The sequence below is a fragment of the Chenopodium album genome, chromosome 7 (assembly GCF_948465745.1).
Source record: "Chenopodium album chromosome 7, dcCheAlbu1.1, whole genome shotgun sequence".
Taxonomy (NCBI): domain Eukaryota; kingdom Viridiplantae; phylum Streptophyta; class Magnoliopsida; order Caryophyllales; family Amaranthaceae; genus Chenopodium; species Chenopodium album.
The window spans coordinates 35,990,141-36,062,229 of NC_137840.1; the positions used below are offsets into that span (position 1 = coordinate 35,990,141).

General features: G+C 34.5%; 1 protein-coding gene across 4 annotated transcripts; it reads left to right on the forward strand.

The window, feature by feature from the left end:
* Window positions 1-16,493: 16,493 nt before the first annotated feature.
* Window positions 16,494-32,414, forward strand: LOC145638998 (uncharacterized). 4 transcript variants are annotated; one of them, XM_081690090.1, is made up of 14 exons: window positions 16,494-16,724; window positions 18,413-18,602; window positions 18,715-18,789; window positions 19,093-19,199; window positions 20,278-20,338; window positions 20,488-20,547; window positions 20,635-20,709; window positions 20,881-21,021; window positions 24,766-24,820; window positions 26,914-27,036; window positions 29,833-29,911; window positions 30,945-31,167; window positions 31,655-31,821; window positions 31,933-32,414. In XM_081690090.1, the coding sequence occupies exons 1-14, from the start codon at window positions 16,693-16,695 to the stop codon at window positions 31,946-31,948; spliced, it is 1,404 nt and encodes a 467-aa protein (XP_081546216.1). In that variant the 5' UTR covers window positions 16,494-16,692; the 3' UTR covers window positions 31,949-32,414. The 4 variants fall into 4 exon arrangements, with proteins under 4 accessions (XP_081546216.1, XP_081546219.1, XP_081546217.1 ...); XM_081690093.1 differs by lacking the exon at window positions 31,655-31,821; XM_081690091.1 differs by lacking the exon at window positions 29,833-29,911 and having other exon boundaries at window positions 30,947-31,167.
* Window positions 32,415-72,089: the final 39,675 nt, after the last annotated feature.

Here is a 72,089-nt window from a genome sequence, read left to right on the forward strand (position 1 = left end):
GTGACACGGCAGAAAATGTCGTGACGCGGCAAAGTCCACCGTGTCACGGTACCAATGCCAAGTCATGGGGCACTAAATAACATGAAAAACACATCCAAAGTACCATGTCACGGGAATTTTCCCCGTGCCACGTCAGATCTTGCCGCATCGCGGCATTTTAGCTGTTGCGCGGTAATTCCAGTTTTTTTACGCGTATTTAAAATCATCATAACTTTTGATCCGTAACTTGGAATATGGCATATAATATATCATTGGAAGGCTTATCAAGTCTACTTTCCAAATAAATTAGAATCAGGTCAAAATAATCTTTATATTTTAGTATATGGCCGTTTTAGTGGAAGGGTGTCGTTTTTAGGCCGAGTTTAGTGTTTTACTCATATCTTTTTCGTTATAGCTCAGAATTGGGCTTATGATATATGGTTGGAAAGCTTATTTTAAGAACTATCCAAAAAAATAATAATTGGATCAAAATTTTATAGCCATAAAATCAGTTTTTCTCAGTTTTGCGATGTGGACACGAAAAGTGGAAAATAGGTTATGGTTTAGGGAAATGAGCTAGAAATTGGATTGGTTCACGAAATATATTGGATAGAACATGGATTTAAGCACTCCAAAGATTAAATACTCAACCCGACCAATAATGTCGGTGAAAGGTGTTCATCAACGGGTTTGGTTTTGGGGAGACATTTTTAGGTGTCTACAACGGGCCTGACCAATTTGGTCTGAATTTTCCTCTTGGATCCAACACATTTTTGCGAAGTGCCTTAAGCACCAGGTCACCTTCTTTGACGTTCCTAGTCTTGACTTTTTTATTGAAATGTCGCGCCATACGCTGTTGTTAGGTTTCGGCATGATGCAAAGCTGCCAAGCGTTTTTCATCAAGTAAGACTAGTTCATCATGTCTTGCTCTACTCCAGTCGACTTCATCTAGTTGGCTTTCCAACGCGACTCGGAGAGAAAGGATTTCGAGCTCTATTGGTTGTACAGCTTCAACTCCATAGACCAAAGAGAAAGGGGTAGCCCCAGTTGATGTACGAACAGAGGTTCGATAACCCCAAAGGACGAAATGTAGCTTACCTGGCCAATCTTTGTAATTTTCTGTCATCTTTTCGATGATAGTTTTCACATTTTTGTTGGTCGATTCGACCGCACCATTTGTTTGTGGTCTGTAAGGTGATGATCTGTGATGCTTGATATGATATTTTTGTAATAATTCTGCGCATTCGGCTTGGAAATGTGTTCTATTATCACTGATCATCTCATGGGTACCCCATGGCGGCATATGATATTTTTCTCAATGAATTGAGCTACGTGTTTCGCCGTTAGCTTAGCATATGAGGCATCTTCGACCCAATTGGTGAAATAGTCAATTGCTACGAGGATGAATTCATGCCCCCCTTGTCCTGGTGTCGTTATCTTTCCAATGATGTCGATGCCCTAAGTAGAGAAAGGCCATGGAGAAGTATATGTGTAGAGAAGCGAAGGTGAAACGTGTTGTAAATTTGTGTAGACTTGACACTTCATACATTTCTTAACGTATTCGTGACAATCTCTCTTCATAGTAGTCCAATAATAACCTTGTTGTTGAATCTTTTGGACTAACATCTTCGCATTAATTCATGTGCGTTCCACATATACCGGCATGAAGGTTTTCCATGGTTCTGTGTGCTTCTTTCTTGGCTATGCATAAGAGATTTCTCCCTATTGCAGTCCTCTTGTAGAGTTCTCCCCTGATGAGCACATACTGTGAGGCCAGGAGCCTCAAAGCACGGCGTGCCCTTTTATCAGTATTAGGAGGGTATTCTCCTCTTGTCACGTAATTAAGGATATCTGTATACCATGGCTCTTCATCTTCTTCTTGTGGTTCCTGTTCATCGTCAAGTGCGTGAACATAAGCTGGTTCATATCTTCTTTCTACGGTCAATGGCATTCTGATTGTGTCCGTTGGAATTCGCACCATTGATGCTAATTTAGCTAGTGCGTCGGCGAACTGGTTTTCTTCTCTAGGCAAGTACGTATATTCCACTTCATCTAGTTGCTCCGTGAGAGTTTCCAGATGAGCTTGATACATAGCGAGACTTTCACTCCTCACCTTCCATATCTTGGAGATTTGGTTAATGATTAGTGAAGAATCACCGTAGATTCTGAGCTTCTTAATTCCAAGGCGACAGCTGTTTTTAATCCCAATATACATGCTTCATATTCAGCGGCATTATTGGTGACATCAAAGTCGAGTTTCATGGAAATTGGGATATGCTCTTCACTGGGTGATACAAGCAAGACTCCTACACCACAACCTTTTTGGTTTGAGGCTCCATCGAAATAGAGCGTCCAGCTATCATCTTCGGTCATGAGTAAATCTTCATCAAGGAAATCGTACTCGTCTTCTTCTTTCTCAACTTCTTCTAGCGGAAATTCTGCTAAGAAGTCAAAAACCGCAGAACCTTTGATGGCTTTTTGTGGTACAAATTTCAAGTCAAACTGAGCAAGATTGACTATCCACCTTGATAATCTGTCGTTGAGTGTTGCTTTTTCGAACAAGTATTTGAGAAGATCCATCTTGGACACGACATGCACTGTATGAGTGAGCATGTAATGTCTTAGTTTCTGTGCGGCCCACACAAGTGCGAGACACAACTTTTCAAGTGGTGTGTATCGTGTCTCGTATATTGAAGCTTCTTTCTCAAGTATTAAATTGCATTCTCCTTGATTTAGATCTCTTGTGCTAGCATTCCCCCCATCGTTTCTCTTGTGACTGTAAGGTAGAGTCGAAGAGGAAAGTCAGGTATTTTGGCGCTAGCACGGGTGGGTTTGCCAGGTACTCTTTGATTTTGTCGAAAGCTTTTTGGTAATCGTCATCTCATGTAACAGGGACATTTTTCTTAAGATTCTTGAATATAGGTTCACATATCGCTGTGAGTTTTGATATGAACCTACTTATACACTGCAGCCTTCCAATGAAACCTCGAATTTCCTTCTCATTCTTGGGCGGTGGCATGGCCATGATCGCTTTGACTTTTGGAGGATCTATTTCAATCCCTCAAGAAGTGATCACATATCCAAGTAATTTGCCTGACATGACTCCGAATGCATACTTTGCTGGATTTAATATCATGTTGTATTTACGAAGTCTTTCAAAGAACTTGTGAAGTGCAATGATGTGGCTTGGGCGATCTTTAGACTTAATGATCATATCATCGACATAGACCTCCACCTCTTTGTGCATCATATCATGTAACAATGTTGTGGCTGCTCTTTGGTAGGTGGCCCCCGCGTTTTTCAACCCGAATGGCATTACCGTATAGCAATATGTACCCCATTGTGTGATGAATGTGGTTTTCTCCATTTCTTCTTCGGCCATTAATACTTGATTATATCCGGCGTAGGCGTCCATGAACGATAGGAGTGCATGGTTTGCCGTGTTATCGACCAGAATGTCAATGTGAGGTAGAGGGAACCCATCTTTCGGGCTTGCCTTATTGAGGTCCCTGTAATCAACACACATTCTGACTCTTCCATCCTTCTTTGGAACTGGAACCACATTTGCTATCCACTCTGGATACTTGGATACTTTGATGAAACCTGCGGCCAATTGCTTTCTTATTTCTTCTTTAATTTTGAGAGCGACATCCGGTTTCATACGGCGCAGCTTTTGTTTGACAGGCTTCATACCTGGAATGAGTGGTATCGTATGCTGATCTATATCCCTGTCAATTCCTGGCATATCTTGGTATGACCAAGCAAATACATCAACAAATTCACTAAGCAAGTTAATTAGCTCTTTGTGTTCATCTTGACTTAGTGTTAATCCAATTTTTACTTCTTTAATAGTCGTATCATTGGAAATATTAACTGTTTCTGTATCTTCGATAACTGTCGTTTTATTTTCATGTTCTTCCATTGCTTTTGTTATTTCTTTGTCATTTTTATCATTAGCAAAGCAATATTGATCAGGGTTAAGGGAATGACACGCATCGTAAGCAAAGGTTAGCTGCGACCTCACCGAAATTATTTGGGCTAGAAAGAGAAGACTCAACTAGAGACTCGGGATTGAACTCTATAGCAGAAAGAGGGTCGGCCTCAGACCCTAAGGACTTGTCTACAGACTTAGACTCAGACTCGGACTCAGACCCAGACGACTCAGACTCATCAAACATAGGACCTTCGCCAGCGGTTATTTCCAACTTCTCTCCGCTTAGTGTAGTGATCCTCAATGTCTTAAGCCATCCCTTTGAAATATCATCAGCCTGGACGATTAACTTGGAGGGGTCAAAATCCTTGTTTGATATAACAGCTTGAATGAGCTCGGAATCATCATTGTAGGTAGACTTGGATTCATTCTTTTTTAGTCCGAAAAGAAGGCTAATGTTTAGATCATCAGAGCTTGGACTAGATGGTTTCTCAGTTGTGAAGAGTTCTTCGCCTTCATCGACAAAGTCACAATCGAGGAACATCTCGAATCCTGGTTCACGCTTCCCATCGTGGACGAAAGGCTCAGGGAATTCCGCCATTTTCTTTTTGAGCCTGAGGGTCATTCTAGGGAAATGCCCTTGCTTCTTCATAATGGCATTAATGTTGGTGTTTGAATAGGGATCGAAGTCGAGATGACACCTCTCCTCTTCTTCGATCATGAGAACATCATCGAGTGAAAACCCCCGAAGATCTTCATCTTCTTCGTCATGTTCGACATGGACTATAGGAGTGTCGATAACTTGAATGTGAATGGGAGAGGCATCAATGGTAATTGGAACCCCTCCAACTATGGCCTTCACTTTTTGGTGCAACGACGACGGAATCGCCTTTAGCTCATGAACCCAAGGACATCCTAACAACAGATTGAAAGAGGCATTAATGTCCACCACCTGAAACTTGGTGCGACGTTCAATGGCCCCGGTAGTTATGTTTAGTGTGATAGTACTCACGTCTTGACGGCGAGTATTATCACAAGCGCGAATCCCTTGAGTAGAGGGAGTCAGTTCTTCATTCTTTATGCCCAACTTCTTTGCAGTGCGGAGTGGACATACATTGATTGCAGAGCCATTATCAATCAGGCTCATAGGAACATTCATCTGCCAACACATCACAGTGAGGTGTAAGGCCTTATTATGTTGGTCCCCTTCTAGAGGCAAATCCTTGTCAAAAAAAGAAATCAAATTGCTAGTACTTGGCAATTCAGTAGTGAGAAAGTTGACCAGTCCTTGAGGAGTCATATCATTATCAACTCCTATTTTCACCAGAGCATTCATCACAGCCTTTCAATGCTCATGAGAGGTGGCCAAAAGCTTCCATACATTCATTTCCACCTTGGTCTTTTGTAATTGTTTGACCAAATCGTTGTTCACAGGGTCGATGAGATCAACTATTGGATGTGATTGCGGTGGAGGTGGAGGTGGACTAGGTTGTTGCAACCGTCAACTTCTGGTGAGAACCTTGACCTCAAGGTCTCCCCAAAAATCTTCACTTGTGCTAAGAGATGAACAGGCTATATCCTTGAGATAGACGTCTTCATCATCACTATCCCAAATTCCATTCACTTCTTCATAACTCGAGACAAATACAACTTCCGGAAGAGGTTCATTCATAGGTTGAATGAGTATTGACGGATCAAAGGAGACTTCATCTCCCATGATAGCCAAAGCATCAGAAAGAGGACCTGTTTGAATGTTAGGCTTCTTGCCCCCTGGAGGGACAGGAAGTTGATTAGCATCAATTAAGTCTTGGATTGCATCCTTCAACCTCCAACACTTCTCAGTATTATCACCCTTGCCTTGATGAAACTTGCAATAATCATTGGGGTCATAGCTAGCGGTTCTATTCTCTGGTCGAGGTTCTAGAAATGGTCCAATTAACATAATCAGTCATTGACCATGCAAACGGTCAAAAGCAGCATCATAAGTCATTCCCAAAGGCGTGTAAACCCTCCTTTGCCTTTGGAATCTTTGAGGAGGATCATTAAGGGCCAGCACATCATTGATATTGATATTGTTGGTAGCATTATTGGGCTTGGAAGACGAAGAAGAAGGAGTGTTGTTCTTCTTGTTTTTCCAAGTGCTGTTATTATTGTTGCTACCAGCAGTCTTCATTAGTTCGTCCTCGATATTGATTCCAATATCGTATACAGCTTTGAAGGTACTCAGAGGCAGAAACTTCAAGTTTTGCTTGTACTTATGAGTCAAATTGGCAATGAACAAGCGAACCATCTCTTTTTCCTTAGGGGGATCCACCAAGAGCGCAGCTGTTTCCCTCAATCTGCTTAAGTAAGTGGTGAATCCTTCATTCTCTTTCTGTTTGAGAATGGAGAGTTCACGTTCAGAAGTCTTGGCCTGAATGTTACACTTGTAACGATTCATGAAGCTTTCAGCAACATCCTCCCATGTCGCAACATGCTTGGATTCCAAAGAGTAGAACCATTGTTTGAAGGAGTTATGTCTTCGATAAGTGCAATTACTAGATATATCAAGGATCACGATTATGGAGATAATTAGTTCATTCAATAGGGTCGTTAATGTTTGGTGCTAGATATGACAATTGATCTTTGGGCTAGCTTAATGGCCCAAAGCCTTATAGAATGGATCCTACAAGGTCACACATAAGAGTATTGTGTTAAACAAGTTAGAGGCCCATTATTAGGCCTCATGAGTTCATGACATACCATGTTGATAATTGGGCTTGGATAGTTAGAAGAGTCTAATGGTTTTTGGACTTGACATGGTTTTATTTCTAGATATGATCTATAAATATAAACCATGCCTAGGGTTGCATGACACAACAATTGACATACAGTGAATTTTCACACAAGCAACCAAGTTTCCCAAAAACCCTAAATCTCTCTCTCTCTACTCGGCCCTCTCTCTCTCCTCCCTGTCCGTACGACCCTCCTCCCCGGGTGGCGCGTGGGTGGTGTTGTGGTGTGTTCGTGGCTCAAATCTCTGTTGAAAGTTGATTAAAGTGTTCAGTCACAACTAACTAGAATTAGTGGAGGTTTAATCCATGCTCGTGGACTAAGTAGAGGAATCACGCTTGGGGTTCTTTATCTCCCTTTGTTCTTGCTCGATCGCACGTGGAATCACGCTTTAAAGGTACGATTATATGTTCTTTATGTGTTATGCATTAGATCTTGGGATTAGGTACTCTATGAATATGATTCATGTTTTTTCGCTGCGTAGTACCTATAATTCCCTTCATTGTTGAAAGGCGTGCTATAAGGAAAGAGGGAACACTGTAGGGAAGAGTGTCACATCTACTCCCTTAAGAGCCATGGTTGCAGAAAAAGCCTTCAAATGGAAAAGCGGATTATCATTAGGATTGAACTTGGGAATGTCAGCAGTGGAAAACTTCCTTAGGAAGCTTGTCCCTTATGGACGAAGAGGCGACAGGTTACTCCACATAAGTGAATTCTTCAGAAATCTTACTCATCTGTTCCTTAATCTTGTCCATTGCAGCGGTAGTGACACTGTTCTGATTGTGTTACTCTACCATGTTGACTCTAGTAGTGAGTGTTTGCATCATGTTAGACAACATTTCAATTGTCCTGTTGATGTTCTCGATATCTTCCTTAGTATCCATTGGTTGAAAGTAGACTGGAGATGGATCTTGTGGAGATGATTGTGGTGTTTCCTTGTACGCCTCTTTGGTATAAGAGGTTGTTGAGGTATTGACTCGAACTGTAACAATCTACCCCTGCTTCTTGACCAACTGTTGTGACACCGAAACAAACACATCTTTAATGACCAAACTTAACCTTAACCCATCCGGATAAAAAAAATTTTGAATTTTTAAAAATCTATAATTTTGAAATTCTATTTATGTTTTATTTTTAAAAAATATGGGATGATACTATCCGACTTACTCCGAAAAAAAAAACAACACAAAAAAAAGACTACCCTAAAATACGGTCATGAAATGGTGCATGACTAACGAAAAAAAGTGTGTGAACACGACATGTGAGTGATTAAGTGAGGTTATGGACGTGTGTTATGACCGTACACCTAGACATGACACCAAACTGGACACATAAACCACATACGTACGCACCAAAAACAAAAAAAAAAACTGACAGGACAGTTCCCCCGGCACCGTGTCACGGTACTGACTGTCGTGACACGGTGCAGTCTACCGTCAGACGGTAGAAAACGCCGTGTCACAGCACTGTTCACCGTGGCGCAGCAAGACTTGCCGTGACACGGTGCTCAGTTCCAGGTCTTTTTTGTGAGTTTTTTTTTTTTTTTTTTTTTTTTTTCAGATTTTAGTCAATTTTATGTCCGTACTAATTACTATGTGGAAATAAAAACCCTCGGTCATGGGTTAAACAAAAAAGAGTAAACACATGAAGGTTAGCACTAAACAAACCATGTAGCATTTAGTCACGATGATGTAAAAAAAGTTCGCAACCTAGGGTCAAGATCTATGTTCAACTATTGGTCAAGATTTGGGTGTCAAAAGGGTACCATGGTTAAGAGTTTAGACGCGTTAGCAAGGCAGCCTCCCTTGAGGGTGTATGCCAACGGGCGGCTCCGCGAGTTCGTGATGAAATCGAACTCGACTCCATGGTTTGGGTGGATTTAATAACTCGGATGAACCCTTATTACCATGAGCGTTTTTGGGTTGATAGAGCTTAAATCCCCCGGGGCTAAGACGCATGTAGAACACACACGTTTTTTCAGAAAAATCGAAGGAAGTTGACTGTGAGAAAAGAAAACAAGCCACCAGACTGATTTTAGGACTACCGTGACACGACAGATATTCCCGTGCCACGGTACTACAAGGCAGATTCTGCCGTGGCACGGCAGTCAGAAAATCTGACTGGTGCCCTGTTTTCCTTCGTACGCAATCAAGTTATTCAATTTTTCCTACGGGACAGACCTAAACGCGACGTTAAAACGTCTATGCTTATGCAAAAATGCCAAATTAAAAACAGGAATATTTTTCAAGAATCTTTCAAGTCTCATCCACTCATCTTAATTAAATACCGATCACGCAAATCGATAAACAACCAAGAATCCCTTCCCAGTGGAGTCGCCAAAATGTAGGCGTCGCTTGAAGTGCGCCTACGTTAAAGCTTGTGTGAATATGCTTGGTACTCATAGGAAGTGGGAATTGACATATACGATTAGGGACAAATAAAGTAGGGAGCCGCCAACAAGTTTTTAAGGGACTTGTAAACTGTTCACGGATCATAAAAGGCAACCACGATAAAGGGACAACGAAGGCAACAACGATTGACCCGTGAAGGTTACACCCCATTCATAATCCATGAGATTACTAACTCCATGTGGTTCGGAACCACGAAAGGAGGATTGGGGATGATGGTACAAAGTGAGTCATGGAGTCACATTTGCCCGTATTGGCCTCTACTCGATTCTTATAGTGAAAAGTGATTCCTGCGATCTCAAAGGCATACAAACAAAATATTCAATTTGCTCCAAACTATCATTAGGCTAAATTGGTTTAATATTAATGCAACACATAATTCTAAAATATCGTGATCAATTGATTTAATAACAAGATTAAAAAGGATCCTAAACCAGTTGTCCAAATTATCTTATTAGGTGTGATTTTCAATTACATATTCCCTTTAAACATGCAATATGGTGATCAATAAATAATAATAGAGTGGACATTAATATTGGAAGCAATTTAACAATAATTCCAACAATATAAAATCGTTAGAAAAATAATATAAATAAAAGGAACATAATTCTTACTTTGATTCTGTTTGCTTGCAACTACAAAATAATAAACGAATTAGTAACTTCAAGGAAATAATAATAAAACAATAATTAAATTAAATTAAATTAAGTAGAGTTGATTTGGGGCCAAACCCTCAAACAGTTCTACCTTTCACGCCTTGGCTTAAGGACGGAACCACGAGTAAAGTACGGACTCCTGGGAGTGCTTGAAGAAGGAATTTTGAAAGAAGAAGGGTAGGCTAGTGTTTAGGCTAGAGCATAAAAGAAAAAAAATATAGAGAATTTATTAATGCCTCGTACATCAGAAATGAGGGGGTATTTATAGAAAAAATGTGCTGAGGGAACACTCGGAACCCTAAAATGATAAAAACCCTAAAAAAATACCGCGACACAGCAAAGTGTATCGTGACACGGGAAAACCCACCTTCAGACGAGAAACATTCCCGTGTCACGGTGTACTTTTGTGTGACGCGGGAAATATATGCTAAACGGGGAAGAAAACGCGTTAAGGGTTTACGCGGAAAGGACACGAAAACCCCCCGTGTCACAGCAGGTGTCCCGTGTCACGGGGAACCCACCGTCAGACGGGACAATTTCCCGTGACACGGTGGACTGTTGCCGTGACACGGGAGTTTTCAGTCCATTTTTCCGTCTAAATTCATTTTTAACCCTAATTTCGTTCAGCATTTTAAGTACCTATTGATAATTTCGGGCCATTTCTGATTTATTATTATTTGGGCCAAAATAAGAAAATAAATAAAAATAAATAAAAAGTTTGGGCCAAAAATAAATAATAAAACAATAAAATAATAAAAAAAAAAAAAAAAGGTTTGGGCTAAAATTAAATAATAAAACAGTAAAATAAGTTTGGGCTGAAATTAAAACTATGCTTTGACCAAACATTAATACTGATCCATGGACTATTCAGAAATTGAATTTAATTAAATACGATTTTTTAAGCACCCTCGGGATTAAATACTGAACCCGACCAATAATGGTGGTGCAAGGTTGTTCATCATCGGGTTTTGTTTTGGGGAGACATTTTTAGGTGTCTACAGGAGGCAAGGGGTTTTTCTTTTATTGATGTTCCAAATGGATCGGAGCATGTGATGGACAACCTTGTCTATTGCTTAATCCGATGAATAAAATGAAATGATTTAACTACTATTAACTAATGAAGCCTTAGTAAAACTGACAGGTGAATCGTGTGTTGAGTCTATAGTTCAATGGTGTGTGATGATATTCATATTCAATCTCAATTCAATACTAAGAAATTTCAAAGAGAAAACACTTACCTTGCCAAGAATTGGATTGGTATTTTCGTTACGCATGTAAATGGAAAATGAAATAATAGGTTGTTCTAGAACGGGTATAGAATCGAGTACGGACACAAAACGGATACACAATACAGTCGCTTAGAAAATAAAGGATACGAATACAACTAATTAAGTATGATATAATATATTATGTAAAAACATATTTTATAAAATCTTCAATACTATTTGGTAATTTTTTCTTTATACGTTGTACATTAGACAAAAAAATTTCATTTAAAACTCATCAAATTTATTAAATTTAAAGCAAAGTCTTAAAAAATAATTTTAAAATATAATAAAACTATATATCAATGTACTTATTAATACCCATAAGGACACGGGTGCGTATTGCGTGTTCTATACAGGTACGATAATCATTAAGAATATCAATGGGTAATGAAGTTACGATAATCATTAAAAGTATCAATGGGTAATGAAATACTAATACTAGGTTGTACTAGAACGGGTATAATATATTCTTTAAATAAATTTTTTAAAATAGTTACTGTATTATTTGAAATTTTTTACTTTATGTGAAGTACTGTATATTTTAAGAAGACAAAAAAAATCATTCAAAAATTCATAAAATTAATTAAATTTTAAGTATAGTCTAAAAAAATAATTTTAAAATATAATAAAACTATATATCAATGTACTTAGTACCCCTAAGACAAAGGTGTGTATTGCGTGTTCAGTACCGGTACGATAATCATTAGAAGTACCAATGGAAAATGAAATAATAGGTTGCGTACAAGGGTTGCCACACATGCATGTTGATTTATGTCCAATGCAACTAATAGGTGCAATAAAAATTTTATAATATTTATAGTATTATTTGAAAAGTTACTTTATACGAAAAATATTTTAAGAAGAAAAAAAAAACATTCAAAAATTTGTAAATGTCATAAGCATTTTTTTAAAATCAATTTCTAAACTTTTTTAATCAAAATTGAATTAAATTTATGATAGCATATTGTGATAAAATGGATACACTTTATTGTACTCTCTCCGTCCCCTTTTGATAGTCTTTTATGGGCTTTTTTCACGGGAATTAATAAACACAAATAAGAATAGTAAAAGTACATTGAAAAAGTAATTTGACATTGGATATGTAAAAAAGTAGAGAGAGTAAGTAATAAAAGTACATGGAAAAAGAAAATTTACATGGAAAATTTAAACTTGCACAAATATTGTTGCAAATTTGTGGTAAAAAAATTAATATTAGTGGTTGTTGGAAAATGTAAATGGAGTGGACATTTTGGGACTAAATTTTGCCCGTAAGAAACTATCAAAAGGGGACGGAGGGAGTAATAAATAATAAATTAATATAAAGTATTTTACTATTATGCATTAAGCTACCTTAATTGATTTTGTGAGATTTGGTACTTAGAGTTTTTAAAACGTGCAATTGCACGGGTACTATACTAGTAATATATACTAAAAGACACACCAGCAATAACGCGTGTTGTTTTCTGGTGTCCTTAGGTTTTTTTTTTTTTTTTTTTTTTTGATTTTTTTTTATATTTGAAAGCTTGTTTTGGGTAAAAATTTCTAATCAAGTTAAAAAAGAATTAACTAAAATGAAAATAGCCATAATGGTAGCAAAATAATTATAGCAAGAATTTATGTAGCAAATCAATCATAGCAAAAATGTTTTTTTTTTCCTAAAATATTCTCTACTTTCTATACTAAATTTATGCTAGATTATATTTCATTATTTCTTGAGCCCTTTCCCTAAATAATGTTGGGAAATTATCTAATTCCCAAATTACAGCTACTCTTTTTTTAATTCCCACCATACCGTCACGTCACCGGTTCAGTGGGAATTCTTTTAAAAACGGGTTTATTAGAAAACCGCTACTTCAAGTAGCGGTTTACTTATTAGAAACCGCTACTTGAGGTAGCGGTTTATATTTAAACAAATTTTCATCAAAGTGGGGTTGTTGGTGTTTTGAGGAAAACCGCTACTTGAAGTAGCGGTTTACTTATTAGAAACCGCTACTTGAGGTAGCGGTTTATATTTAAACAAATTTTCATCAAATTGGGGTTGTTGGTGTTTTGAGGAAAACCGGTACTTGAAGTAGCGGTGTTTTGAGGAAAACCGCTACTTCAAGTAGCGGTTTACAAAATTAAAACCGCTACTTCAAGTAGCGGTTTATTCTCATAACACCGCTACTTGAAGTAGCGGTTTGTTGCTGGACTGAAAAAAAAAAGGGTTTGTTTTCCTTAACTGACATGGACAGTATGATGAGAATTAAAAAAAGAGTAGCTGTAATTTGGGAATTAGATAATTTCCCAACATTATTTAGGGAAAGGGCTCTTATTTCTTATTAAAAAAGAATTAATTGACAAAAGAATCAAATACAAAATATTTTTTTTTAAAAAAAATAAAATCAAACAATCATAAATTGTATTCCATTCATTTTTAAATGCACTCAAATATTTTAATTTAAACAAAACATTATGTATATCTATATTATAATTGTAGAGTGGTTTTTCCAACTTTTAACCACAATACTCCAAAACCCAATCTCTCAATTCTCATTCACTCCCCTTTTGTAGAGTGGTTTTTCCAACTTTTAACCACAACACTCCAAAACCCAATCTCACAATTCTCATTCACTCCCCTTTTTTTTTTTTTTTCTTTCTTTTTTTTTTTTTTAAAAAATTTTTTTGCCCTAAAAATAACTTCCACCCGTTTTTTTTTTTAAAAAAATTAAGAACCCTCCAAAAAAAATTTCCACTATTATTTTTCATAATAACACGCACTGCCCCAAAAAACTATCGATGTTGTCCAAAAAACTACTAACATTTAACTTTGTGTGTGTTTTTTTTTGGTGCGTAGTATGTTAGTAGTATTTCCTTGAAAAAAAACAAAAAGGAAATATTGGATGGGTAGTTATTGTTTTTTTTTTTTTTTTTTTTTTTTTAAAATGAATAACAAAATAAATAAATATAAAGTTATTAGATAGGTAGTTATTTTTATCCTTAAAAAAAAAAAAACCTTAAATGCATGAGAGTTGAGCATTTGGATTTTGGAGCATTTTTGTGAAAAGTGTCTCTGTAATTATAATATAGAAGCTGATTTTTAAAAAATATAAATAAACAAATAGAAGAATTTTTAAAAAGGAAAACAGTTATTGTAATATTGGTGTTTCTAAAAAAAAAATATGGACAACATCGGTAGTTTTTTGGGGTAGTACGTGTTATTATGAAAATAATAGTGGAAATTTTTTTTGGAGGTTCTTGATTTTTTTTTTAAAAAAAGACAGGTGGTAGTTATTTTTAGGGCAAAAAATTAAAAAATAAAAAAAGAAAAAAAAGGGGAGTGAATGAGAATTGAGAGATTGAGTTTTGGAGTGTTGTGGTTAAAAGTTGGAAAAACCACTCTACAATTATAATATAGACTAGATGAAGCCCGTGCGATGCATGGTTTGTTTGATTTTTTTAAATAATGTTTTTTTTTTGAATTTATGAGCCTAAAATTTGTTATATATTTAGATAAAATTCCTAATATTAAAAGATAATATATAATATTTAATTAATTTAAACTTAAAAATCTCATTCGCCAATTTTGCTTACATGGCATTTAAATTATTTAATTCTAAAAGAAATTAATAATCTCTTATTTAATTGGCTACTACTAAGATTTATAATCCTACATGGCGCGCTGAGAAAATTAGATCCTACGTGGCTCTCTAAAAACTCGGGAAAAAACTCCCCTTTATATATATACTAGATGAAAGCCCGTGCGATGCACGACTTTTTCATGTATAAATTTCAAGAAAATATATTTTCGTATAGATTCTATGTTTTTTTAATTATTTGATTTATTTTACTATCTAATAATTTCAAACCAAAAAAAAACATAATATTTTAATTAAAGTGTTATGGCCTACAACAAAAGTTTTTTTTAAAATGTAATTTATAATGTGACTTTGTTTATTGTTGTTTTGTATTTTATTGTGGTTGTTAATTATATAACAATTGGATTTAAAAATATGAATAAATTGTAAATATGATATCTTTCAATAAAAAAATAATAATTGTAAATGTGATATTTTATCGGTTACATATTAGGATAAAATCTTTAATGTGAAAAGATATTTTTTATTTTTAAATAATTTAAATCCTAAATCATTATTCATTGTTTTTTAAAAGATAAAAATATTTTTAAAAAAAATTAAAAACATGTATACTATTTATCTTCTATTTTGATAGAATCACCAACTTCGTTCACACCCATATCTCTTCCATCTAATCAAAATGGATAAATAAAACATGTTAGAAAAAATAAAATTTATATAAAATTAATCTTTATAGTCTTATAAAATAAATCAATAAGTGAAAAATTGTTGTGAAATTGATCTAAAAATTTTCATTGTAAAAAATTTTAATGGCGTAAACTTTTATTTCAATTAATTTTGGACGAAATTGTACAAAGTTGGCTTTAATTGAGGCATGAACGCAATCACCCTGTAATTAAAAATAAAAATTAAGTTAATTTGAGAACTTTATTATGCTACCTAAATCACAAAAAAATTATTTTAATAATATAATTAATAAAAATAAAGGTTTATAAAAAATTTAATAAATGTAAACGATTTATAAAGATGTAATACCTCTCCGTACTTTGATTTTCCAATCATTTTTGCTCGAATTTAATTCTCTAATTATATTAGATCTACATGTAAAACCAAAATTCGGTAAACAAAACATAAACATATAATCATTAAGTATTCTAAATAAATACAATGTAAGCAATAATCACAAATTTACATTAAAACATGGATTTTAAAAATTAAACTAAGAATTACGCAACCATTGATGAAATAAACTGACACAACTGACACAAAATTCGCTTGATTTGGTTATGTATTGATACGAAATTTTATTGGTGTTGTAGGATGCGTCAATTTATAGTGGTAGGCATAACAAATTTTAATTTAATTATAATTAAGGAATAATTTTTATTTCTTATTATAAACACTATAAAGATTATCTTAGATATATAAATCCTATATCTTTAGATGATTTTTTTTAAAAAAGATAATTTTTAGTTTTTTAAATAAATTAAATCCTAATAAATCATTATTCGTTGTTTTTTACCTAGCAAATTTCTTAAATCTCATTTGTCGCTTTTATGTAGGTGGCAAGTGAATTTTTTAATTCTAAAATAAAATAGAAATCTAATTTTTAATTGGTCAAAAATATACCTTTGCTTATGTGGCGCGCCGAATGTTTTCCAAAATTGCCTACTTTATTTATATATATTAGATTAGATTAGATTAGATTAGATTAGATTGTTTAACAATAATCCTTTTTATTAATTTTGATCAAACTTAATTATAAATTTACGATGTATTGGGGCATTGTTCAGATCAATAACTAGTTATAAGTTATTTTTCACACGTTAATCGGAGATTCGAAAACAACGTTTATAGCATTATGTATAGCATTGATTTTTCGAGAAAGAAGTTACTGCAAGCAAACGTAGGCTGATAAACAGTTAGAATTCCTCTCTCGCTCTTTATTTCTTATGCTCCATTCTTTATAATTTGGTGTCTAGTTCTACAGACTCATCATACCTTCTGGGGTTTGTCGTTTACTTACGCGGTTCTCTCAATCGGAAATTCCAATGCTCATTTGAACATTTTTGTTTCAATCTTTTTATCCAACACTCAATTATGTTCTCTCATGGAGGTAAAACTCCTTCAAGGTATAATCTCATTGCCCCTAATTTCTCATTTTTTTTTCTTCATTAATTTACTATTATCTGCGATCAATTTGTTAACCTTGTTTATGAAATTCGTATTTTCACAAGTTTTGTGATGTTATTGTTTGATTTGTTGATTGCTGGGGATGAATTTGTCGTATTTTTGTATTTATAAAGAATTTGCTGACCTTGAAGTTGTTCCTCATATTGCCGAATTTATTTTTGTGCTATATAGTTGTTGACAGCATGACATGATAATTGGGCGAGTGTAAGAAAGAAAAGTTGCACATGAATTTGTGCTTTTTGATTAGAGACCCGGTTAATTGATTGAACGGGGTAGTGGGTTGTATCATAAAAGGGTGGAAGTTTAAAGGGTCAAAATGGCGTTGATAAATGAGCAAGGAAAAATGAACATGGAGACAGAAATGAAAGAACAATTGAATAAAAAACTATATTTGTGCTTTTCTTTATCAAAAATATTTATTGATTGGGTTATTATTTGGCTAATTCTGTCCAATAATAGTCATATTCGATAAAAATTCCTATAAAATTGACCGTGACATATAATCAAAGGGTGGACCTGTCCACACTTGCTTCATTGCAACAATGAGTCATCTTATTTAGAGCTTTACTGTGGTATGGAATATTGTTTTGTTAATGATGCAGGTTTAAGGATTTCTATGTTATGCTTAAGTAAGAAACTAGGGTGCAAGCAATGTAAGTGTTACTAAAGAAAGGGCTCAAAAGAATTTTGAGTGATGTGGGGGTGGGGGTTGTAGAGGTTCTTTATATTGGTTATCACGTCTATCATGAGTTACCGGATGGGATGATGATATTTTCAACAAACTTGTAAATGTTGAAAATAGTAAAAAATTCTTTTGGAACTAAAATGAACACATACGATTAGACAAGCATGCATTTTTGTTGTGAGGAGGTGGCAAACGTCCTCGGTATCAAAGATATTCGGACTCCTGTCTCTTTTCCTGTATTACATGATACAAAATCTATATCCACATCCTCTTTCGGATCATCCTCTCCTCTTGTTGCATCATCCTTTATAAAAGCTGCTGACGAGCAAGTGACATCCTCTCTTGCACCCGCATCATCCTATGTCAAAGCAAGAACTGGAGAGCAAGCTCCACCTTTCACATCCTCTCCTCTTGCAATATTAGCCTATCACGTCTATCATGAGGTTTCCTAAATAGCCTGTTATGTCTATCATGAGTTTTTAGATGGCATGATAATAATTCCCTGGGCGTTCACTGATCAGTTTATCTTGTTTCCACCTCTAAACAATGATATAAGTATTTAAACATATCTATACATATTTATTGAAAATTAGAGATGAACCCGATCTCATCCTTTTGGGATTTGGGTTCAGAACTTCACACTAATATTGTTGTTGAGACTCTTGGTTTATTGGCTGATGAAATGGAAATTTCATAGAGTTGACTTTCCTGTAAATTTTTTTTTTCCAGTTGATACATGGCGATGTATTATTTTGTTCGATTTTTTGCTCAAAATTTTGCTAAATTGCATTTAGTAAATTCCTGTTGACAAATTAGTCTTTGAGCCAACTGTTGTCTATATGGCATTGTGAAGATGCTGACTAGCTATATTATATGCTGCGTTGGGTAGTTTTTTGCCTGCTTCTTATAAATTTTTTCCCTGGTGGACTGTTTGCTTCGAAGGTATGAATTGCTGAGTATGGTAAAGAAGCACTCTAATTTGTTGGGGAAGACTATAGTTGATGAGCAGGATGCATCAGATGTTGAATTGGATCAAGCTTTTTGGCACGATATTCTGAATTTTTATTTCGTTCAAGGAAAGCAATCAAGAGGACGCCAAGATGATGATCTCATTTTTTTTGTTAGGAAAATGGTGCTTAAATATTTGTTTGTCCTTCTACTGCATGGGTATATTTACCAATCAGTTATTTTGAGTAAGATATATATTCTTACACTACTCTTGTATTGTTTTATTGTCATTGCAGAACATCCATGCGCATAATTCTAGTGATGACTTAAATGCCAATTCTCCTTACTTTGTACGCAGGTGGGCATCTAAGGTAAAAGCCAGTCTGATTTAGCATTGATACTAGTATGAGTTTCATAATGGATTTCAATGTTCGTAGATATATCATGAGAAGAAGATGCCATGAAAGTTTTGAAATTGAAGTAATCACTTTTCATGGTTATAACCAGAACATTTGTTTTAGCCTTTGGAGCTAGCTGTTGTTCTTTTGCAAAAGCAAATGATGAAAAATAAAATGAAGGATAGAATATGGGATGTATTAGTTTTCTGTTGTGCTATTCTTTATTTGTTCTGTAATTTATATAAGTGTTAAATACAGTTTATCTTATTTATACAGTTGGATAGTATGGTTGGTGACAGTTTGATGGAGGTGGATTGGAGGCGATCATTTTATTTGAACCTAATTGCTCACACTTCATTCACAGTAACAGTTGCTATATGCAGGTAGCTTTGCTATCTTTTCCACAATGATTCCTGCTCTTTTGCACTGTCATGTATCTCTTTCAAATTTGCCAGTTTTGCTTGGTTCCCCCCCACCCCTCTCTTCCTTCTTCCTCTACACTAAATAATTTAGAAATAGAAAAAGAGCCTTTACACATGTTTACATATGCAAAACCCTTGTTCTTGTTTAAGTTTTTACAATGGTGAATTATGATTTGTGTTTGATGTATGTATCTTTACTCAATAGCATGTTGGTTGACCTTTTAAAGCTTTTGCCCTTTTTGTTGAAAATGATCTGATGTTGCTAGAATATGCTCCTCATAACAATATTCTTCACATTTGGTTTAGTAGGTGGTTTTAATACAAGTTAGTCTTGTCATCAAGAATAAGTATGGTAGAAAATTGTAAATTGTTGATTAATATTAATGGTAATTTTTCAATATGTGTATCCAGATGCCTATATGGATTCCTTTGTTTCATGTCACAGTCCTAAGGTCCATATATTCACTTTAAAGATCTTCAATATTGACTACTCTTTTTATTTAGGGTGACTCTATTTGGATCCAAAGAATTTTTCACTTATTGTGATTATAATAACCTCTATATGGAATGCTGACATGGAAAAGAATAAGAGTAGTTTGAAATTTTGAATAATATCTACCAACGTCACGAAAAATACCTAATAAATCCTTTATGGATTCGCCAATATAAGCTACTGTTAAAGATGCAATCTATGGGTCTGCATACCGATTGTAAATAGTAAAAGATACATGACAGTTATGAAAGTTCGAAGCCACTAAAGGTATCGAAGAACAAGAATGATAACTACTTATTCATTCCCTAATATATTTCCAAAATGTGGAAAACTAAGTGGTAGAGGTTTTGTGAAATCTTTTACACTAGGTTGTTTAAAGGTTTCTTTGCCTCCAAATTATTCATAGCTCTGTAATTTTTCATTTGAAACTTGTGGGAAGGATGCATGATGCTTACAGAACTCCTTGAGCTGTAAGGATGAAACATTGTATTTTAAGCTCATTTGATCATTCCCTTGATTATTTAATCTGAGACTTATCTATATTAGCAATCAGGTCCTTCAACATCATCGAGTGGGGCAAGATACAAAATTGAGTCCTATATACAAGGTGTGTACTTTTTCTTTATGATGGTGGATGATTTTCTAGATAATTATTTTATAAAAACCTTTAACAATCTGGTTATAATCCCGAGCTCAAGAAAACTGGTCCATGTTACTATGAAATTTGCAGTGTTTTTTAATAATGTATTTTTTCAGGTTGTAAAGACTGTTTATGCATCACCAAGCCGGGTCAATTTTCATTTGGATTCGAGGAAGGTGAGTCTAATCCAGTATTAGGTCTAGTTTTCAGTATTTCCTGCTGTGTTTCACTATATTATTTGAATTAGTCTATCTTATGTCCAGGAAGCAGAAACATTCCTGGCATATCCTGATATATGCTTTGCCATCGATGACTTTGATTCCACATTTGACACAGTGGTAATTTATCATATGATCTGAAGCTGTTATTATTTTTGTAATATCAAAGAGCTATAACTATTGAGTGTGTCAACTGTCAATACAATTTCAGTCATCATTGTGACTGCTGATCTACTAACCTATTTTGTTTTAATATTTTTTATTATTTTTTTTAATTTTATTTTACTGCAGGTTTTGTCAGATGCAGATCATTGCTACTGTGTGGTCCTTAATGCACATGCTGGGGCAGCATTTCCTAGTGAAATGCCTGAGAATGAAGTTTCTGACAAGTCACCGAAAACAGAAGATTCTGGAACTAATAATAAAACAAAGGTTTGGTACATTTCATTCTGAGAATACAAAGTGATTGGGTGCCAAAAAGAGAATATTGGAAAATTGTTTATGGGAAGTTGGGAACCTTATGGTTAGTAAATTTCTTAATAATAAGCTTAGCGTTTTTAATATGTATCTCATAAATGACCATGGTAAAAGCAAGCTAATGACATAGAAAAGAAGAAATTAATCACTGGTAGATTTGTAACCTCGCTATTTGTTTTTTCTCAAAACACTTTTTTAATAGGGCGGCTAACGTGCGATGAGCATGCCATATCTAGCCATGTTCAGGTTGCTCTTTCGGTTTGGCCTTGGCCTTGTTTGGAAAATGGCTGTCGGCGGTTGGCTGTTGGCTGTTGGCTGGTTCACTTGGCTTGTTTGGGAATGTTTGCCTGTTTATAATGGCTTTTGAAATTGGCTGTTTAAGTGGGTGTTTATAAAAGTGTTTGGTAAATTAATTGTTGGTTGTTGGCTGTTTATTAGATAATTTGTGGGCCAACAAGCCAAAAGCCAACAAAAAAGCTACTAAAAGCAGCTTTTTCATTTTGGCTTAAAAGCCAGCTTTTTCGCTGACTAAAAAGCCAATTACCAAACACATTTTTTCGCTATTTGACCACCTAAAAAAGCCAAAAGCTAGCCAAAAAGCCATTAAAAAGCCAATTACCAAAAATGGCCCTTATGTCACAATATTTTTTTGTTGGCATCATTAATGAGGGAAATATGCAAAGAAATACTTTTAGGAGTATAAATTTCCGCACACTATTCTTAAAAGTTAAAAAAAAAAAATTCAATTAACATTCATGAGGCAAATAAGTAAATAGACATTTTAGTTTAGATAAGGGTGTGCAAGGTGTACATCTTGACAGGGCCCCGAAAATAAAAGCCTAACAATTGCAGGACCGTAGCAATGAATTTGGGGCCCTGTTACAAACTGAAAAAGGGGGCTCGTCGTAATGTGAAAATTATACTTTTTTTTTTTTTTTTTCAATTTATCTATTATACATACTTACCCCAAATACATACTTACAAATTGTCAAATTGCATCAAGAATATAATGTAGCAGTCTTGAAGATCGATTAGTAGTAGTGATGAAACCAAACTCAATAGTAGTATTGTTTTACCCCATATTTGGATATTCCCAATATATTAATATATGTAATTGAATGATTTTTTTTTTTTTTTTTGATTCAAAAGATCAAAATTTTTTGATGATTTATATAGGGGGTAGGGGTGAAAGTAATTCGGATTAAAGCTGAACCAAACCGAAAGCCAAACCAAATAAGTAATTCGGTTTGGATTTTTTTTTATAATTCGGTTTGGATCGGATTGAAAAAATTATGAATTTCGGTTTTTGGTTTGGATTCGGTTTTGAGAAGCTTGAAACCGAAAAAACCGATCCAAACCGAAATATGCTACATAATGTGAACAAGGCCTAAACCTTAAGCCCATAGCTAAGTCCTCCCTTATAGATTAGAAGCCCTAAATTTCTAAATACCCTTTCTCTTTAATCCGCCTTCTTTCTCCTTCTGCCTTCGTTCAACTTTATATGCCCCCTTTTGCTTTCTCATCTCATCCTTACTCTTGTTTTCTCATCTTTGTTTTTTCTTGTGTCATGTCATCCTCTCTCATGGTTAAATATTCAATCATTTGATCTTCAATCTCTTGTTCTCCTCTGCTTTTCTACAATGTAATTTGATCTATGAATTTGGTTTTTGCACCATAAATGATGTAAATGCAAGCTAGAGGTGAATGAGAACAAGGAATGTCACAAATAGCTCCTGAAATTTCTTGGTTTCATTTATTTTCTTTCACTGTATATTCATATAATTTTAATAAAGATTGCAGTGTATGGATTGGATTCGGTTTAAGTATTTGACATTCAAATCAGTTTAGATTGGACCGAAATTCAATTTGGTGTGGATTTAGATTGAAAAAACTAAAACCAAATTATTTCGGTTCGGTTTTGGTTGGGACATAATCCAAATCGAGTACCGAACTTTCACCCCTAATAGGGGGAAGATGGGAAAGATTCAACCGTTGCCCAGAAATTTCTTTGGATAGAAAATTGAATTATAATTCTCGTTGCTATGATAGATTGATGTAAACATGGGGAAAACGATTTGAATTCCCATAAATAATTAAAGTTTCATGGAAAAGGGGGAAAATTAATTAAATTGATTGATAAAAATTTGGAAAAGAATGAAAATTTAGAGTCAAATTTAGAGAAGAACTAGAAAAATTAGAGGATTAAAGGGCGAAAATTTTTTCAAGACTTTTAAGAGATGAAGTGGGACAAGGAAGCGTGAGAAACAAAGTTCAAAGTTGAATGAAGAGCAATAAAAAGACGAGAGAGAAAGTATGAAAGCCATTAAACCCAAAAATACCAGCTAACATTTTGTTGATTGAACCGATTAAAAAAATTAGGCCATTACACTTGTTAGGCTTTTATTTTCACGGACCTTTGCGAGGGTACACCTTGCACACCCCTATCTGAACAATTGTAATTGCCTAATTTTTTAAATCAGTTCAATCAATAAATTGTTAGCCGGTATTTTTGGATTTAATGACTTTAATACTTTCTCTCTCGTCCTTTTATCACTCTTCATTCAACTTTGAACTTTGTTTCTCACGCTTCCTTATCCCAATTCATCCCTTAAAAGTCTATATTCATCTTTCTCTCTGTAATGTTCTAATTTTTCTTGTTCTTCTCTAAATACAAACTCTAAAGTTTTATTCTTTTCCAAATTTTTATTGATCAATTCAATTAAATTCCTCTCTTTTATATAAAAATTCAATTTTTTATGGGGATCTAAATGGTTTTCCCCATGTTTACATCAATCTATCATAGCAACGGGAATTAGAATTCAATTTTCAATATCCTAAAAAAATTAGTGGATTGAAGAGAGAAAGATGAATTTAGACTTTTAAGGGATGAATTGGGACAAGGAAGCGTGAGAAACAAAGTTCAAAGTTGAATGAAGAGCAATAAAAGGACAAGAGAGAAAGTGTTAAAGTCATTAAACCCCAAAATACCGGCTAACAATTTATTGATTGAACTGATCAAAAAAAATTGAGCCATTACAGTTGTTCGGCTTTTATTTTCGGGCCCTATGCAAGGGTACACCTTGCACACTTTGTTAGCCGGTATTTTTGGGTTTAATGACTTTATACTTTCTCTCTCGTCCTTTTATTGCTCTTCATTCAACTTTGAACTTTGTTTCTCACACTTCCTTGTCCCAATTCGTCTCTTAAAATTCTAGATTCATCTTTCTCTCTTTATTTCTCTAACAATTTATTGATTGAACTGATTAAAAAAATTGGGCCATTACATGCTGACGGTCCCCATGGCCCCATATTGATGCATGATGCCCAATTTTAGCATGAATTTTGAGCTATATGAATCATCCGTGAGCATGTAGCCTACGTTACATACTTACATACTTTGAAGTGTGATACTGTTATTGCCAACATGCTTTTATTTTTGGCTGGGTCATATCAGGAAATCTAATATTGGCTGTATATGAGATGGAAGTTCCAGGGCTTGGGTATATCTCTATGCTTCATTGCAATGCTATTATTTGACTTAAAAGTTGGAACTTGGCAATCCTTGAGGAAATGTGACCATGTTTGTTTCTGGTTATTATAGCAGTTATCGAACTCGGTATTTCATTTGAAAAGATTTGAAATGTCCACTGTACTCTTCCGTACAAGCTTTCTGACTGAATGACACAATTATGGCTACAGGTTACTATTTTTTCTGGATTTGTGAGCTATCAAATGGTTCGTGATGCATATGATGGTAATTCTTTACAAATCAACAATCCAGTACCTATGTTTTCTATTGCAAAGAGTGACAATTTTGGGATGTTAATGTTGTTGGTGTTTCATCGTGAATATAATTAGAAGACTTTGTCATTGGATAAGCTTCAAGCATTTATAACCACAAACCAAACGTGTATGGTTTTCTTTTTTCTTTTTTTTTTTTGGAGTGTATGTCTGTGTTTTTTAATTTTTGTTATTATTATTTTTAATTATTGAAGAGTTTTCTACAGTATGATTCGGATGACAAACCCTTCAGTTTGAAGATATGTTGTCACATCACAAGGAGTTTTCAGAAATTTTAGTGAAATTATGAACTAAGTGAGGATCTGTCGTGTGGAAATATTATTAAGTAATGGAGCATAGAAACATTTGGGTATGTTCGTTTAAGGTTGGCAGGACATAAGACACTTGGTTAACATTGAAAGATGCAATGAAAGTTGGGGTGCTATATCAGGCAATACTCATAGTGGAGGACATATAACATTTGATTTAAAAAGAAGCATTAGTGGAACTGATTCAGGATTTTTATACTATTCATTAAAAAATACTCATAGAGGAGGATATATTAAATTTGAATTAAAAAGAAGCAAAATAGGAAAGTGGTTTGAAGTTAATCATTTAGGAAATTTATGCATTAGTGGAGATTGAAAGGGATTGTTCTGGAGAGATCTTCATATTATCCAATCCAGTCAGAGTTTGTGTCATATCATCAGTTTGGCACCCAAACTTGTTGCGGAACGCTTTTTAATTATAGATGTAGAGTTGAGGAAGCTGTTCTTGAATCACAACACCTTTTGAATAATTCCGCTTGTGCAATTGATAACATTATTTTGATTAATGAACAAGAATGTGTTAGACGACACCAAATTATTTTGGAACTAAGGCTTTGCTGTTGTTGAACGAGAATGTGCTAAGAATGCCAAAATTCTTGAACATGGATTTTTTATAAGCTTATCTGGAAATACTTGAAGTTCAGGCTCTGTTTTCTCAGCTGATATTGGCCGAAATAAACTAACTTGAACTTTACTTGTTTTTGCTGATCCCTTGCTTAATTTGGCTTATTCGCTAGAACTCATTTTACTAAGTTAGAGCAGATAGAGCCAAAGTTTTGGAAAACATGGTTCGCCAGTATGTGCAGTGAAAGGTTATTGTAATAATATTATTTTGAATCTGCGGGAACACCAGCACCCCAAAAAAGCTAAAAGTAACAGACCCTTTGTCCTGTTTATTAGATGGTATATCCGTACTAGTTTTGTGAAAAGCTTTAATTTCAACTCTCTCTCTCTCTCTCTCTCTTTTATTTTTATTTTTTTATTTTTTTGTTTTCTTTGTTTTATAATTTTATTGAACTTAATAGTGCAGTCTGTAGATTCCTAAAATGAGCAATAGTACGTATATGTTATAATGTATAAGTGGGGGTGCCCTTTTCTGATCCTGGTCGTCTGTGTCCTCAAGCAACAATGTCTCAAAAAAGGAATTCTTTTTGACAGAACTCCTTAGTACTGTTAATTATCATGAATATATCCATGCAGTCTTTTCATACATGATCTTCAACCTTGTATTGGCATTGAGGCTGTATTAATATGCTATTTATGTCACTGTACTTTCTTGGTCAATACCTAAGCAAACTGCACTAAACCTCACATTTTTGTGCTTCTAGTCCATAAATGATGAGATCACTTGGATGCATTTGTGATACTAATACATGTCATTAAGCACTCTTAAGTCTAATCATATTGGTCTACTTTGGGACATTGTTGTTTGAGTCAGCCCTTGATTTTGAAAATTGAGTTGCTGATTAGTCTTGATATTTGATTATTGTGGGATCGTGGATGAGAATTCAATGTAACTTCTATGCAGCTGAATGATTATACTGGCTCGCATTCGTGTGTGTTGCAATTTTGAGAGTTCATGAGCTTTGACTTGCAAAAAGCAGTCCACCTTTTGTCATTGCTATATGCTCGTTATAGATTTTGGAAATCTCTGTTGACATCAGACTAAAGAATATCTGGTTTTTTTTTTCCCTCTTAGCTTTTCCTTCTCATTGCTCTTCATTTTACACTTCTTCAGCAGGAAGAAATCGTTTTGGGAGTCTGCTTTCTTTCAGTCATTCTTCAGGTAAATTAGACAGAATTTACATGAAAGGTCCAGGCGGACGTGGAGAAGTTGAAGTTGCTGTTTCTGGTGTAGAAGGTACTAGAATGTTTAACTGCTTCAATTGACTAGGTGACATATGTCTTATTTTCGATTTGTAGCTCAATTTTTATATGTGCTTGCATCAGCATCACTGCCTTGTGGTATGCTTTTTTTTTTTTTCTTTTTTGTTTTATATATATTATAATTCTTTGGACTTAATGGGCAATAGAGAGTAGAGACGCAAAATTTCCTTGAATTTTTTTAAAATGTTAATGTATAATTGTATATAGGTCCTAATACATGTCTTAGAGATTGTATTTAGCTTCTCATTCCTTTATTTTTATAAGTTACCTTTTTTCTATTTCTTTTTATGCTTGTCTCCATTTGTTTATGAATAATTAAGAAATTATTTGTGTAAATTGGGGATGATAAGGGGAAACCTTTAATGGCAGATAATCTGAGTGGGAAATTGGGAATAAAGCTTGGGTGTAGCAAAGGAAACCTCTTTCTTTAAAATTTGGTGAAAATGTTAATGTATATTTACTCCCTTCGTGTTTTTTTATTTTATTTTTTTTTTTTTAATTTGCATCACTTTCCTTTTATAGATGTTTTTTTAAATGCATCACTTCTATATTTAGTAATTTTATACTTTTTTTTTAAATTTTTTTTTATCATTTCTTTTTCTTACTTTAAACCTCACTAAATTATTTTATCATTTCTCTTATCCATGGTCCCCATTTAAATAATAAATATATATCATTTTTCACATATTTTCTCTTTCATATCCCCATTTTACTTTTACTATAATAATTTATTCACCCACTCTTAATATTATATTACTTTCCTGAAACTTTGTGCATTCCCAAGTATTGCAAATATAAAAAAAAGAGAGGGAGTATTTTTTATTGGTATCAGGCCTGTGTGGCCCTTACCCTTACCATGTGCTGCCTAGTAGGGCCCAAAATTTAGGAGGCCCTTGTTTACTTCTTCCTTTAGCGTCAAACGTGTAAACAACTGTCATAATCTTCAATAATTTGGAAAATCACCATTATTCCTTCATCTCTCGTTCCCAAAAATCTCTCTTGCTCAACATTAATTGTTTCCCATTTTTCCACGGATAAACATCCTATATTCCATGTATTTAAATTTGTCCAATTTTGGGTACAATTCATCAATTACTCTCTCTAATTTTCAATCTCTTAATTGATCGACACTTTGGGAATTATTCTGATTTTCTTACTAACAAAAAAAAAAAAAAAAAAAGAAGAGAAAAGGTGTTGTTGCTTTGTTAGAATTATTAAATTTGACAGTAGCTCTTCGAGATTAATTCAATAATTTGGTATAAGATAACAAAGACGAATTTCGTGTGTGTCTTAAAGATTGCATGTTTAGCTTCTCACTCTTTATGGATTTGTTTATGGATACTAGTTAAAAAGGCATATATCTCCCTTAATTTAGTATTCGTCTTATATAGGTTTGATTGGGAAGTCTAGGGTTACGTGAACCAATAGTGATTATTCTGTATAGTCATCCACAAAAACCTTCCTCCATTGCTTATGATTAAGGCTTTGATTGACTCCATCGTTCCCCGTGTTTGAAAAAGCACGCCTAAGGCACAGGGCGATAGGGGGTAAGCGCTTATTTTGGCTTGGGGAGGCGTTTTTAACTAGGCTCACCAGAGGTGCACTAGAGGCGCACCTGAAGCAAATTTCTGATTTTTATTTTAACAGTTTATATATTGCGCCTCACTTCAAAGAGGCGCACTGAGGCACGCCTTAGGCGCTGCATAACCCTTATCGCTTCAGCGCACCTTGAGCTTTTTTATACATTGATCTTTCCACATTCTTTATGTTGGTGCAGGGGTGATTAGGGAGTATAACTTTCATTCTTTCTATAGTATTATAGTATACAACTGTAAATGTTATACCATCTAATCTAGGGATAACTTTATAGCTGGACAGGCTGATTGGGAAGGCTAAAGTTCCACTTTTGGTGAGAGCTTTTGTGTGGACTTTTAGCATTGGGTAGAAACAGCACTAACGATACTTTCCAAAGGAGAAGAACAGGTCCTCAGGGATGGCTAATTTGTCAAATATTTGCATGCTGTGTCATAGTACCAATGCAATAGATTGGTGAGTCTTGCTCCCCATGTGTTCCTTCACTGTGAGATGGTGAGTAATATTTATATGGTGTATGCAAACTGGGGTTATTAGGTTATCCATCGAGTTGTTTTTGGTCTTCTGCAAGTTTGCATTTGGGCCATGGAAGGGCAAAAGAGATGTGGTGCAATGCTTGTATGCTGACTTCACGGTGGCTGTGGTTAGAATGGAATGCACACTTCCTCTCATGAACTAGTTTAACTGGGCTAAGGCAGTGGGGTAGAGAGAGAGGGAGGGAGGGAGGGAGGGAGAGAGAGAGAGGGGGTTTACTGTAAATTGGGATCTTTAAAAGGAACTGGTCTAATTTAATCTGATTTGCTGCTATGAGACAATGCATCAAATCAATTGGGGAAGTCCTAATGTATATCTGTGTGAGATTTTGCACTTGCACAGATACCAATTGACTTCCTTTTGGTTTATTGTTTGTTTTGTACCAACTGGCCTTTTATTTTTCTGTACAAAATTGTGGTTCTTTGGTACCGTGTTATCGAAAAAACTTTGCGTGAAATTACCATTTTACCCTGTCGAGTCTATCTTAGATATGCGCTGCGACTTACTCCAAATAAATTACTACCTCCGTGTTATATTGTTAGCAACTTTGGAGGGCTACATGGACTCGTAGGAAGAATTTATTTGTTTATTTATATATTTATTTATCTTTGAACTTATATACTCGTATTTCTTTTTGGATCAGTAAATATGGTACTAACTTTCCCAAAAACAGAATACAAGTGTACAACTTTAAGCTTTTTGGGGATTGGGAAAAACTTTCTAGGAATGACTCCCCTGCTTCCTAAAGCTAAACTTAAAAGCCTTATCGAGACACTGTTCACATTTACAGTTGATTGAACCATTCATTATCCATTCTTCTAACTTGCTTATTAGAGCTTTTATTCTTCATTTTGTATTCTCTCTAATCTACTGTTCAATTTTCCTTTTAGTATTAAGCTATTAAGTTTATAATTCTGTAGAAACCATATTCTGTAGACTAGCTGCAAACCATATTCTGTAGACTAGCTGGAAACCAAATTCTGCAGACTAGCCGCTACTGTTTTCAAAGTAATGTTTTTTTAAAAAAAAATTGGATCCTCATCTGTTAGATCTACTGAAAAAGATGACAAAGATCCTATTTGCTATAGTCCACACTCACTCCTATCCAAACCATCTCTGCAGTTATACGCTAAGAAGAGTAAGAACTATACTGAGAACTCAAAAAGTGTTTATGAGTCAGCCCCTGCCCCCCATATGCCAAGCAGCTAGAACCGTTACTAATTCCTATCTTCTGCCATGCTATAAACTAATGTTTTAGGGACTTGTAACTTGTTCTAGATGCTGCTAAGCCCATGGTTCAACCACCTCGTCCCCACAGAGAAATTAATACATAGATTATCCACTCTTAAGATGCCACTGATGTTGCTGAAATCCTTGATAGAACTCATTCTGACTTTGTATATCTTCTAGCTAGCCCCTTGATGTGGGTTGTAACTCTACCAGTCACGCTCCTTCACATACACTTAATGAACCAATATCACACAAAGATTATCCTCTTTGGAAGCTATGTCTTTTTTTTTTTTTTTTTTTTTTTAATATCGAGTGGCTGGATATATAGAGAAAAAATATAATGAGAGAGATAATCAGTGTTACATTAAATTACGGAGTACAAACATTATGTAGAATATAGATTGTAGCTGAACTGGTTAAGTTATCATTCTGAATACAGTAAATTGTACTTCAGATGCATTCTCAAAATTTTGTGCAATTTATTATTGTGCTTGGTGATCGATGAAAAAATTATCTTGTTTAACCAGACCAAAGCCAGCATTCATCAAGGTCTTCACCTGTTGAATCAAAAAGTGGATTTGGTTTTGCTACAATTGTCCGGAGAGCTGCATCTGCTGCTTCTGTTGCTGCTAAACAGGCTTATGCAGCTGCGTCAAATAATTCAGATGATGAGATGTTGCCTCTTAACTGCTCTTTAATGTCTGTATCATTGCCTTGGGAACACATTGCACATGATCTCTTGTTTAAGGTAACAGTTTATGAAATTTATTACTATTGTGCACTTTAGTGCTGCAAGCTTTTTTTTTTTTTTTTTTACTTCAAAATAGACTTGGCAACTGGGTCATTCAGGTCGGGTCGGGTTGGGTTGGGTTACTTTTGGTTCGGGTCATTTCGGGTCAGCTAAAATTCGGGTCGGGTATGGGTCAGGTCGATTCGGGTTTCTGGTCGGGAATTGGGTCCAATTCAGATTGGGGCAATTTCGTGTCAAGTATATTCGGGTCAAGTATGTTCGGATCAGGTCAAAATCTGTTTGGGTCATGTTCGGGTTGTTTCATTTGTGAATCAAGCTCAAATCAATAATTTTATGCGCAATATATATATTGTTATTGTTATATCAAACACGACCAATTCAGTTTATGAGCCTATCTACGATTAAAGATGAACAATTTGAGTTAGTTTTGGTACAAGACATTTTAAGTTCAATTATATGGTAATTTTAGTTCAGGACATTTCAGGTATCGGGTTTGTTCGGGTATCAAGTCTGTTTGGATCAAACAATTCAGGCAAATTTGGGTCGGGTCAACTGCAGGTCGGGTCAGTTCGGGTGTCTGGTCAACTCTATTTTCGGGTTAATGTTTTTGGGTCATGGGTCGGGTCATCGGGTTTGGATCAGGATTGACAGGTCAGTTCAAAGTGAATGTATTCTAGCTTTGCTGGTCTTTTTACATTAGATATCTTATCAGTATTCTGCCTTTTCTTATACGTTTCCTTGTTCTATTTTCGTCAAAATCAGGGTGGTCCACCGGTGAGCATGTGATCTTTTATCCTGCTGAGCAGAGGGTGCACAATGCATAACTATCAAATACACAATTAGCAGACTATTCCAGATGTTGGATCTTCTGTCCATATTTTTAGATTGGAAACTCCCAGAAGCTGGGTTAATCGTGATATTTGTGGTGTTTTTGTGCTGGATGGTTCTAAATCTTCTAATGCGTCCTCGAGTTTGAGCAAACTGCATCCTACAACTATTGTATATATGTGAAGTTTAGTTCTTTTCTTTTCTTTTGCCTTGGTCTTTTCTTAAGAAATGGGATGAAACTTGCATAGGAATGTCAAATAGCTGATGGAGTTGAATCTGCTCCTGTATTTTGAGGTGCCTATGTATTTTCGAAGGAGGTACAGCGGGGGAAGCAATATTTTTCTCTTTTGATGTGCATTGCTGCTGCTAGAATAATGTGAAAAACAAAAATAATAGCACGACTATTTTTTTTTTTCCCCACTAAATGGTTGCAGCTTGGGCTTTTTTTTTTTTCTTCTTTGTTTGTTTTTGTTTTTGTTGTTGTTGGAAGGTGTTGCAACTGTAGTAGATGTAGATGCTTATTGGCTAGTTGTGGTTGCCTCGGACCTTGGCGCTTGATGGCAATGTCATCTCTAATTCTTTCTTACACAGGAGTGTAGCAGGTGCTGCTCTTTAGTAACTAATAACTAACTTTTCCTAAACCAAACATAGCTTACACATTAATGCACTTAAGCACATCATCACATAAGTCAAAGTTACCCTTGATCATGGTTTTCATCTTTATAGCTCTGCACCCACCCGGATGATCTCTATAAGCGATGCCGATTGGAACGGTCCTGACTGGCATTGTTCTACCTCCAGATATTATGTCCTCTTGGGTGATAATCTCATTTCTTGGCATACAAAAAGAAGATTTGCCTTGTCGAGTTATCTCTATTCACAGGGCAATTCTGGCTTATTGTGATGATGTATATGCGCTTACTTATCAAACAAGCCAATTCAACACCAACAAACAAAGCAAATCGCCTGATTTGTTTGTGAAAAAATTGCTACAGGTCATGTTTGGGTCCCACATATTCGTTCTTCTTATCAGTATTTCATTACTAAGGGTACGGTATATACCTCGACAACTTCTTGGACTTCAGATTCAGTCTGAGAGTTTTTCCTTCTCCTGTACAAGGGTATGATAGAGTATAAATGTATATGTTAATTTTATCCGCATAAATTTTGTAAAAAATATTTTGTTGTAATTATATAAACCTAGTTTCTCTAATATTAGGCTGTACATACGCAACATACCTATATAACTTTCCAAATCAAGGAGAATGACACACTTCTACACTACTCTATCAGGAAGTTATTGCATTTCAATCGATAACATTTGGACAAAGAATGTCAATTATGGTGGTACTTCAATGGATAACATTCGGACAAACAATGTTAATTATGGTACTTCAATTCAAGGACATTGTCAACATGTGATGACAATATAAAATTCAAAGTGGGAATACAATACACCTAAGGAAATGACCTCCATCTAGTGGTCTATAAGCTGGTAGTAACATGGAGTAGCACAAGCTAACTGCCAAGCATAGTAGTAAAGCAGAAAGCAGTGTTTCAACAATAAAACCGTTCCAAAATAACTTTTGTCCTTTGGTTTTAGATAATTTATCTGCCTTTAAGTTTAATATACTAGAACTAGTACATTTGTTACCTTTGTTATTTCTTGTAAATTTTTAACAAGCAAAAACAAAGCTCTCAATATTTATTAAATGAACGAATCAAGCAAACTTGGACATCGTAAAAGAATAAAGATAAGTGCCATAAAATGCCAAATTACATTAAACTACATCGCATACAAAGCCTCCCCTTAAAAAAAAAGGTCCCTCGAGGCGTGATGGACCGCTACCAAGTATGGTTTATACCAAGGGGTGAAAATAGTATAAAAACAACAAATAATAGCATAATATAAAGATTCGCTCTTCCTCTGTCCCTCTTTTTCCATCAGAATTCTCGCTAGAATTATAACAGTACAAACTATAAAATAACAATATATTTATCAATAATAACAATATATTTATCAATAATAACAGTATAAATCGAAACAAAAAAGAATTTGGTATGGACCATACCAGGTATGGACCTATACTTAATCCCCTCTAGGGCCTCTACATAGGTAATTAATTTCATCAAATACATAATTAATCAATGTTATATCCCACAATTTAATACTCACCGGAGACACTTCAAGGATGAAAATTCCCTTATCATTAGCTTCCAATCTCTAAGCAGTCTTCCGCTAAGTTCAAAGATTTTCTTTTTTCTTTCTGGTGTACAAGAGCCACAAATATAAAGATGTAAATAAATTTTGATCCCATATCTGAGCAAAATCCCTCAAAACTTTAACGCCCAACTAATTTAGTTGATTATCCGCTAAAAATCTTGTTCTTAGGGCTTGTTCTCTTCAGTTAATTTCAGTCCAGTTCAGTTCCTAATTTCCTTCTCTCATAAGCAATTCATTTCATTTCACTCCAGCTTCAATCAATTCAGTTCAACTCAGCTCATTTCAATATATCAGAATAGACCCTTAATCTTTTAATTTATTGTTCTAAATGTAAGAAAGTTATCGTAAAAGGTATTACATATATTCTACACCTTGATTACATGTTTTGACAAGTAAAGTATGTTTTATCGTATGTACAAAAACAAGAACAACTTTAAAATTTGCTTAAAGTTGATACTTATGTTATGATAATATCTAAATATGGATGACTATTATCCCATGTACAATCTAGAATACTCTAAAGTTGGGTATTTGGTCTTATCCATTGACGGAACCCTAGGTAATGTACATGTATATATATCCCGTACTAGATGGAATATAAAATACAACGTAATAATCTTCCCTCATCTCTCTATATTTTCTCTTCCATATTTAACACGTTATCAGCACCATTGCTAGTCAACTGAGTAGGATTACCAAACATTTATCTAGAACCGCATACTATTATTATCATGTAAGTATGATCGCAGCCCATAACAATTATAATTTAACATTTATCTACTTTTGCATGCTTATTTATTGGAATATCAATATATATAACGAATACAGAGCATGATATATAATTTAAGGTTCCATTTTTTTTTTCTCCATGCTAACGTTCTCATCTTCTATTTCGTCCTTATTTATGCATGATTTGTATCATGTCTATTTATGTATGATTATAACGTTTACATATTTTGGATACCATTTATATATACTTATCTTTTAATATTATTTTTGAAAAATGTTGAACCTTGCCAAGCTCGAATTTGTGGCCCTTGATATTACCGGAAAGAATTATTTATCATGGGTGTTAGATGCTGAAATACACCTAGATGCTAAAGGGCTTGGTGAAACAATCAAAGAGGCTAATAAGGCAACACCTCAAGATAAGGCTAAAGCCATGATTTTTCTTCGCCATCACCTCCATGAAGGGCTCAAAAATGAATATTTAACTGTGAAAGACCCACAAATACTTTGGAGTAATCTAAAGGAAATGTATGACCACCAAAAAACAGTGATACTCCCTAGAGCTCGTTATGAATGGTTGAATTTGAGATTGCAAGATTTTAAATCTGTTAGTGAATATAACTCAACTATGTTTAAAATAATTTCTCAATTGAAATTATGTGGAGAAAATATTACTGATGCAGAAATGCTTGAAAAGACATACTCCACTTTCCATGCTAATAATATTGTCCTGCAGACACAATATAGAGAAAAAAGGTTTTAAAAAATATTATGAATTAATATCCTGTCTTCTTGTGGCTGATCAAAATAACGAGCTGTTAATAAAAAATCATGAATCACGTCTTACTGACTTTACTCAATTCCCTGAAGCGAATGTGACAACCCATAACGGGAAAGAAACTAAAAACAGAGACCATTCCAGTAGTAGTGGTCGAGGTAGAGGTCGCGGTCGTGGCCAATGGCGCGGCCGGGGTCATGGACGTTGATATGGTAGAGGTCGTGGAGGTCATTTCATAAACTCACATTCCTACCAGAAGTGGGAACGTAGGGATGATAAAGAGAAAAGTGATACTAATATATGTTACCGTTGTGGAGGAAAAGGTTATTGGTCTCGGGTTTGTAGAACTCCAAAGCATCTTATTGAACTTTACCAAGAATCATTGAAGAAAGGAAAGAAAGTTGAGGCAAACCTTGTTCTTGAATATGGTGAAGGTAATTTTGATTTTGGCAATGCCAATCTATTTGATGTTGCTGATTTCCTTACTTCCCCGGAAGGGAATAATTTTGATTTTGGCAGTACAACTCATTTAGAAGTTGCTGATTTCTTCACTGCCCCAGAAGGGAATAATTAAAGTTATATTGTTTTGTGTCAGTTTTAAGTATTAGACTTATGTTTGCTTATTCTAGTGATTTACTTAAGTTTATTTCTTTCGTGTAATAAGGACTTTTGCTTTATAAATTTATGAACTATTTGAGTGTTTTTCTTGATTTATTTATTTTATCATCTTTATTTTTATGCTTAATATTTTGACATGTATTTTATTTCGTGAAGAACATGGATATTACTCAAGTTCAATTAACTATGAATGGTGAAAAATTATGTCTTGCTGACAGTGCAACTGCTCATATAATACTTAAAAATAAAAAATATATCTCTCATTTGATGATGAAAAGGATTAATGTGAGTACCTTATCGGGCAGTACAAATATCATTGAGGGCTCCGGAAGAGCCACTATAAAATTGCCTTGGGGAACTGAAATTAAAATAATTGATGCTTTATACTCCCCATTGTCTCAAAGAAATTTATTAAGTTTTAAGGATATTCGCAACAATGGTTATCATATTGAGACAATCAATGAAGAAAATAACGAATTCCTTCAAATCACAAATATAACTCAAGGCTCAAAACATGTTTTTGGAGAAACTACCTACATTCTCCAGTGGTTTGTACTACACAAAAATCAATGCTATTGAAGCTCATGCTATAGTAAACCAGAAGTTTACTGATAATTTTGTTGTTTGGCATGACCGGTTAGGCCACCCCGGTTCAATAATGATGCGAAAAATAATTACGAATTCATGTGGACATTCTTTGAAGAGCTAGCAGATTCTTCATAATAATTTTTCATGTGCTGCTTGCTCAGAAGGCAAGTTGATTATTCGCCCATCACTAGATAAAATTAATTTTGAATCAATTAGTTTTTTAGAACGTATACAAGGAGATATTTGTGGGCCCATACATCCCTCATGTGGACCATTTAGAAATTTTATGGTTTTAATTGATGCATCAACTAGATGGTCACATGTGTCTTTGTTATCAACTCATAACTTGGCGTTTGCGAGATTACTTGCCCAATTGATTAAGTTACGGGCACATTTTCCAGATACTCCCATTAAGACTATTCGGCTTGACAATGCTGGTGAATTTACATCTCAAGCTTTTAATGATTATTGCATGTCCATTGGAATAAATGTTGAACATCTTGTAGCACATGTTCATACACAAAACGGTCTGGCAGAGTCATTAATAAAACGTATTCATTTAATTGCTAAACCATTGCTTATGAAATCCAATCTCCCAATTTCTGCTTGGGGACATGCTATATTACATGCAGCAACACTAATTCGCATTAGGCCAACAAGTTATCACAAGTTCTCCCCATTACAATTGGTTTATGGTCAGGAACCAAATATTTCCCATCTAAGAATTTTTGGATGTGCGGTTTATGTTCCAATAGCTCCACCACAACGCACTAAGATGGGTCCTCAAAGGAGGTTGGGGATATATGTTGGGTTTTAAACCCCGTCAATAATTAAATATATTGAGCCTACAACAGGGGATTTATTTAAGGCTCGTTTTGCAGATTGTCATTTTAACGAGTCACTTTTCCCAACATTAGGGGGAGAAAAGAGAGAGATGGAAAAGGTAATTAAATGGAATGAATTATCATTATCCTATCTTGATCCTCGAACTAAACTATGTGAACTAGAAGTTCAAAAGATAATTCATTTACAAAGTTTAGCGAATCAATTGCCAGACTCGTTTACTGACCCAAAAAGAGTGACCAAGTCACATATTCCAGCTGTAAATGCTCCATTTAAAATAGGTGTCCCAGAAGGACAAAATAAATTTGCTAATGAGTCTAAACCACGTCAGAAATGTGGAAGACCAATAGGTTCCAAAGATAAGAATCCTCGGAAAAGAAAAGGAGCATTGATTGATGATGGTCAAATTGAAGAAACAATTTCCGAAGGATCTCCAGAAGAGAATTTAGACATGATACAAGAAGAAATTCAGGTACCTGATAATGAAGAAATTTCAACAAATTATATCATGTCTGGAATTACATGGAACCGAAATCAAATCGACGTCGATGATGTTTTCACATGCAATGTAGCATTAGATGTTATGGATAATAATGAGGATCATGAACCAAAATCCATTGAAGAATGTAGACAAAGAAATGATTGGCCAAAATGGAAAGAAGCAATTGAAGCAGAATTAAAATCTCTTGGAAAAACAGAAGTATTCAGACCTGTAGTTCGTACACCTGAAGGTGTAAAGCCACTGGGATATAAATGGGTCTTTGTGCGAAAGAGAAATGAAAAGGGTGAAGTTGTAAGATATAAGGAACGCTTAGTTGCACAAGGATTCTCACAAAGACCTGGTATAGATTATGAGGAGACATATTCTCCTGTGGTGGATGAAACTACTTTTAGATTTTTGATTTGTTTGGCAATAAGAGACGGACTTAACTTATGTTGATGTAGTCACATCTTATTTATATGGCCCACTGGATAACGACATTTACATGAAGCTCCCAGAAGGATTCAAACTATCACACAAAAAAAACTCTCGCCTCCCCTCTTCTCTCCTCCTCTTCTCTAGGGTTTCTCCAAAATCTTGGCCGTTTAGGCCAGAAATAGTCTAATTTCTTCTTCGGAAATTAGACTATTTCCGACCCTTTTCCCTAAATTTTCTTTAGTTTTGCAATTTCAATTTTAATAAATCTACACAAGTGTAGATACGTTCGTCTCCCTATGGTGGAGTGTCTCCCTATGGTGGAGTCGTTAGTTTTTGTTAGTTTAGTTGTTTGTTTATGTTTAAGGTTTGTTTGTGTGTTAGGGTTTATCAATAAGGTAATCATCTTTTGCCTTATTTTCAGTTATTTGGTAAAGATTTGTTCGGGATCGCAACGGTTGTCAAGTTTTCAAATGCGTTCAAGCAAATCAGATGAAAATCATTCTTACGGCTACAACAAATCATTAGATTGTCTCTCCGAAAAGGCTGTATATTCCAGCGATGTGTGCGAGAGATGTACCACAATGCAAGATTTTTTTAACGATCGTAGCTTTGATGAAGGAAACCCTAATTTGATTCAATTTTATGTATTTGTTTATGCATATTTCATTTGTAGATGCCGGATGGCTTTTTATTAATGAATTGATTTGTTTCAAAAAAAAAAGAAGGATTCAAACTGCAAGAAGCAACAAAATCTAGTTCTCGAGAACATTTCTGTATTAAATTGAACAAATCTCTTTATGGATTGAAACAATCTGGGCGTATGTGGTATAACCGTCTAAGTGAGTATTTGTTGAAAGAAGGTTATAAGAATGATCCTATCAGCCCATGTATTTTTATAAAGAAATTTGGATCGGGATTTGTTATAATTGCAGTGTATGTTGATGATTTGAATATCATTGGAACTCCTGAAGAGATTTCAGTGACTGTAAATTATTTAAAGAAAGAGTTCGAAATGAAAGATCTAGGAAAGACAAAATTCTGCTTGGGGTTACAAATAGAGCACCTAGAGAATGGAATCCTTGTGCATCAATCAACATAAATAGAAAAGGTTCTTAAAAGATTTTCTTTGGATACAGCACATCCATTGAGCAGCCCTATGGTTGTAAAATCACTTGAAGTAGAGAAAGATCCATTCCGACCTCGGGAAAATGATGAAGAAATTCTTGGTCCTGAAATACTGTATCTTAGTGCAATTGGAGCACTAATGTACCTTGCAAGTCATACACGACCCGACATATCATTTTTAGTTAATTTATTAGAAAGGTTTAGCTCATGTCCAACCCGAAGGCATTGGAATGGGATTAAACATTTACTTCGTTACCTTCAAGGTACGAAGGATATGGGTTTATTTTTCCCAAAGTTGTCCAAAGAAAATTTGATTGGTTTTGCAGATGCAGGTTATTTATCCGATCCTTATAATGGTTGGTCACAAACTGGATATGTGTTCACATATGGTGGTACTGCCATTTCTTGGCGTTCCATGAAACAAACCATTGCAGCTACTTATTCCAATCATTCTGAGATTTTAGCAATTCACGAGGCTAGTCGTGAATGTGTATGGTTAAGGTCGGTAGTTCAACATATAAAAGAAGTTTGTGGTTTATCATCTAGGAAAGAGGCACCAACAACTTTATATGAGGATAACGTAGCTTGTATTGCTCAATTTAAGGAAGGATACATCAAAGGCGACAGAACAAAGCACATCTTACCCCAATTTTTCTTCACTCATGATCTTCAGAAGAATGGAGATATAAATGTATTGCAGATTCGTTCAAGTGAGACTTTAGCAGAATTATTTACTAAGGCTCTTCCGACAGCAACATTCAAAAAGTTAGCTTACGACATTGGATTGCGTCGTCTTAAAGATCTCAAGTGATGTAGTCATGAGGGGGAGTTAATGCGCGCTGCACTCTTTCTTCCTTAACCATGGTTTTTCCCCACTGGGTTTTCCTGGTAAGGTTTTTAACGAGGCAGCATCTTATGCGCATTATAGTGTATAATTTTGTACGGGTTTTATAGTAAATGTTAGTTATTGTTTTATTCAATGTATAGTCATCCAAGGGGGAGTGTTATGATAATATCTAAATTAAATATAGATGACTAATATCCCATGTACAATTTAGAATACTCTAGAGTTGGGTATTTGGTCTTATCTGTTGACGGTACCCTAAGTAATGTACATGTATATATATCTCGTACTAGACGGAATATAAAATACAACGTAACGATTTTCCCTCATCTCTCTATATTTTCTCTTCCATATTTAACAACTTAAGCCTTGTACCTCTATTTATTTATTTTATTTATTTATTATTATTTAATTTTTTAACCAAGACAGAGCATTTTATTAATTAGCATCCAAATCCACCAAAGTAAGTAGGCTTTGGGGAAATGGAGCAAATCTTACAACCTCCACATTATCACTAGTATTACCATTTCGTTTAACGTGTGAAAGAAAGCAAATATTAAAGTAAGCTCTATCTCTAACATCAAATGTAGGATATAAAGGGGAAAAGCTTTGATCTTTTAATTTGCTAGCATACTTAGGCCTTATACCTTATATTTGCTAAATGGAAATGATCTTTGATAAATTGAAATAATTTTTACAAAACTTAAATTATTTTACCGCACTTAAATTATTTTTATTGACTCTCTTTTATATTTTTTTCTATAAAGTTACCGATTTTTACAAATTAAAAAATAATTTTTGCCGAATGTTAAACTTTTCTTTACTTGATTGAAATAGTTTTTACTAAATTTGAACTATTTTACATTGGTTGATTTTTTTTTTTTTTTTTTTTTTTTTTTTTTTTTTTTTTTTTTTAACTTTTTATGATTACAAAGGCTAAACTAAGATTACAATTACATTAATTATTTTTACAAAGTCTAAATCAAGATTACAAATTACACTATCAAAAATAACAGTTATGGTTGTTATTGCTACTTTAGAAGGCAATAAAGTTAAATTACAAATAACTTTTGATATCAAGTATTTCAAATCTATAGGAGTTCAAGTTCTAATTTAAAGTTTGTTGATCTAAAATATTTGTATATGATCTTGATAATGAACTTAATATTTTGAAAATAAAATAATTTTTTTTTTTTGGTACTTTTTTTCTATTCAATACAGACCATGTTTTATCATACTTAGAAATTAAATGTCTTTATTGGGTTTAAACTACACGTTCTTTATTGTTCTTTTTGAGGTTCATGTTATATATATATATATATATATATATATATATATATATATATATATATATATATATATATATATATATATATATATATATATTTTAACTCTTATGTTCTTTAAACTCATGTTCTTTTGTTTTATATATCCATTATAAAGGTTTATTTTTTATATGTTTTATTTTTTATTTAATTTAGTTTTTATGTTTATTGGGTGCATAATGTGCATTATCCTTTCAAGTGCACAAGCCAATAATTATTACAAATTGCTACTAATTATTATTATTGACTTAAATTTACTCAACATTCTACATAATTTCTAAAATTATTAAATGTACAAAACTTGACATTTGAACAAGCGATCGAGGATCCTCTAGTACTAATTCAATATACGGAGTAATTACCTTTTACATTATTATGCAAAGATTGACTTTAGCTTCTTAGAGTTCGTGTACATATAACTTTTCATTTTTTTTTTTTATAACAAATAGAACTAAGAAGTAAACCAACAAAGACAAACTAAAAGGTCTAAAAAAGAAAATGCCGACGACGAGCCTGCAACGCTAACCAATGACCGAGCAACTTTTGGATTCAGCAAGCCTTAAAGTCCTCAGAGTCAGCCGTATGTCCCAAAGCAACCACATGCAATTGATGTTATCGGCACTAGAACTACAAAGAAGAGCAACCAAACAAGCACAATCAGAGTATATGGAAATACGCAAAAGACCTTTCCTTAAAGTAGCTCGGAGCCTCGGAGAGGCCAAAAACAAGCTTGTAATTCGGACTGAAGGGCGGAAGAGGTCCCACAAGCTCGAGAACCCCCTCCCCACACTGCATCCACGACCAAATCTCGGAGAATCCAACATGCACCCGCATGATTATCCCTACGATCCCAAGCCCCATCCAAAATCTGACAGACCTCTAGCAAATCCTGATCAAACCCCCTTAGCCAACCCGAGGGAGCAGCCACAATATGATGAAAAGAAGAAAGTGACAAGGATAATCGCCCAGCAATAAAAGAGACAGCCTATTTGCTTCGAAGAAACCAATCATGCACCATGGCAGAAATAGTTGATAAACTCAAGAATATTGTGGAGAAAACGGCTTCACCTTTGTATTGATAATACTCACATATATATACACAATACATAACTTGCCTAAAACTCCTAACAAAGTAAACTTAACATAAATACAATATTAACAAATATAACCAAACCGACTCTAATACTCCCCCTCAAGTTGGAGCATGCAAATCGCGAATGCCCAACTTGCGCTAGAGAAAACCAAACTGCTGACGCCCAAGAGCCTTGGTAAGAATATCTGCCAACTGATGACCTGTCGGAACATATGAGGTAGAAATATTACCGTTTATCAACTCATCACGAACAAAATGATAGTCTACCTCAATATGCTTCGTACGTTCATGAAACACCAGATTCATAGCAATATGCAAAGCCGACTGATTATCACAAAACAACTGCATAGGCTTTGAATGCTTAACACCAAGAACAAACAACAACATTTTCAACCATTTCAACTCACGAGAAGTGAGAGACATAAACCTGTATTCGGCTTCTGAAGAGGATGTGGCTATAGTAGGTTGTTTCTTAGTCTTCCAAGAAACAGGGGAACAGCCTAAGAAAACAAAATAACCAGACAAGGAACGCCGACTCAACGGGCATGCCGCCCAATCACTATCACAAAATGCCGTCAAGCGTAAATCTGTCGTAGGTCGCAACAAAATACCTTGTCCCGGACTACCCTTAAGATAGCGCAAGACACGAATGGCCGCATCCCAATGAGAAACCTGTGGAACACTCAAAAACTGCGCCAAAACATGCACTGAATAACTCAACTCCGGTCGAGTGACCGACAAGTAAACCAAACGACCAACTAAACGACGATATTGTTCCGGATGAGCAAACGGCTCACCGGAAGCATGTGCAAGACGATGATTCTGCTCCATCGGAGTATCAATGGGTTTACAACCCAACATTTCTGCCTCAGTCAAAATATCAAGAGCATACTTTCGTTGAGAAAGAAAGATGCCCTCGGGACTTCGAGCAACCTCAATGCCTAAGAAATACTTAAGCAAACCCAAATCCTTCATATAGAAGCATTTGCTCAAATAGGCTTTAAATCGAACAATGGCATCATGAGAGGAACCTGTAATTATCAAGTCATCGACATATACAAGAACATGCAAAGAGACACTGCCTTGTACATAGCTAAATAGAGAGTAATCAGCATATGAGTTTTTAAACCCAAAACCTCGCAGAGCACTTGACAGTTTTGCAAACCACTGTCTCGGGGCTTGTTTCAAGCCGTATAAAGATTTCTCCAACCTGCAAACTTTGCCAGGTGTCGGAGTACCGTACCCTGGAGGTAATTGCATATATACTTCTTCATCCAAATCACCATGAAGAAAAGCATTATGAACATCCATCTGATGTAACTCCCAATTCAAAGATACTGCAACAGACAACAAAACACGTACCGTAGTCATCTTTGCAACTAGAGCGAACGTCTCATTATAATCAACACCTTCAACCTGACGGTTTCCACGGATTACCAAACGAGCCTTGAGACGTTCCACCTTTGACTTGTCTGTGTACTTGATCTTGTACACCCAACCACAACCAATAGTCCTCTTGACTGGAGGAAGATCCACAATGGTCCATGTGCCATTGCGTTCTAGAGCATCAATTTCATCTTACATAGCCTTACGCCAACCGACGTCTTTAACCGCCTCTTTGAATGAAGATGGTTCCTTTCCCTTAGTGATTGTCGCTAAAATACACCTGTGTCTGTTAGAAAAACGATTATATTCAACATGACAAGCTATAGGGAAAGGTTTACCTGAGGAATGTGATTGACGAGGGACGACAGTTGATGTAGAGGGGCCTATATTTTCAGTGATGATAGTATGAGTGAAATAATTCCGATGCCACGAAGGAGGCCGTTTTTCACGATGACCATGACCCAAATTATCCGACGAACTCCCCTTCAAATCCGGATTATTAGAAACATTTGCACCGTCTAAATATTTCCCACCAACAGTCGAAGAACGCACATTACCATTACCGGAATGAGAAGAAAAATCACTAGAATCAAGAACATCTTGCTCAAAAACCACAGTGGAGCGGGGACCATCACCAGGTTCATCACCGGCGCCACCTGCACCATCACTGGCAGGCTGTCCGGAGCCCACCTGGACCACCACCTGGCTGGCAGCACCCTGTTGCTGCGTGCAGGGCTGCTGCTGGTCCCCAGCGCTGCCAGCAGGGGTCGTGGCCTGCTTGGCAGTCTGCTCCGCAGCCTGGCTGCGGCTGGGAGTAGTTCCCCGCGGCTGGGCTGTGGAGAGGACTGTTTTGGGGGGGGGGGGCTGCACACCCTGCTGAGTAGAGTGGCCCGCAGCTTGGTCGTGGCCAGGTGCCTGCTGCCGCGGCTGGGCTGCGGTGCTTGCTGTCTCAGTATTTGCACCCCTCATTTGCACATTATTCGGCCAAAATTCCTCATCTACGTCATCCCACACCGGAGGGTTGGCAAAATATCTCTCCCATTGCAACCTTCGGTCATTCGAAAGAGACTCAAGGTAAGGAAATTTATCTTCGAAGAACTGAACATCCCGACTCACAAAAAACTCATTTGAATCTAAGTCATAAAGACGCCAACCTTTTTTTCCGTATGGGTAACCAACAAAGATGCATTTCCGAGAATGAGAATCAAACTTGTCCTTAATACGTGGTCGATTTGCAGCATAACATAAACAACCAAAACTTGCGTAATAGAAAACAGCAGGAATTCTCTAGAAATTGGAGAAAAATAAAATCTCAAATGGAATTGAAGCCCTAATCTCAACAAATAATTGCGGAAGAAATTGAAAAAAAATCGAAAAACAAACCAAGATCGTAAAATTCTCTAGAAATTAGAGAGGCCTGATACCATGATAAACTCAAGAATATTGTGGAGAAAACGGCTTCACCTTTGTATTGATAATACTCACATATATATACACAATACATAACTTGCCTAAAACTCCTAACAAAGTAAACTTAACATAAATACAATATTAACAAATATAACCAAATCGACTCTAATAATAGTTGCCGGAGAGTAGACTGCACTACGAAAGACAAGGTTATTGCGAGTTAACCAGATTGCCTAAAAGCCTTTAGGCATGACCAAGTACACGTAACTACTATTCCTAATAATAAGGCATAACTATTTTGAAGCAATACACCAACACACCCCCTTGCTTAGCTTCAAAGAGCATGCATCATGCATTGTACTACAACATAAGCTACTTCAATAGTTAGTTCACTTTGTTACGGAACTACGACCACGACCACCAACACGCAATCACAACTTGAACACGACAATGAACTCACGACTTTAACTCGACAATATAATCTCAATACGACCCGTAACCGTATACTTGACTCGACTTTAGAAGAGCTTGCAATCTTCCTCTTCAAATTTCATATTATCTTGCTAGAGGTTTTAATTTGTGATGCACATCTCATCACCTACATACTCGGAGCACTTCTCTCCGCACAACCAAACATCGACATTTTTGTTGATGCACTTCTCATCAACTAATCAATCTTGTTGATGCACATTATCACCAACTTTACATTCAATGGAGCACATCTCTCCATAAACTCTCTTTGACATTGTCTTTCATTTGACCATGTCACCTTTGCATCATACCAAAAATCTTTAATTGGTATTGTCTTGGAAACCGTCTCCGCGTTGATTACGACTCCACACTCGTAAAGATTATACGATCTTTACCTTAGCTTGAAACAATTTTTTGCCCCCTTTTTTTTTATTTTTTTTTTTTTTTTATATTTTTACTAGATTTAATCCCTTTTCATGGGCTAAAAGGAAACCCAACAACACAACAAACTAACCATTACTTCCATGGTTAAACAAAACATGCTCACTTAAAAAAAAAAATTCACTCGATATAATTTTTTTTAATTGCTCACACATAATGAAATCAAGCTGCGTTGCTTGCTTCCATACTCATTTTTTTTTAATACTCTCTTTCTCCCCCCACCTTTTTTTCTCATCTCTTTCCCTTCTCTTTTCGACTTTTCCCAAGATCTAACCTGAAGCTCTTGAGACTTAAACATAGTTTTCATCTTCAAACTCCACTTTTTCATCACTCTTATCAATTCTTTCTTCATGAGCCATTAAAGAACTCATCAACTCATCAAATGAATAAGTTGATAGGCCCTTTGACTCCAATATAGCAGTAACGACATGCTTATAATTTTTTTCTTTGCTAAGACATCTTAAAACTTTACTCGCAATAGTCTCATTAGTGATGGACTCACCATAGATTCTCATCTGACTTACAATTCTTGACACTCTTGATAAAATTTTTTGAACATACTCTTTATTTTGCATAGCCATACTCTCAAAACTACTATGTAAAGTTTGTAGTTTGACATCAATCACTTTTTGTCACCAAAAAACTCTTGTTTAAGAATATCCCACGCTTGTTTGGCGATTGACGTAGCGGAAATTCGCGGGAAAACTTCATCACTCAATGCTGATTGGATGAAAAATAGGGCCTTCGCATCCTTCTTTCAACTTTCTCAAAGACTTTGGCTTGGTTCAACCGGTGGCTTTGCCAATTCAGTGTAGCCATGCTCCACCATATCCTAAAGCTCTTCGAGAGTATACGGTTACGGGTCGTATTGAGATTAAATTGTCGAGTTAAAGTCGTGAGTTCATTGTCGTGTTCAAGTTGTGATTGCGTGTTGGTGGTCGTAGTCGTGGTTCCTTAACAAAGTGAACTAACTATTGAAGTAGCTTATATTGTAGTAAAATGCATGATGCATGCTCTTTGAAGCGAGGGGGTGTGTTGGTGTATTGCTTCAAAATAGTTATGCCTTATTATTAGGAGTAGTAGTTACGTGTAACCGGTCATGCCTAAAGGCTTTAGGAGTATGTTAGTGGGTTAATTTGTTTATTAGTCAATTGCATGTTTATTGTTGTTGAGAAATATTAGGAAATATAGTGGGTTTGTTAGAGGAGTCATGCCCCTATTATTAAGTAATTAGTTGGCATATTTTTCAGCTTTGTTTTTGTACGTGGTATTGTCCTATATAAGGCATATAAGGCAAGGCAGTGATGTTTTGTTTAAGTGTGTTAAAATTGCAATCAGATTAATCAAATATGTATTTCTCATCTCTCTCTTTATAGTTTCTTATAGGGCATCCCAAAATCCTCCTCGAGTGTAACAAGAAATTACCAATGTAACCGAACTTTCCAACGGGAGAGTAGAAGGAACCAGCGAACTCAAACCCTAGAGTAGCGTCCAGAAAAAGGCCACCAGCAAAGGAGCAATCCCGAAATGAGTGTGCTGAAGTCTCAGGCTACTGACGACATAAGGCGAACAAAGGAAGAGCATTGTGAAGCAGAACCAGACAAAAACTTTCAATTTTGGGAGATTCTGCAACCTCCAAAAACGCTTCCACCAAGACGCAGATGCTGGAGCATTAGTGGTCGAAACCAACGAGTGACGAACTAGCATTTTGTCATGAATTGACCATCCCACCTGAATTTCCAGTAAACTTTTGTTGATTTTACCATGTTGATGTTTCTACTGTGTCATTTTAAAAAAAAATAACGTCATAATATGATAAAAAACTTTTGTATACATCCGGTTTACATTAATATTAGTGTATATCGAGCAGTATAGGGGTAACTTTAAGCCAATTTAGGGTAACTTTTTGCCTTTTTTGGGTAACTTTGAACATAATATGATTTTTTTTATAAATCGAACAAAGAAAAGTTTTATAAGGTTGATAAAATTACTTTCAATCACTAATAATTGAATTTTAGTCATTTAAAATGTGATTCTTTACCAATAAAACGTAGATTATTTTTTTTTTATTTTTTATTTTTTGGAAAATAAGATTTTATTACCAAAGAGAGAAAGTTACAACTTACAAAAGCTAAGTTATAACTACCACCAGAACACCAAAAGACCTGAAAACAACAGGCCAACCCCACAACCAGTTCTAGATCCAAACCTAGCCACCTTCTAGGAAGGGTTCTAGGAAGGGCCTAGAATAACTGGACTCAGATTTCCAGCCACCTTCTAGGAAGGGTTCCAGAAACCAGGACCAGACAACAAAAGAAGCAAAAACAACAAAGCCAAACACCCCAAAAAAACACCAATACAACAATCAGAAGAAGACATGCCTGCAAACTGACCAAAAAACCAACAAAACAAAAGATAAGCAACACCAAAAGCAACAAAGCTTGCACCAAACAACAGACAGCAGGGCACAGAGCCACGGACAACAGACATCATTGCACAAACCAGCAGCAAGCATAACATATTAGCAGCAACAGCAAGCAGCATGCACAGCAACAGCAGTACATCAACACCAACAGCAAGGCACAGAGCACCAGAGCACCTAGCTGTGTTTACCAAGACAGCAAAGCAGTGCATAGCAGCACCAACAGCAGTGCACAGCACCAGCACCAAGGCACAGCAAGGCAGAGACAACACAGAAGTGCAGCAGCAGCAAACCAGTAGAACAGCAGCAGCAGACAGCAGTGCAGCAGCAACCAAACAACAACAAAAAAACAGCAGCAACAGACTGCAGCAACAAATAGCAGCAGAAAACCAGCAGTGCAGTAGCACAAACAACAGGCAGCAGCAACAACAAGCATACATCAGCTCAGCAGTGCACAGCAGCCAGAACACAGCACCAGCAGAGCAACCAGCATACAACACAAAGAAACAGCCTGCAGAAAAGAAAAAGCAATACAAAAAGAAGCAACGGGAACCCCAACATCAGAACCCAATATCTGAGCGGAAAAGAAACCAGAACACAAACACAAGGAGTCAGAGACAAGCCCTAAACAATCAAATATTTGCTTCCCGCCGGGATTCTACAAACTGAATGAAAGACAATATCCCGAACAAGGGCATCAACTGATTTGCAGCAACCAGTAAAGAGAACTGCATTCTTTTGGATCCAAATACCATAAACTGTTTCAGTGAAGACCACCTGAATCACTTTATTCTTCAATCTGGAACTTCTGCAGATTTTCTTCACCCAATCGATCTCATCACTAAACTGCTGAACAGGCTTGGAAACACGTAAGATACCCAAAACCTTGCTCCAAACCTTCCTAGAGAAATCACAATAAAAAAATAGATGCTGAACACTTTCATTGCCATTCAGACATAGGAAACACTTTGGATCACAAGAGATGTGCCATTGAAGCAACCTATCCTTAGTGACAAGCCTATTCCACAAAGCTAGCCACAAGATAAAAACACTTTTGGGAGTTGCTAAGTTATGGCAAGTAACTCTCTTCTAAGGAACTTTAGGCACTTGAGGCCTAATAGCAGCATAAAGCTTCTTGATTTTCAACTTGTTGCCCTGAACGAACCCATCCCATCCCCCTTGATCATTCACAATATCTCTACAACTCAAAATCTTCTTCAAGAACCAAGAGCATCTAGCCGGGGTAGGGGTGGTCCAACAATCTTTATGCCTGAAATAGTAGATATGGACCCACTTAACCCAAAGATTATCAGCCTTGTGAGCAATATCCCAAAGTAACTTAGTGACAGCTGCTTTATTCCACTCAGGAAGAGAAAGCAAGTTCCAGACACCACAAACTTTAGGAAAACAGACATTATTCCAAGCAACCAAAGACTTCTTAGCAGGAGCAGAAGATCCAGTCCAAAGAAAGCACCTGAACCTAGCCTCCATCTCTTTCAGAATTTTCTTCGGAAGAATAAAAATTTGAACCCAATAAGTCTGGATACCAAACAACACACTCTTCACCAATTGAAGCCTCCCAGCATATGACAAGTGCTTAGCCATCCACCCTTGGATTCTAGCAGTGACTCTCTCCACCAAAGGCCTACATTGAGCAATAGTAAGCTTCTTTGAAGAGAGAGGGACCCCAAGATACCTAAAAGGAATGGAACCTTGAGAAACACCAAGAAGCTCCCTCAACTCTTTCTGGACATCAACAGAGACTCCTCCAAAGTAGACTTCACTTTTATCAAGATTAGCAGAAAGCCCAGAGGCACCCGAGAATTTCGAGAAGGCTTGGAAGAGAAGCTTAACAGAAACACTATCAGCTCGAGAAAACATCAATAAGTCATCAGCAAACATCAAGTGAGTTAGGTTTAACTTTTCACATCTAGGGTGAAAGTTAAAATCAGGAGATAACCTAAGCTCATCAAGGCATCTGGAGAGGTATTCCATACCAATAGCAAAGAGAAAGGGAGACATAGGGTCACCTTGTCTTAACCCTTTCTTAGCTTCAAAGGGGGGGGGGGGGGGCAGGAAAACCATTAAAAAGAATAGAGTAAGAGACAGAAGTAAGACAATTCCAGATCCAATCAACAAATCTCTGAGGGAAACCAAGCTCCTGCATGACAGTGATTAAGAATCCCCACTCAACTGAATCATAAGCTTTCTTCAAATCCACCTTAACCATACACCTGGGAGAGATAAATTTGTGATCATAGCATTTGATCAGTTCAGTTGCAAGAAGAATATTGTCACTAATGTGCTTGCCAGGAATGAACCCTGCCTGAGCATCATCAATCACCTCACCAATGACAGCAGCAAGCCTAGCAGTTATGACCTTAGAAATGAGCTTATAGACCACAGTACAACAGGCTATAGGTCTAAAATCCTTAACATGAGAAGCAGAAAGGACTTTAGGGACCAAAGTGATAGTTGTGCAATTCCATTGCCTAGGCAAGGTCCCATTATTAAAGAAATCAATAACACTTGCATAAATATCATCTTTCACAATATGCCAAGCTCTCTTAAAGAAAAAGGAGTTAAAGCCATCAATACCAGGAGCTTTAGTGTTATCAATTCCCTTAAGGGCTACATCAATTTCAGCATGAGAAATAGGCCTAATGAGGTAGCTCTGAGCAGCAGAGCTAAGCTGCTTACCTCTCCGCATAGTAACAAGGTCAACAGTAGGGAGCCAAGGAGCCTGAGTCCCTAAAAGAGACTTATAGAAAGAGATAATTTCATGAGAAATAGCATCTGGATCCTTGAGCAACACCTGATTAGAATAAAAAATGGAGTCAATTCTATTCCTTGCTTTCCTAGTCTTCATCACAGAGAAGAAGTAGTGAGAATTGCCATCTCCAAGCTTAACCCAATTAATCCTAGATTTTTGCTTGAAGATGCTTTCCTGAATATCATTCCAGTGCTTGACAACCTTAATAGCATCATATTCTTTAGCATATAAATCCAAATCATCAGGGTTCTGAGCCATTAAGGTTTGAATTCTAGAAAGCTCAACATTAGCCAAAACGTAGATTATTTTTATTTGTACTGGGTTACTTTTATACATATTAGGGTAACTTTTACTCATGGGTAACTTTTGATCACTTTAAGAGAGATTTAAAATGGATGTACAATAATTATTGTACACCTGATTTTTTTAAAAGTTTGTGTAACATGATGATGTGTCATGCTATGATTGGTCTATTTTTGATTTATTTTTAAAAGCCTATATGTACTATACATATATGTATAATTGTAATTATATGTATTTTTTTAAAGAAATACGTAATTATAGCTTTTTAAAATCTATTTTGTCTTATTAAAATCATTTTCGAATTAAATTAAAATTTATAAAATAAAAATTCATCATTGTTCTTCGTTGATTTTCATTGTTCTTCATTCATGATAGTAGCTAACCACTCCATAATCTTGTATAATCTATTCACAACGCAAATCAAAATTCCGACCAAAATTCTGTCCAAATTCGTTTACGAATTTCGATTTAGGGTTCGATTGATAATTTTGATTAATGGAAAAATCACGTTATTTGATAGTTTTGAGAATGTAAAAAACATTAGGAGCGTGTATTATGATGATGTAAAATGCAGATCAGATCTTTCAAATTTTTTAACGATCGATGGATAACGAGAGTGTGCTCTTTGATTTAGAGTTTGAATTATTATTTTTTTCGCACTATTTGATCCAAAATCAAGTTTTCCCATTTTTGTAATTTGTTTCTAGTTAAGTAATTACCTGTATTTAGTTAGGTCATTACCTTAAAAAAATTAAGTTTTATGTTTTAATTGGAATTTGCTCATTCTGAAGGCATTCATATGAATTACGTACCTAACAATTAAGTTAGGTAATTTACTCTAATCAATTTGGAATTTTTATCATATCATTTTAGCAAAAAATATTTATGGAATCATTATCTTATTATATTATGGAAAAAAAAAATCTTTGAAATATTGGGCATATAAACAAGTGCCTATAATTTTGAGATATAATCATTTTAGCAAAACAAATGTTTATGGGATCATTATCTTATTATATTTTGAAAAAATATCTTTAAAATCTTGGGAATATAAATTAGTGCCAATAATTTTGGGATATATTTTATTTAAAAATTCTTTGCTAATCACTTGTTATTCGGTTTTTATTTGCATCACGTTTAATTGTTTTAATTATCTATTCTATATTGCTCGTAAAAGAAAAAAAAATTATCTATTCTATATTTTGGATATATTTTCCACAAATTAATATTTTATAAATAAAAGGAAAATTTTTATTTGAAATCTTTGATAATCACTTCTTATTCGATTTTTATTACTCGTATCTTTTACACATAATACTTCCCTCATAATAATCCTTAAATAACGCCTTTAAAAACGTCAAACATCTTTCCACAAATGACTAGTATTAGAAAAACTGAATATTGTAACTGAAACCTTTGATAATTATTTATATTTTTTAAAGCTCATATTATACGAGATAATTTCCATATAATTGTCTCAAAAAACAATTCCATATAATATATTATATTATTAGAATAATATTTTGGTAGAATGAATCTTTCATATAATGTGAATTAGGGTTACGTATTAGTTACAATTCATAAAAAAAGGACATAAATCTAAGCCAAAAGAAAATTATCATAGGCAATAATCAAATTATTAATAGGTCGGAACCTAAATAATTCCAAATGTTTAAAACAAAGTTAATGCCATATAAAACATCAAACCAAAGAAATTAAGTAAATATACACACAATGGTTATAAAAATATTGTATAAATAGTGAGGGCATGTTCACTTCAGCTTAATTTCAGTTCACTTCAGCTCCAATCAGTTTAGTCCGACTCTTAATTTCCTTCTCTCATAAAATATTCATTTCAGCTCTAATCATTTCAGTTCAGTTCAGTTCAATTCAGTTCAGCTCTAATCAGTTTAGTTCAATTCAGTTCAGCTCTAATCAGTTCAATTCAATTCAGTTCAGCTCAGTTCAGTAAATGTGAACAGACTCTTACTTATACAAAATTAATATATATATATATATATATATATATATATATATATATATATATATATATATATATATTTATTTATTTATTTATTTATTTATTTATTTATGCAAGACTTATTTCTATATAGTTGTATTAACGATCACTTATAAGATTTGTGCATCAAAATTGTTTATAAAAATAGTTGGTCTTGTGTGGACCCGGTCTACAATAAATTATTGTAGATCCAAAATTTGACACTTTCAAATAATGTAATCATATTCTAGATGATATAATCACATTTTTAGATGATATAGTTATCTTTTGGTGAGTCATAATTTGAATTATATAATCTCATAGTAAATCATTTAATGAGATTATATAATTATCTTTAGGATGATAAAATTTAAAAATCATCTTTTGAATGATGTAGTTTACTATTTGATACTTTTTATAATGATAAATTCACTTTTTGAGTGATACATTTATATAATAGTTCAGAATGATATAATCACTTTTGTAGTAATATGATCACATTTCGTATGATATAATCACATTCGTATGGTATACTAGAAGGTTGGGTCTTCAATAAGTTATTATAGACCGGGTCTATTATAGTCTTTATATTATAATAATATTGTTAAAAGTAATGACCATTTTTATTTTTTGTTCTTACCTGTTGTCTATACCAAAAGGTTTACTAGGATAATATTCCAGGGGATCTTTTTTATTTGTTTGTATTTCCAAGCCAGTTAGCCACTTCTTATCCTGAATATAGTCGTTACAAAATTGTTATGTATATGTCACATAAGTTCTTACACTAATCTCTTTTGTATTTAGTTAGTGTCTCATTGATTAGCTATTACCTTGGGAGTTGGGACATAAATGAGAATTACAGTAATTATGTAAGAATTAAAAAATTTGGTTTGCCAAGCCATTTTCCTAACTGAGCTTCAATGGTCAAGCTAAAAGCGAGGACCATTATTATTTTGACACAGTATTCAAAACAACAAAGTAAGGGTGTGTTCTATTCACCTGATTTTCACTTATCTGAACTTATTAGACCTTATTAAAATTTATTTTAGTTCTAATTTGTACTTAGCTAGGTAACCCTGGCTTTATCAGAACTTAGGGTGTATTCTATTCACCTGATTTTCACTGAACTGAATTTATCTTTAACTTATCTAAACTTATTAGAGCTTATTAAAATATATTTTAGCTGTAATTTGTACTTTGTTAGCTCTTATCAGTACTTATTAAACCTGAACTAAATTTATCAGAACTTAGGGTGTGTTCTATTCACTTGATTTTTACTTATCTAAACTTATCCAAACTTATTAACCCTTATTAGAACTTATTTTTAGCTATAATTAAATTGAACTTGAGTAGCCCTTATAAACCTTATCACAACTTATCTGAACTTATTTTTCTTAAACTTATCTTATCTGAACTTATTAACCCTTATAGGGCCTTATTTGAACTTATTTTTCCTAAACTTATCTTATCTTAACTTATTAACCCTTATAGGGCCTTATCTGAACTTATTATACATGAAATAAGTGAAAATAAGGTGAACAGAATAGACCCTTTTTTCCTTGAACATAACTTATTTGAATTTAACTGAATTTATTTGAACATATTATGCCCGTTAACTGAAAGTAAAGTGAGCAGAAAAATCCCAACTCACATACTCAATAACACCACCTTACATAATGAAATTAACTTTAGGTCACATAAATACCCTGGTGAAGTAGATTGAAATATAGATCAAAACAAAAAAAAAAAAAAAAAAAATTGGTCATTCATTGATGAGCAAAATAATTATTGTAGATTGCCCACGAATACACTCTAATAGTTATATATTAACAATTTTTTCGTAATAATTATTGTTCTAGCTTGTAAGTAAATCTTTCTTTACAAATACTTATGAACCATATTAATTTTCTAACAATATATAAGTATATTATAGAGTGAGAAAGTATATCATAATTTAATATATTATCACGTCCTTAATATAATAAGGTTAATATTAGAATATAAAAAACATTATTTTTCTATGTAATGGCCAAAGATAGTTTAAGTCATTACCTAACCCACAAACAAGTTCGAAAAAACTTAATTGCATTCATCAGATCAAACAGGGGTTGCGGTAGGTAAAAAAATACGACCAGTTCATATCTTCTACACACCTGATACTCCTTGTTCTTTGACAAAATTGCACACTTTGAATCCATAAAAATCATATTTTTGAACCATTTAAAGCGAAATTTGTCCTTTGCAAATACTTATAAATGAGATTGTTATTGAAAGTTTTTTACAAACGAATTGAAAACCTAATATCAAAAACTACAAAAAATAAAATGTAAAACACAATTGTTTTTGAATTTTTATCACGATTATTAAGTTGGGATTTGTGAATTTATGAATAACTAACATTGAATTTAGGAATGGGGAGGGCTAATCTCTATATATGACATGATTGATGAACAATATGATCGAAAAATGATGAACGATGATGATCGAACAATGATGAACGATGATGATGAACGATATGATCAAATAATGATCGAACAATGATGAAGGGTATGATGATTGAACAATGACGATCGAACAATGATGAACGCTGAAGGGTGATGAACAATGATGATCAAACAATCATGAATGATGATATAATTATAAATTCAAAAATTAATTTATTTTTATAAAAATAGATTTCTATAATTTATAATTATGTATTTCTAAAAAAATACATGTATGAAAAAGGATACAAAAAAGAATACAATTTAAATACATTGTAAAAATTAAAAATAATTCAAAACAAAAATAAAAATACAAAATACAGACCAATTAAATTTTGCCACATCGGCAAATTGTGGTGTCATTTTTAAAGAATGACAATGTAGAATTTTCACTATTACTATCACCCAATTAGTCAATTACATACTTTTTTTTTTTATTTATTTTTTTTTTGTGACAAAAGTCAATTACATACCTTAATGGATAATATGAATGACATATATGAATTAACTAGGTTAGTGTAGACACAAAATTGTGTCTCTCAAAAACCAAACCTAGTGATAAGTACTTTTCATGTCATGACTATCAAGTGAGGTGAAATTTGAAGGGTCTCGTGAATCCCTTTGTTTTCTAAAATGTTTTAATAAAAATAATTCATTTTTATTTTCGAAAATCATTCATTTCGTATCCTATTTATGAAAAAATGTCCAATATAGTTTATATAGTCCATAATCAGGGTCCAATAATTGTGTAGTTGGATGGGTCTTGAAAAGACCTTTACAACAATACATTATAAGCTCAACTCCAATGAATAATGAGGAAGTTATGGTCAAAATACTAAACTGGGTCTAAACGAATTTGATGTGCGACCCAATGATCATGTGGAAGGTCCATTAATCTTAATTATATTCCTAAATTGATTAGGATTTATTAGAAGCTTCTATAATTTTATAAAAGATCTTAATAATTCATTTTGAAAAGATAAGATTAATGAGTTTGAAAATGAATAGAACTTCTCTTTTTGGAAGTCCTAATTCTATTTTGAAATGAAAGTCGTTCAAAGATGATCAGATATTGTTTTTGTTCTTCATAATTTTTATCCAAATCTTTAATGGTTGGATAGATTTCAAATTATCTTTCCAATTATATATTATAATATTAATTCCGTGCCATAACAAAAAAGATATGAAAGAAATACGAAACTCTATCCAAAATTAATATCCTTCCACTATTTCGGTCATATCTTTTATTTTAAAAAATATTTTAATCTGATTCTAATGGGATTAGAAAGTAGACTTCAAGAGCTTTCAAACAACATATTACCTGCCTTATTTCGACTTCTGGATAAAAAGATATGATAAAAATAAAATCCGTAAAAAGCTATCTTATTGCGACGCAAGTACTCTGCGACAAAACCAATTTTATTCCAATTCGAATTCTAACTCTTTTCTAATTCGATCGTTTTTCTTTATAAATAGGGTCGATTTCTTCTGTTTTAATAAACAATAATCAACAATCATCTTTCTATTCTCTCTCTCTCAAAGCTAGAAGCTTATTCTTTCTCCCTCTTTCTAAGCCTTGCCCTTTTCAAAAAACTATTTCTCCATCACTAGAATTAGACACACCTAGCCAAGCTCGAATTTGCCTTTGCTCTAGACGTGAAAGGTTGAGAATTTCTGAGGGTTTGGTCCCAAATCTCTATTTCAATCATTTAAATTAATTGTTTGATTTAATATTTTTATTGAAGTTAATAACTTGTATATTGTTTTGATAGAAAGAGATACTAGGCAACAAATTTGTTTTATTGCTATATATCTTTAGAAAGCATGCTTAGATTATTTTAGTTCCTAATGTCATGTTAGAATGCTTTTAAGCTTTCTAGTATCATGCTTAGGTTGCTTCCTATTTTCTTTTATCATGTTAGGGCTAAAAGTTTTATCTTTATTGCTTAGTGACGTGCTAGGATTTGTTATTATCATGTTAGTATCATGCCTAGGATCTTGTTAATAATATTATTATGCTTTGAGATTGTTATGGTGATGATGATTTGTTGTATCAATACTGTTATGTTGCTTGATATTATTATTGTTATTGTTTGATCACGCCCTCTCTTGCAGGATTGAAGGGAATTTGTACTTGAAATCACGCTTAATAAGATAATTAATAATTTTATTTAGGCTAGTATGATTTTAATTCAAGTGATCGTCAATGATAGATTTATTTGTGCATTAATATTCGACCAACATAGATTAAACAAGTTTAAGATTAATATATTCATTGTATGTTATTAAGAAAGTGCACATGAATATGAAAAGAATAAAGTAGAGGCCTATTTAGGGCAGGTTCAATCTCTTTTAGGTTGGATTTGTACCTTCATCCCCGAATATATAGTCATGGTTCTGGACCACTATGGAGTTAGCGATCTCATGGATCGTGAAGGGGTGTAACCTTCACCCTGTGAACGATTTACAAATTCATAAAACTTGTTGGAGACTTTTTTTCTCTAGCTTCATTCCCTTGGGACGCCACCATGCTTAAGTGTATGATCACAGTGGGGCTCAAGTGTGGGATGTTTGAAATAATTTCCTTACAGTTGCTCAAGCTTCATTCCCTTTGGACGCCACCATGCTTAAGTGTATGATCACAGTGGGACTCAAGTGTGGGATGTTTGAAATAATTGAAGGAGTTGTGTCTTCGATAAGTGCAATTACTAGATATATCAAGGATCATTATTATGGAGATAATAAGTTCGTTCTCTTGGGGCGTCATCATTTGTTGCTAGACTATGAGAGATGATCTTTGGACTAGTCAAATAGTCCAAAGCTCGCTAGAATGGATCCTATGAGGTTACACACAAGGGTATTGGGTTAAGCAAGTTAGAGGCCCATTAATGGGGCTCATGAGCAATTAACTAATCATGAAATGGATTGGGCTAGCATAGTTAGATTAGAATTAGGTTTTTGGATTTTGACATGGGCTCTTATTTAGAGATGAGATCTATAAATAAGATCCATGCCTAGGGTTGATAATAAGCAGTTATAATTCACACACAGTGTATTTTGACATCAAGGCAACCAATCCCAAAACCCTAATTCCTCTCTCTATCTCACGGCTATCTCTCTCCTCCCCTCGTCCATACAGCCGACCATCCTTGGTGGCGCGTGTGGTGGTTCGTTGCTCGCTCTTCTCCATAGAAGGTCAATTGAAGGGTTCAATTGCAGCTAACTAGGATTAGTGGAGGTCTTAATCTGTGCCCGTGGACCAAGTAGAGGAATCACACTTGGGGTTCTTTATCTCCCAGTGTTCTTGCTCGATCGCACGTGGAATCACGCTTCAAAGGTACGATTATATGTTCTTCATGTGTTATGCATTAGATCTTTAGATTAGGTACTGTATGAATATGATTCATGTTTTTCCGCTGCGTAGTACCTATAATATCCTACAATGGTATCAGTTAGCCTATTGCATTTACGCATATTGACTATAATTCTTTGATAATCCACAATTTTAATTCAATTCGGAGGGAGATTAATTTAATTATGGTTCAATTGTTATATTTAATGTGATTAAACTTTTGGAATTTATTAAATGTGATTTAATAATGCTCAAAATAGCCATGAAGAGATCCGAATCTTGCCCCTAATCACTCGAAAATTTTGAAACCCCCACCCTAATTTTTCGAAAATTTCGAAACCCTAACCCTAAATTATGGTGTTTTGGTTTTGATTTAATTCGTTTACTATGTAACTAATGATTTTAATCCATTTGATTTCATGATAAATTATGAATTTTTCATGATCAAATCATTTAATTTGAAAGTTAAATTAAATTGGGGATTAATTTCATGAAGAACCCTAATTTCAAGATTAAATGTGATTTAATTTTGAAATTAATTGGACCACATTAACATTAATTTAATTTTACAAAATATGTTTTATTTTATTTAAATTAAAACAAAGGGGTTTTAGCAACGACAACCGGGGCTGCCGCTGCAGGTGGTCCAGAGGGAGGGGCGGGGCAGGGCAGCAGGTCGGGTTAGGGGTGCAGCAACAACAACACCGTGCAACAGTTGCATGGCACTACTTCTGTTGTTGTGCACCGCTGCAGAGCAGCGAACACCTCACGGTGTACGGCCACCGTGGCCGGTCACGGCTGGCCACACCACGGTGGCTGGTGCATGGTTTTAAAAAAAAAAAAATTATTTTAAAAATATTTCAAGATAAATATGATTTATTTTGGATGAGATAAAATATTTTTAAAATATGATCTTTTACTTTGAAAGATAAAATCGGTTTTATTTGGATAAATATTTTATTTTAGGATAAAATCAAACTTTCAAAAGTTGTTATGTTTGATATTATCCATTTTTTAAGTTGTTATTTTAATAATTATTCATAATTAAAGTGATTAATTTTGGATAAGATTTGTTAGGATATTATGAGCATATTCCAAAAGGATAATAATTGATTTAAATAATGTGATTATCCCATAATTAATTTTGGATATAATTGATTTAAAATTTTGTGATTGGCTAGTAATTAGGATAGAATTTACTTACATTGTTAGGATAATCTTTGAGGATAAATATGATTTATCTTTTAAGATTAAAATAAGATTTGATTCTATCTCATGACTAATTTAGAATATATGATATTTTATTGTTGGTCATGAATAATATATGATATTATCTAATTGCACTAATTAAAAATATGAGATATTTTGGTGCCATGTTTCCTTAATTGTGAACATTCGATGTTGTAGTTTAGGAAAGCATGATTAGTGATTTATTATGTGGCAATTTTATAATATATGATGTTATTTATTGCTATATAATGACTAGTATGGCCCAGTAGATTACTAAATACGATCTGCGCATCGTGATGTATTTTTGTAATCTTAGTACGGTCTACGTACCGATAAAGTATTTTTGTAATTTTATTTCATTTTATTTAAGTAGTAGATAGAATATAGTAAAATTACAGGTTGCAGTTAATCCATGAAATCCATGGAGTGAAGGCCCAAAGGAGAAAGATGGATGAGATCCATGAAGGTTCAAGTGGGAGCATTTACTTTATTAGTTTTCTTAGGATTAGGGGCCATGCTATGTCTTGTTTATGCATTCAGTTTATTATGCATGTTAGATTTTATTGACGTTTTGTGATGATGCGCTAGAGTTCACTATTTAATCACAACATAATAAATCTAGGTCCTAGTAATATTGAGGTTGCTTTTCCAATTGTTGGTCTTAATGATTTTGATGATGACACAACCTCACTTACTTACAAACTAATAAGTGCTTGATTGTTTAAGTGTGTACTCAGTTACAAAGACCAGGATAATTAAGTGTCTTGTAAAAATAGCATGAGGAACAAGAAGGCCAGAAGCAGAGCTATCCATATAGAAGAGTTTCCTCACAGGAACTGGCGCTTCTGAAATGAAGACTGGAGAAGAAAAGGTTCCCTCAAGGAACAGAAGCTTCAGAAAAGAAGCCTCATCAGAGAAGAGAAGTTCCTCCCAAGGAACAGAAGCATCGGAGTAGAAGCTTCATCTGAGAACATGAAGACTAAATATATTTATATATTTTAGGATTTATGTAAGTATAAGATATTAAGTTGCATTCGAAATACTGTGTGGAATTAGTCTAAAAAGATAATTTTGTGCTAGCTAATTTTTATGGAAGTTGTTATTTTCTAAACGATTATCTTTTTAAACAAAAAAGAGGATTTTATTTATATTTCTGATTTTTCAAAATATCTTCTGAAAATAAAATCTCCATGTTTCCCAAAACTTGCGGCCTACTCTCCCATGTTCTTCTTCAGTCATGGTTTTGCATATTGAGGAGTTCATGGTCCCTTAATTCAAGGGACATGATCTTCTTAGTGGGTATGGGTAGTGGCGTGATGGATTTGCTGCACAAAGAGGTTTTTCCAATATGTTTATTGCTCTATAAATAGTCTTTGAAATCTGATGGAAAAACTCACCCTTACTCACATAAGTTTTCAAGCTTCAAATCGAGTCAAGTGTCAATTCCACACAAGTTCATTAGAGTGTTCTTAATGTTCTTATACTAGAGTTTGTTTATTTTTCGAGTTGTAATTTGGGGAATGAGGAAGTTCGAGTGAACGATTGTGTATGAGAAAGAGAAGTGAGAAAGAGAAGAGAGAACAGAGAAGTGAGAAGAGAGAAAGAGAAGAGAAGAGTAACAAGTTGAGTGACTTGTTCCTCAGGGTTTCAAGTTCGTAGAGGAACTTGAGTTTGAGTCTTTAGTTTGTAATAGGATCATTTGCCCTATTATAGTGAAGATTCTTTTCCCAAAATCCCAAGTGGTCGTGGTTTTTCTCCTTGTTAGGGCCAAGGAGTTTTCCACGTGAAAATCTCTCTTGCATTCTTTAGTTCCTTTAGTTAACCTTTCAGTTCCTTTAGCTAACTTAATTTTAATTCCGCAAAAAGTTTGGCTAATCTCTCATACTAATTCAACCCCCCCTTCTTGTAGTATTCTTTAAAACAACACCAATCAAAAACCCGATGAAACCTTCGATATTTATGATGGGTCATGCCAAAGCAGGGTGTCATATTATATCTTAGGGGAGTGGGGGTAAAACAAACTTTACACTTTTGATTGGTTATACTCAACAAGGTTACCTAAAGATCAGTTTAGAACCTTGAAGCTAAGGGTAATAATTAAACATGTGATGGTTAATTATTCAACCAAGAATTACAAAGGGTTGTAATCAATAAAGAGTTTACTCACCTTGAAAATGTAATGGTTGATGGTAGGGCCAAAGTCCGGTCAATTATTTCACAAATAAAGGATCTTGGAATCATTTTATTCAATAGGGATAGAATTAATATTGAATAAATGCTTTAAATTTACCAACTTAATTCGCTTATGGTACTTTAAATTTTATTAAACATAATTGAATTTTGCGTTTACTTACAAGTAACATGTCGTTCTAATTTTATTTTTATATATAATCTCCTCGATTGAAAAATAAAGTTGAGAAACGTTCTCAAAAGGTTAAAAGATAATCCATAAAACTATATTCCAATTTTGCTAATATAGTTCTAAAAAGCAAGTTTTAGAAACCCATGTCACATGTCTACAGTTGGTTTTATTCAAAAAGTTTGAGTAAAATGCCAACACATCTTAATTTTGAAAAGTGTTTCAAGGGATACAATGAGATGGGAAGTACAAACCTTCCAAATGACATTACAGAAGTCCAATTAAATCTCTTATCTTTAATATGATTGAATATAAGAAAGTGATTGGAACTCTCTATGATCAAAAGTTGATCAAATGACGCTATTCTTCATCCCCTTTTTATAAGAGTTAAATAGTTGATTAAACTCTATTATAAATAATGATTGAATAGACTTAGCAAAATCATGAAAAGTGCTTAAAGTAATTAAGCAAAGCATCATTTTGAACCTAAGAGAAATGTTCTAAGTGGCTCAAATACGAAAGGTTTAGGAATATATGAGGATTGCATTAAGAAGTTATAGGCCATGAAATGCAAACAAGTTGCTACTTCTCTAATCTAAAACTACTTATATGCTAAAAGTTGTTATGAACGACAAATGTTTCAAATTAAATGGACCAATTCCAATTGATTAGAATCTACCTCATATAATTGGAAGGTAAAAGAATGGAAATGTTCCAATTTAAGAAGTATATTATAGAAATTGATTTAGCATATTGCCACTTCTTGGACTTAAGATGTCTTGTTTAGATCACTCATTTCACTATGTGGTTGAACTAAAAGAAGAATTATGGCTAAAGGAGAAATAAATCTACAAGTTTAGAAGCCAATGTTGCTACTTCACAAATAGAATCTACGAGCCTGGAAGCAAAAGTTGCAACTTTACAAGTAGAACATATATTTCACCTTACCTTGTTATTGGCTATAATTAAATAAATGTTTATTCATTCTTGCCATTATCAAAACACCATTCAATATTAGTAATGACTAAACATCGAAGATTTTAAAACGTGAAATAAATGTTATTCTATGCTTCATTGAGTCATAATGTGTTTTGAGATTGCTAAATAGGTTCAAAGTTCTATATGATAGAAATAATTAAACCATTTCTATATATGAATAGTCTGTAAGATGTCAAATAATTCAAACAAAAATGAACATTGCATGCGAAAGAAAAATAGATGTTCATTTTATTTCCTATACAGAGCACGGGGTACTACTACACAAATCATACTTAGCACAAAATGTTTGTTGCTCAAGTAGGTGCCCTTATGGAAATTGTTCCAAAAGGTCAAGTGGGAGTAGTGTAAATCTTGAAAGAGTTCGAGAAAAGCAACAAACAAACATGGTTCAAACCATGGTTGGTTCACCCTATGATAAAAGTGCCTCCTCAAAAAGGCAAGTGGGAGTATAAGAATCTCAAAAAGTTCGAGAGCCTTGAAAGAGTTCAAGAAAAATGATTTCGAAAATCTTGAAGAAATTTGAGAAGTAATCGAATCAAATGACAAATGACAACGCGTGGTCTCATTAAGTGTAATGGGAGCAATAACCATGTATCGAAGGTAGTACATTCCAAGTGCACATCCTCAAATTTTCGTTTCTCATTGAAAACTAAACAAAGTTGTTGTATGAGTCTCAATTGTTGCATAAAAACCCACAATGATGACTAGCATATGTAAAATTTAGCCAAAGAAATATGATTTCATATTGACTAAGAGTTCTACAATATTCAATTTGGAACATGATGATTATGCAAGTAACAATGATGATTTGACAAGTAATAACTCCAAGTGGTTTAAAAACCAGGAAATCTGAAATAGATTCCAAGTCTGTAAGAATGTGTATGACACTTGATTATTTTGCCTAATTGGGTGAGACCCATTATAAGCAAAACAGACAAGAAAGAAAAATGTTTTCTAACTAAGCAAATAATTGTTAATGGATTCAACAAATTCATAGTATGACTATGATTACGATGAAACCTTTACATTAGTCATGTTGCAAAGATCTATTAAAGATATTTTAGTGATTTATACCATATAAGATTTGGTGGATGGATTTAAAAACGCTTTCTTGAAATTGTTCATGAAATAAGATTTGTATATGATACAATCAAAAGTTTGAAAATCCAATAATCCTAAATATGCATAAAAGATCCTTTAATGGATTGAAGTTAGCATCATGGAGTTGATTAATGTTCTTAATTTTTTGAGTTAATCAAATTGTTTGATGTTCTCGTAAAATGAAGAAAAGGTCTTGTGTGTACAAGATGTTTAGTGAGATCTATGAAGTCTTCTTGATCTAGTATAAAGAGCGAATTATTCATTGCTTGAAGAGTCAAGTGGTGGGTAGTGCATTTTGTATGAAAAACCTTGAAGAGGATGATGAGTACATTTGGGATTCAAGATCTATAGTGATAGGTCTCGAATGATGTTTTAGCTTGTTTAAGAAACTTATATCGATAAGATTCTTATAAGGTTCAACATTATATTGAAAGGAGTTTCAATCCCATGTAATATGGCACGTTGCTTAATGATTCAATGCTTTGAGAAAGGTTGATGAAATTAAAGTTTTGAGTGATGATCCTCATGCAATATGCAAAGGATGCATCATGCATGTCATGGACTATACTCGTCTATTTGATTCACACGTTTTAAGAACAAATGATGATAGATTTCAATCGAAATCCAATGTGATGTTGGAATACAAATTAGAAATTCCTAAATTCCTTGCACAAGGACGAAGGAAAATTCTTAGTGGATGGAGATGAAAATGATTCTAAGATTTAGAAATTGCAAAATTCATGTTGATGAGAATGTCTCATGAACTCTACTTAGTAAACCCCTTCCATTTCCAAAGCATGAGAAACATGGTAATGAAACTAGATTGAGGCAAATGATGTAATTAGAAGTTGTATTTGTTTTTGGAGAAAAACAAGTTACATATGTAATACATTCATTTGCAGAATTATGTTTATCAATTGAAACAAAGTTTCAATCTTATTTAATCGTGGTTTCAAGATTAAATAAAATGTCCAAAATAATTATGAATTGATGGGCTCATTAGGTTGATGACCTGTTGAATGGAACCCCATAGATGAACTAAATTCATATATTATTTAACTTCCTAGTTTGAAATCATTAAACTGGACATAAATGATTTCAATTAATGGACTAGCATGTTAAGATTGATTGGATAGTGCAGTTTCATGGGCTATAGGAGCGTAGTGAAGCTCGGTCAATCACATGGATATGCATGAATGATGCATGATCGAACTATAGACCTACTTTGAAGTTCAAGTATAGAGCTTCTGGATATATTAGTGGATTCCTTTGACATGAGTGGAACATTGATTTCATTCAATGGATGTTATGGCGTTGGTACACTCAAACGTCTGCCCGTAACTGGAGATTATAAAGGGTGTTTCCCGGTTATTTCAGAAGTTGAGTGGAAGCTTTGGTTGCCACAAGATTGGATTAAGTCTATATATTAAATAGGAATGTGTCTTGGCCCCTTGAAGAGGGAGAATTCAGAAAATGCATGGTCGTGCTCAAATGCATTACATAGTAATCATTTGTTCTGTGAATCTAACTCAGTTTTTCAAGAAAAGATTTGTAGACTAATATGATCACGACATGAGTTGCAATCATATTATCAAATCGACACACATTGACTTAAGGAATTTGAATATTGCGCACTTGTCTCAGAGAAGTGGGAGATTGAAGAAGTTGTGTCTTTGATAAGTGCAATTACTAGGTTTATCAACGATCACTATTATGGAGATAATAAGTTCGTTCTCTTGGGGTGTCATCATCTGTCGCTAGACTATGAGAGATGATCTTTGGACTAGTCAAATAGTCCAAAACTCGCTAGAATGGATCCTATGAGGTCACACACAAGGGTATTGGGTTAAGCAAGTTAGAGGCCCATTAATGGGCCTCATGAGCAATTAACTAATTATGAAATGGATTGGGCCAGCATAGTTAGATTAGAATTAGGTTTTGGGATTTTGACATGGGCTCTTATTTAGAGATGAGATCTATAAATAAGATCTATGCCTAGGGTTGATAATAAGCATTTATAATTCACACACAGTGTATTTTGACATCAAGGCAACCAATCCCAAAACCCTAATTCCTCTCTCTATCTCACGGCTATCTCTCTCCTCCCCTCGTCCGTACAGCCGGCCATCCTTGGTGGCGCGTGTGGTGGTTCGTTGCTCGCTCTTCTCCATAGAAGGTCAATTGAAGGGTTCAATTGCAACTAACTAGCATTAGTGGAGGTCTTAATCTGTGCCCGTGGACCAAGTAGAGGAATCACACTTGGTGTTCTTTATCTCCCAATATTCTTGCTCGATCGCACGTGGAATCACGCTTCAAAGGTACGATTATATGTTCTTTATGTGTTATGCATTAGATATTGGGATTAGGTACTGTATGAATATGATTCATATTTTTCCGCTGCGTAGTACCTATAATCTTCTACAATAATTCCCTTACAGTTAGGTCCCGTGCCATGCACGGTAATTTTCAATAACTATTACTTCCTCCGTTTTTTAAGTTGGTATATTTTTATTTTTACGGTCTCCTAGACAATTGTTTTGAGATGAGAGAGATAGAGAGAAAAATAAGATGGACCTATGTGGGTAGGAGAGAGAGAGAAAGAAAAGAATGTCAAAAATGGAATGTGTTGCAACTAATTAAAAATTTCCAAAAATATATAAAAAAAGTATAGCAACTTAAAAGAAATAGAGGAAGTATTTAGGGCCTTTTCACTTCAGCTTAATTTCAGTTCAGTTGAGCTCAGTTCAACTCAAATGAGTTCAGTTTAGTTCAGTTCAGCTCCAATGAGTTCAGTTCAATTCAGTTCAGTTCAAAATAGTTCATTTCAACTCCTAATTTCTTTCTCTCATAAAATATTCATTTCAGCTCTATTCTGTTCAGTTCAGCTCCAATTAATTCAGTTTAGTTTAGCTTAGTTCATTAAATGTGAGCAGACCCTTAATTATATATTTCTTCCGTTTCTTTTTAGTGACACATTTCTTTAACTGTTGATAAACAAAAATTATAAAAAGTTGATATTTTTAAAATATATATTGTGATGAAATCTAATAATATTTCACATGACTATATTTTAAAACATAGAGGTAGAAAAAAAAATCTATCTAGGTTAGGAGTACTATGCATCATAAATTTATTATGAAAGAGTCTATATTAGCAAGAATAGATATTTTAATGTACATACATATGTAAATTTATGTACAACATATTTTACCAACAAACTTATATCATTCTTTTGATGGGTGTCATAAATGGCACCCATTTGATGAGCATTTAGGTTGTTTTCACTTTGTTTTCATGGTTTTCATGCTTAATAAATGCTTAGTTTTATGCTTTTGGTCTAAGTCTTACGTACCTTTCCTCTCTTATTTTGTAGCTTTTGTGCATTTCTATGGTTTTTCTAGTCTTTTCTCCTTTATTTGCTCCCTTCGTGGTTGTAGGTATTGTACGAGGTTCAGGTCTTGGTATTTGAATCTCTTAATGCTAATTGGGAAGCTCTAATGGAAGAGAGAAGAAGGGTTGGTGAAGAGCTAGAACGCCAAATATCAATCTTGACGCTTGCTTGTAAAAATTCCAAATCCAATGTGTGTGTTGAGAATGATGATAATGATATTCATGAGAAACCAAGAGTGTGTGAGGATCCTATTGTTGAGCATAGGAGTGAAGGAAAGGAAGTTGAGAGTGATGATGATTTTGATGATATTTTGAATCTAAACTTCTCTTCCTTTGTTGATTGTGATGAGTCTCAAGTGTATGTATGTGACTCTTCTACCCATGAGTATTTGGACTTGTTTGAGGTTATGTCCAATGTCTTTGTTGAGTGTCAAAGGAATACCCATAGCATTTTAAGTAAGTTCATTGAGAATGCTTCATGGGAGAGAGATGATTTTGAAATGAATTTACATCCATTCATGCATGGTTATGAGTCTTTGGACTTTAAGGAAGTTGTTGTTCATGAATGTAGTGGAGGAGATTATGTTGTTCCTCTTGGATGTTGGATGTTTGAGGGAGATGATGATCACGAGTGTTCTTCCTTTGAAGATTCTATGATTTATTTTTATGCCCTCATTGGCGATGTGAGACCTTGTGGTGAGGGAGTAGCTACTCCTTTTCCCTTTTCTCATACCCCTTTTTCAAGAAGATTCAATCATATCCCTTACACTCCTATTTCTCTCTCTTCTTTTGTCAATAAGCCTATTGGGGACCCCCTTTTCTATGAGGATTTTAATGTCCCTCATTTGTCTATTATTGAGGAAAAGGGTGATGTTGCCACCCAAAAATCTTTTAAGGAGAGTTTGCCATCTTTTTTTCTTCCTTTTCTTGTTCTTTTTCTTCATATTTTGTTGAATTTTCTTTTGATTCTTCCTCTTTCTCATGGCATCTCTCCTCATAGGTGTGCACTAAACTTGTTGCATGCCTTATTTTTCTCATGTGCACACTTACTTTCTTATGAAATGTGTAGTAGTGCATTTGACAAGCTCTTGCGTTCGTTGCAATATTATTTACTAGAGCGGTCAAGCTTGGACCTTAAGCAAGCCTTTCTTGGGAAGTAACCCGTGTTTTGTTGCTTTTATTTTCTTTTCTTTTTTAGAGTAGACTTTCTCTCATGGAAATGTTTGTGTGTCATTTACTAGGTACATGACTTGATATACTTTGGTGCTTCGATTTGGATCAAGAATCAAGGAAGTTTGACTCCTATTTTTGCTAGCATATGGAAGGCAAGGTTAAATTCATGAGGAAATTAGCTTAGAAAGGTTTAATAGGGTCATTTGCGGGCATTTACACCCACCTAATATCCGGTAATATTCTTCCTTGCTCTTTCTCAAGTGGATGATGACTTGTTGGATATATGTTGGTTTGTTGGATTGACCTCTTTGTTTTCCCTTCCCACGGTTTCTATGATTTATGTTTGAGTGTATTGTCTTATTCAAGCTTGGGGGAGGGTATTCTGTCATGTTTGATGGGATGTTGATTCAAAAATGCTATGCACCATTGTATATGCTTTTCCATGTTCTTTTATTTTGAAAAACTCCAAAAAGAATTTTGTTTCTATCAAGGCAATTTGCAATGTGTTTTGTTTTTTTCTTACTTTGGAAATAATACTTTTGGACTTGTATTGTTGAATGTTTTTTTTCTTAAATGGTAACGGTGTGCACGGTTTCAGAGTACGCTTGGTTGATTCTAGGATAAAGTATGCTAAGGTAGTTGGTTAGAACTAGTGGGACCATGAAACCGGATTCTACTTGTTTGTTGCATGTTGGTAGTTGCTTCCTATAGTGAAATTGACACCAATAGTGAGTTTTTGCTACATCCATGTGAGGTTCAGTATTTTTCAAGCCTTCAACATATATTTGCATGAGCGGCATGGATCCTTGACTATTGCGGACCTAATCTAGAATCTTGACTCATAGTTCTCAAACACGAGATCGAGCCATCTAGGAAGGACAAAGGCATCTTTTCGGGGTGGTAATTTTTCCTTTTTAGGTTAATTTTCTTTCATTTTAGTTCATTGGGTTTACATTTGCCTTCTTGCTAACCATTTGAGCCTTTTCCCTTCTTTTCAAGCCACATCTTTAGAACTTTGAGCCTTTTGTTTCTTTTTTTTGCATTTATGGTTTTTGTGAAATAAATGGTCATGTTTTTGGAGTTTGTGGTATATAAGGTTGGATATTGGTTCTATTTGTAAGCAAGCTTGTGATTTGTGTATATTTTGTGAATAATGGCAAATGTATGATGGAAAAAGCCGTCCAAAGCTAAAAAAGGCAAGGACATAATAAATGTAAAATTGTAAAAGCCGTCCTAAGTCAAAGAGGCATGGACAATTGCTTTGAAAGAAATGAAAATACAAAAAAAGTGAAAACAAGAAAAATCAAATAATATTTTAATGTGATTCTTTTCCCCTTTTCAAGCATTGAGGACAATGCTTCCTTTAAGTTTGGGGGAGAAGCGTTTACGCTTTTTGTATATATGATTGTGGTTATAGCTTGGAATAAGCTTGGGGGAGTTAATTTCTTTTTGTTTGGCGATTGCTTGGTTATGAGGTGAAGGTTTGATCACCCTTTGCTTCACTAATTAGGAATACCGCCAAATTTTAAAATTTTAAGCCTACCCTAACCCTTTTGCCCTTACGTTACAACCTTTGGGAAAGTCCTTTTGACCTAGTGGTTGAGTCACATACCGAGGTAGGGCATTATGAGTTAAAGCCTAAGGAGAGGGGATGCATTGTCAAGACGTCGAGTAGGCCAAAATTATCTCTTTTTTCGGTTCCTTCGTGGAACT

What these genes read in the sequence shown, in the direction of transcription:
- LOC145638998 (XM_081690090.1), top strand. Translation starts at nt 16,693, where the DNA reads ATGTTCTCTCATGGAGGTAAAACTCCTTCAAG. An exon ending in GGAGGTAAAACTCCTTCAAG is followed by an intron (nt 16,725 to 18,412) that starts GTATAATCTCAT and finishes TTTGCTTCGAAG; the next exon opens with GTATGAATTGCTGAGTATGG. An exon ending in GGTTCGTGATGCATATGATG is followed by an intron (nt 24,821 to 26,913) that starts GTAATTCTTTAC and finishes ACACTTCTTCAG; the next exon opens with CAGGAAGAAATCGTTTTGGG.